Below are 72,089 nucleotides of genomic sequence, written 5' to 3' on the forward strand. Positions count from 1 at the left end.
CCATCTCCTTCCACGTAATCTCATTTATCGTTTGCTATACCATAAAGAAAAATTAAAAGAACATGCGCAACCATGCTGGTTCCCCCTCTTTAGCCTCTTTAAAAAAAAAGGGCTACACATATAAGATGCGCCAAGTAAGACTACATATGGCTAATTAAAAATTGTATTTTGACATGCAATCGAGCGCATCCAAAAATGAGACAAAACTCTGGCTCTTGATGCAATAACAATCTGCATCTGCCACACAGCATCGTCATAATGAGCCTAAATTTTCCCAAACCTCCTTTATGCAACGACACCACACACCACTATTCTAACAATATCATAACGTAACAATCATTATGTAATCTATATACACCCCACTTACAGTTGAAAACTTTTATACGTTCCATTGTCTAACAAAATCTATATGACGTTTAAAAGTAAGCGATCATTATGTAACAATAGATTGAAGTATGCCTCCTAACGATATCGAAGGTCATCCCGAAACGAACTCGAAACGATCCCAAAAGATCTCGAAACGAACTCAAGACCTCCTACTATTATAACTATTAAGAAAAACAACATAAGAAATACCTATGAAGATCACCAAAATAGAGCCAAAAACGTAAATAGCCACGAATCCGCACCACAAACAACCTTAATCCTTTCATACTTCAAAGTAGATACAAATTTAATTAATTATCGATAACCATGGTAGTCCAGTCATGCGATTATTTTTTGCCGAACAGAAAGAAGAAGCTAACGTAGGTTTTTTTTTTTTGAGGGATAGATTTTTGGGTTTATATGTATTTATAGATATAGATAAAAATAATAAAGGGTCGGTTTGTTAATTAAAAATAGAGGGCCGGTCAAAGATAAATATATTATAAAAATTAGTAGATTAATGGGAAGAGAGTATTAGGTTTAAAGAGGGGGATTATGGGTGACATGTGTACCCCAACCCCCTCTTTTAGTTATATTATAGATAGTAATAGTGTACATACGATAAAATAGTATAATACGATATCAAAAATAATAATATATATCCAAAAAGAATAATATCTATCCAAAAGGAATAAAATCCTTATAAAGGAATTATATCTATCCAAAAGAAATAAAATCTATCTAAAAAGAATAAAATCTTTCTAAAGGAATAATATCTATCAAAAAGGAATAAAATATATCCAAAAGGGAATAAAATCTTTCTAAAGGAATAATATCTATCCAAAAGGAATAAAATCGTAATAAAATCTTTCCAAAGGAATAAAATCTATCCAAAAGATTCTGGATATTCATTATAAATAGTGACAGACGAGGATGAAAGAATTCATTCAAACAAGAGAAATAGAACAAGAAAACTCCATCCTAGAGAGTACTTGAACTATCGTCCCTCAAATCATTGTTAACATAATCACTACCCTCATAGGATTGGATGGCGTAAAACTGTATACATAATACGGTTACCAGCAGGGAATCGCCACCCAAATATCCTAACCTTCCTCACACTCCCCCATGTTAGGTGGCATGGGACCCACACAACTCTCTTTATTTATATAATGATATTAGATTGCATACTCTAAAACAGTATATGTTAATCGACGTATCAACATTTGACGCCATTCGTGGGACCGAGCAACATACGTCTCTTGTGTTCATCACCATTCAACCTACAAACAAAAATGGTGTTTTAGATTTGCATGTCAACTAAATAATGAATATCGAAAGCATTCTTCATAAATTTTATATTTTTCGAAGGCTTTGCCACAAGGTTGGGCTTGAGCTTGTTCCCAGGCACTATGAAATGGATTCTGCAAACCCCTTTTAAGAAGGCGGATCTTATAAGCATGGTTCCTGTGTACAAGCATGTTGCTTGCTCCTCTTATGGATGTACGCTTTTGGATTCATCTAAAACATCATTGGATAAAGGCAAGCTTAAAGACGTGGTCAGTTATGGAACAAAAGCAGTCCTGAAACTTGTATCTATCTCTGGTCCTTACCACCGAATGACAGCAGGTGCATATAGTTTGTTGGTTGTGGTTCTCTATGATACTGGTGATTTAAATTAGACCACTATCTATCAAAAAAAAAAAAAGGTCATGAAACACTCTGGCCAAACTTGATGCTACATATCACTTTATCAAAATAGAGTTCAAGATAAGGAGATTATAGTTGGTCTGATCATGCACCCCGACTTTGTCACTAATGAAAGCATCATTATGGGATATTACCGAAACATCAACTCATGAAAGCACTGGTATTGTTGTGAAAGAATTTAAGCTTGAAAATGAAGACCTTCATATACAGGAGCATTGTTGACTTGTTGCTTGAATGCATAGATTTGGTAACATAAGTCTCAGGGAGGATGTTCATAATGCTCATGAAGTTACTCTTGTTTTACTGTCAAATACCCAAGCCAATGTATGCTTCTTGTTTGCATTCATGATAATAGAGGATGTGTTTGTAAGCTTAAAGTTATGAAATTCCGAGACTACAAACATCTTCTTAAGCTACCGTGAACTGGTTATGAACCTCCGGTTAGAGCACAAGCGCAACTACTTTAAATTCTCTTTTGTCTTAGAGCAACAAGCAAGAAGAGATATAGCGCTAATGGCATTCCTTTGTTAAATAATGCCACAATAGCTCTATCAAAAGAATTTATGAAAGGTGAAGATGCACAAGCCTTAAAGGAAAATGCAATGTATGCAGTTAGAAACATTTCTGGTAGATTGTGCCATATCATCACAACTCTTAGTCAAAGTCTTGACTCATGCACATCACCTACACATGTGGTAGATACCTTAATTATGAGCTTTGGCTTCTGCTCTTATGATATATGATAGTAATGCACAAACCACGCGAACTTCAGATCCATTCGATATTGAAGTGATATTAGTAAAATAGTTCAAGCCTCTCTACATTTTTTTAGTCCTTGAATGCACCATAAAAGTTCTTGCCAGTTTGTTTGAGAATGTAATTTTGCAAGTGAACTTGCGAATTTTGATTCAAAACATCTGTTGGTTGGTTTGATCATTATGGAAACTACTGAAGTTCAGGATGAATGGATAAAATAGCTGCTACTCTAGAACAATACGGGTACTTTATCGCATTCTCTTTTAAGCTCGTGACCCCGTGAGGTTTCAGAGGTTAATTTCTCTTATTGAGCCTTTGTCTAACGACTGTGACGACGATTCTATTTTCATTTTTTTCAAAGTTGGATATAGATCTTCTGAAGTTTCGACAACAGATGGACTCCTTTGCATGGTATGTTTACCTGTTCCACCGCAGTGACGTTCACTTGAGGCTCCCCTTTCCGCCCCTTTCCGTTGCCAATAACGCTTTACAGGAGCGCAAACAGGACATCTAAGATCAAACACCAACGATCATTGTAACAAACTCTTTTGAAACTCCTAACATTGAGCCCACGTTCACTCTTCATAACACAGGAGAACCTAGCCACCTAACCTCCTGTTTGGGTTCAAACGAACCTCCAATATAGCTGGTAGTTATTAACCTTGACCAAATGCACACTCTCTACTCTGAACTCACTCCAAAACAAAAGTAAATTTTCCCTCGTCCCTTACCTACTGAGGTTGATCCCTTGGTCGTTAGACCAAGGAATTCTGGTTCAGTCGACATACATATAAAAGCCAAAGATAACTTGTTTGCTGAAAATGACAGCATGGACCGATGAAGAATTTGTACCGTCATAAGGGCTACAACTTCCACCAAAGAAAAGCTCGAAACAAATGCAGACTTCTACCACAAGCCTTTCGTATTCAAGGAACTAAGAAAGGGATGTTAGAGATTTGGTAGCTTTACCTTTCACAAAATGAAGCTGTGATTATAGCATGCCTAATGGTTTAAAGGTCCCAACCAACTTGTGACCATACCGGGACAACATATCTTGATGATCATCTCACGGTATTCATGGGAACAATGGATGTGCACAAGCTACCTGAGCCAGCATGGTGGATTTTTTCACATCACACTATGTGGGGCAACGAGGTTTTGGTACGATAACCTAGCACCTAGAAGCATTGATAACTTCCACCAGTTGAGAGACTATTCACATCAAATTTTCTTCTACAACGAAGATTTCCAAAACCACAAGCACGGATTCTAGGTATAAGGCAGCGACCAGAGGAGTCGCTAAAAGATTATGTAGCTCGATTTAGCAAAGAAACACTACACATGGCAGATCGATCAAATGCTATGGTATGTGGAGCTTTCATTAGTGGTTTACGCCCTTGAATACTATTCAAAACATCCTTAGAAGATTTGTTTACCCAAACTCACAACTTCATACGAGCTGAAGATGCCAATAACGAAAAACGGCCCCGAGATCCTTGAACTTCAAGACACGAAGTAATAGCATATCTAAGAGACAATCATCATTGCTAACCACTCTTAGGGCATTACTGTTCTTGCCCAAATAAATGAGAGGGTGAAATTACTTATTGACATGTAGGGGAAACACATCTACAATATAATTTATTGCTAAATAATATACCCCTTGAAAAATATTAGTATATGCCGACAATGCATGCAAACATCCCGCCATTAGAGAGATGAAATATCGTGAAAATACACGAATGATGTATAAACGTGAAAAAAAATAAGTTATACACGGATAGTGTATAAACATGAAATATCGCGAAAATACACGAAGAATGTATAAACGCGAAAAATTAAATCATACACGGATAGTGTTTAAACCTGAAAATCATGAAAATACACGAATGATGTATAAACGCGAAAAAAATAAGTTATACACGGATAGTGTATAAACATGAAATATCGCGAAAGTACACGAAAGATGTATGAACGCGAAAAAATTAGATTATACACGGATACTGTATAAACATGAAATTTCGCGAAATACATGAAGGATGTATAAACGCGGACAAAAAAAAAAGTTATGCACGGATAGTGTATAAACATGAAATATCACGAAAATACACGAAGAATGTATTAACGCGAAAAAAATTAAATTATGCACGGATAGTGTATAAACAAGAAATATCGCGAAAATAGACAAAGGAGGTATAAACGCAAAAAAAATTTAGATTATACACAGATAATGTATAAACATGAAATATCATGAAATACACGAAGGATGTATAACTACGAAAAAAATTAAATTCATATGTCTAAAAACTATGTACTTTTTATACATATGAATTGAGGGGCTTAATAGTGTACATACGATAAAATAGTATAATACGATATCAAAAATAATAATATATATCCAAAAAGAATAATATCTATCCAAAAGGAATAAAATCTTTATAAAGGAATAATATCTATCCAAAAGGAATAATATTTATCCAAAAGAAATAAAATCTATCCAAAAAGAATAAAATCTTTCTAAAGGAATAATATCTATCAAAAAGGAATAAAATCGTAATAAAATCTTTCCAAAAGAATAAAATATATCCAAAAGGAACAAAATCTTTCTAAAGGAATAATATCTATCCAAAAGTAATAAAATCATAATAAAATCTTTCCAAAGGAATAAAATCTATCCAAAAGATTCTGGATATTCACTATAAATAGTGACAGACGAGGATGAAAGAATTCATTCAAACAAGAGAGTAAACTTACTCCATTCAAACAACAGAGAAAACAATTGGACTATCGTCCCTCAAATCATTGTTAACATAATCACTACCCTCATAGGATTGGATGGCGTAAAACCGTATACATAATACGGTTACCAGCAGGGAATCGTTACCCAAATATCCTAACCTTCCTCACACTCCCCCATGTTAGGTGGCATGGGACTCACACAACTCTCTTTATTTATATAATGATATTAGATTGTATACTCTAAAACAGTATATGTTAATCGACGTATGATCAGATAGATAGATTGCAGTATTGCACCTATAATTAATGTCTTTTGTTATTCATGTACGTGTAAACAAAACCAAACATTTGAAGTGGAGATAAAGAGAAATGAATTGAATGTTTAGATATTTGGATTATTTGTGTGGAACTTTTAAAATAGGCCGATTAAACGTAGAATTCAGAGAAATATATGGTCGTCAATAATAGTTAGTTAGAAATAACTAATTAAAAGACTAAGGTTGAATATTTCACATGAGATAGTTTAGTACTCCATTATTTTGGTTAGTTTAAAAGCATAATAGATTTGTTCATAAACAATATATATTACAAAATTTTCTATGAGAAATGCAATATAATGAAGTGTAAACTTTTTTTAATGCACATAATTAACAATTATTGTAAAAACAAGTTAAATCGTGTATTGTACACACGAATATTAAACCTACTATATAAACATACATTTAAATCAATATGTCGATCAATCAATTCATCAGTCCAATATGTTCATATCCTTATCAAAAGTAGTCTTCAAATTAAAACACAAAAGAAAATCACGGTGAGCGATATCTATATATCTATATTATAAAGCAAATAGGGTTTCAACTTTCAATTTCAACAATGTACACATGATAATACATAATGTATCATACATCAATGTCTACAATTTTCTCTCTCCTCCATAAATCATTTTATTCTTCTAATTCATTCAAAATCTTTTATCCCAAAAACCGTACATCGATAAATTATAAAAATTATATGAGTGTTCTTAAAATTCCATGCTCTTTCATATGCCATTCGATATACTTTCGATGAATTTTTAAATCTGAGGGCAAAGCCCGTACGGCTAAGACACTTTATGACGACATATCACATCTTATGACCTATCATACTCTATGACTTATCACCCTTACTCAGTGGTGGAACTTGAACATCACTACAGGAGAGGTCAAATTTTTTCTAAATCTAATACATATCTATATCTTAAACTTTTGAGAGGGGTAAATACACATAAATTTTAATTTTTACTATAAAATATTAAATAATTGCTAATTATATCCCAAAATTCTGGAAGTACCAGAACCCCTTTTGGTCCTACTGATCTTCTGTCACTGCCCTTACCATCTCACCGCCACAACGCGTGGGTACTTGCTCCCGTATATCAAATGCACAAAGCACACAAATCAAACCAACTACAGTACGTACCTCTTGTTGTAAAGAGTGGTGTGGTCACAAAGAGGGCATTCCACTAATTCAAAAGTTTTAAACAAGCAACTTTGGTGGAAAAAAAACCTGTACTATTTTTGTCTAAATTGTATTGATTGTTATTCAAAATGGCTGACTTATGAGTAAGTCATGACAAACTTTCATTATGATAAGTCGACTTGATTTATATGTTTTATTTTAAACCTGCTAAGCAAACAAATTTAGCAAAAAATAGCTAAAAGTGGATTATTTTTGTAATATGAGTAAATTTGACTATGTAATTAAACATTATTCATCAACTTTTCTTGCATAGCTTAGATATAAATCTCTTTTTCCGTGGAGTCATTTTATATTTTGTACTTGAATGACGACAATAATCCAATAATATTGTTAAAAAAATCTCATCATGCAACCCAACTTGTTTTGTTAACACAACAATCACATATTTTCAACAATAATCCAATAGTATTATTCTTTTGACCGGTTTACCATCTCATGGTGAATCATGATAGTTCATAATAAAATGGGAAGCGATCTATACACGGTTAACTTTTGTTGTTTTACAATGATGGTGTATCAAATCACCTGCCTAATAAAATACATGTAAGAAATTGAATTGGTTTATCAACCAAACTTTCATATTAAGAAGAGTTTCAAGACAACACATGACATGATAAAGGTTCGAGATTACGAACTCCCCATAGTTTAATCTCTACTTTTCTTAAACCTTGATGATTTATGTATAATGAATTCATGTTTATAAAATTAAGGGAAAATTACACTTTTGGTCATTGAACTTGGCACGTTTTTCACTTTTAGTCACTAAACTTCAAAAATTGCAATGTATACACTGAACTTGTCACTTTTTTTCACTTTTGGTCATTGCGCCCAGTTTCGTTAGTTTTGCTCCGTTAAGTTGCACAGATTCGTTAGTTTTTTTTCAATTTTTGTCCTTCCAATTATTCTATAACTAAAATCAATAATCGACAAACTTCAGTGATGAAAAGTGTAATTTACCTAATTTTTTTTTATATATATACCTCATTCGTCCAATTTTAAATGTTATTATTTTGATTTTTTTTAAATATTTTTACTTTTAACTTTGACTCTAAACATTTTTATTTATAACATATAGTAGTTGGTGTAAATTTTATCAATGAAAAATATATTTAAAAATTAGTTCATTATTATATGTTTTATAACAAATTTATATAACATAGACAAAAATATTTATGGTTAAATCATAAGGCGTTATAGATTATCAGAAAAATCTACAACACGTTACTTCAGATAAACATTATAATATCTTATTTTTATTTTCGTTTATTAATAGTTAATAAAATGAATTAAGAAAAACTATATAAATTTATATAACACAAAAACAAAATTACGGTTAAAGTAGACACAAGAAGACTCGAAATTCAAACATAATCACTAAATAAATCTATCTTTATAAATAAAAATTTCAATAACAATTATTTCATCGTCGTTAAAAAAAACAATTATTTCATCTAATCAAACTACTGTATAACAAATAGATAGTAACTGTAAACATAAAAAATTTGTTTCAAAACATAATAAATGAATATGTATTTTCACTAATCGGCCAAAACAATATATCAAACCTGAAGTTGGACCGATTATCGATTTTAGTTATGGAATAATGGGAAAGATGAAAAGTGAATGAAAATTAACGAATCTGGGCAAGTTAATGGGGAAAAACTAACAAAGTTGACGCAGTGACCAAAAGTGAAAAAAAGTGACAAGTTCAGTGTATAATTTGCAATTTTTGAAGTTTAGTGACTAAAAGTGAAAAACGTGTCTAGTTCAGGGACCAAAAGTGTAATTTTTTCTAAAATTAATATTAATACTCCTACGTAATACGTTTACAAGTTGATGACATGTGTTTGTCTTTCAAATGTATAAAAAGTCTTACATCAAAGATGCTATTTATACACTTTACCCCCACTTAACTTTATGATCAAATTTCAAAATCATGGCTGCTGCACCATTTTATCCTTTTTTTCTCCATAACCTCACCATCTTCTTCTTTTTCATCATGTTCTTCCTCATTTCCCCAATCCATAGCTTAACTCGAGGCTCGTCTCTTTCGGTCGAAAACAACGAAGACATTCTAACATCACCAAACAACCTTTTCACAGCTGGTTTTCATAAAGTTGGAGAAAATGCATATTGTTTTGCGATTTGGTTCACAGACCAGCCCACGACAGACGACGTTCGCACTGTCGTCTGGATGGCTAACCGAGACGAACCAGTAAACGGAAAAAGCTCCAAACTTTCTTTATCTAAAGATGGAAATCTTGTTTTAACAGATGCTGATCAATACATTATTTGGTCAACTCAAACAAAGTCAAACTCTGCTTCTTTTCAATTACAACTTCATAACACAGGGAACCTTGTCCTTCAAGAAAAACAACAAATTCTTTGGCAAAGTTTCGACTTTCCAACAGATACCCTTCTTCCAAATCAACATTTATCAAAAAGCACACAACTTGTTTCTTCTAGAAGCTCTACTAATTTTTCTTCTGGCTTTTATAAGCTATTTTTCGATACAGATAGTATTCTTCGTCTTCACTACGATAGCCAAGAAACGACTACGGTTTACTGGCCCGACCCGGGTATGCTGCCATGGGAGTCAGGAAGATACCAATACTTATACAAAAGAAAAGCTAGCCTTGATTCTTATGGCAGGTTTAACTCATCAGACGGTCTAAATTTCGAATCAGCTGATTTCGGTATTTTAGTACAAAGAATGATGAAAATTGATATAGATGGTAACTTAAGAGTTTACAGTCTTGTTGAGAATCAGTTAGGTAGACAGAAATGGGAAGTACAATGGCAAGCAATTCCTCATTCTTGTAGGATTCATGGTATTTGTGGGCAAAATAGTCTTTGTACTTATGCTTATTCTCAAGATTTAAGTAGAAGTTGTAGTTGTTTACATGGGTATAAAATGGTGAATTCTCAAGATTGGAGTTATGGGTGTGAGCCAATATCGAAAACTTGCAAGCCCGAAAATGAGGATTTTATCGAGCTTCGACATGTCGAGTTTTATGGCTACGATATTCGGTACCACGAAAACTATACTCTTGATGCTTGTAAGCAAGATTGTTTGCAAGATTGTGCTTGTAAAGGGTTTCAACTTGGATATGATGATGAAGTAGGTACTTATTATTGTTATATAAAAACTTCTTTATTTAATGGATACCAAATGGGTTTTTATAACTCTATGTATCTAAAACTACCTAAAATGTTTGTAAACTCTTTTGATCAGGAATTTGTTAATAAGAAATCTAGCTTTTCTTGTGAAGTACCAAAGGTAAGTACTGTACTTACAAGAACATACGAAAAGAAACGAGATAGCAAGCCCCTTAGGTTCATGCTAGTTTTAGGATGTGTTATTGGGTTTCTTGAGATCATAAGCATACTATATTTTTGGGTTAAGAGCCGGAAACGCGCAGTTACACCAGACGAGACTTATTTTCTAGCCATGACGTCGTTTAGAAAGTTTACGTACAAAGAGCTGAAAACTGCGTCGCGTAATTTTAGTGAAGAGATAGGTCGTGGGGGTGCTAGTGTTGTGTATAAAGGACGGTTATCAGATAATCGAATTGTAGCCATCAAGAAGCTCAAGAATAGTTCTCATCAAGGTGAAGCTGAATTTCAAGCAGAATTAAGTATAATTGGAAGGCTAAATCATATGAACTTGCTTGAAACATGGGGTTATTGTGCTGAAGGAAAGCATAGGCTTGTAGTTTACGAGTACATGGAGAACGGGTCGTTGGCTGAAAATTTGAGTTCGGGTAAACTTGATTGGGAAAAAAGGATGGATATCGCAATAGGGACAGCAAAAGGACTTGCTTATTTACATGAGGAGTGTTTGGAATGGGTTTTACATTGTGATGTGAAACCTCATAATGTATTGTTGGATGATAATTACAATCCAAAAGTGGCAGATTTTGGGCTTTCAAAGTTATTGGATAGAGGTGGAATGGGCACGTCAAAGTTTTCGACAGCTAGAGGGACCAGAGGCTATATGGCACCCGAATGGGTGTTCCATCTTCCGATCACTTCAAAAGTTGATGTGTATAGCTACGGTGTGGTGATATTGGAGATGATAACGGGTCGTGGTCCAGGAAGGAAGCAGCAAACAAGTGAAGAAGGTGATATAAGTGAGCGTGGGGTGGTTGAGTGGGTTAGAGGTATGATCCAAGAGTTTGATGGAAATTCTCGAGACGGATCATGTGTTGAGAAGATAGTAAATGGTTCGGTAAGTGGTGAATTTGACCGAAAAACCATGGAAAATCTGGTTAGGATTGCATTGCAATGCGTCGAGGAAGATATGGACGTTCGACCCACAATGAGCCAAGTGGTTCATATGCTTCTACATCCTGCAGAAAATGATTCATAGTACTCTCCTATATATATGGTGTATGCAACTATGTAAGATTATAAGAGATTTTAATTTGTAAATGTACTATGTCATAAGAAACTTTGAGTCATTAGGCCGACTCATCAAGTTGTATCTAAACATAATTTGAATTGTGCTATTGTTTATACGAATTATATAAGTTTACAATAACGTTGATATTCGAAGTCTTAGAGCAGTTGTAGTTTAACAATAGTCATCCATTAGTTGGTAGAAAGACAACCCAGTTGTCGATCTCAGAAGTGTGAGAAACTAACAGGAGCTGTGGCAAGCTTCACGATCTGGAGAACCTCTGGTCGTTCTGTGAAAATTAACATGAACATTTAGAAATACGGTTTTCATAATTAAGTTAATGCTGCAATAAATCAGAAAGTAGTCCTAGCAAAAGAGAACGACAAGTATACATGGTAAACGATGATAAAGAACATGAAACTTGGAAATCAGGTCATTCAAGTAAATCTAGATCAAACAGACTGCAAATCAGATCTTCAAGTGAGATTATTTCTATATTGGGCAGGTTATAACTTTTGGGTTTTTTTCAGCATTGTATACTTTTCGTTCTGTTTTGCTAGCTAGGACTACTTTCTGATTTATTGCAGAAAGTATTAGGCATCATACTCGATAGTTCTTCAACTTGATCAGTAGTTAGCAATGCTGAAAATGAACAATCCATATAGTATGAGTGGAAAAAATCAGCTTTTGATGCCTCCTCACTATCAAAACACGATCAAAATAAATACAATTAACAAACTCATACTTGAAGTCAATTAATTCGATATATACAGGTACAGGGTACTGCATCAGTATATATGAGAGAAATAGAAAGACCTGCCGAGGACTGAAGAGAGGATGTGAAGGTGATATATTTCAACTTTTTCATCTTTAGGTCGTTTGGTGTAGACAAGATAGAATGCTGCTTCTACTGGTGCTGGTGCATATGCCGGCGGTGCAGATTGCAGTGGTATAGATAAAGGGCCAAAGGGTGATGAACCTTCTTCTGACATTGGTGATAACGATTCGATGATGTATGTGAGGACAAAGAGAGTGAATATGGAGATGACAAAGACGATGATGATGGAGAGCGGTCGTGGAGCCATTTTTGTTTTAAGACAGAATGATGGACCTGAAACTCAATAAGTGAATGCTGATTTAGTTGGATTAATATGCTTATTGGCCAATGATTAAATGATGAATGAAGAGTATGTATTGGTGGAAAATATTTCTATTTCTGGCATGACATCTTTAAGGTTATCTTTTTCACCCAAATTGAAATTTTAACTATATAAACATTGTCAATAATTCAAGCAAAAACCAAAGCAGGTGACTTGTCGTTGTGTCCGTGTTTGGCAGTTTGGCTTGGTATCCTAAAGGAGGTTCTTTTCAGCCATGGGAAAAACGCGTATGCGGTGTTTTGTTCCTTGTTCAGATATATGCAAAATTACAAACTAAGTAATGGCTGTCTTCAATATTTGTTAAGAGAAATGATACATCTTGTCGAATAACTGAATTATGTAGTAAGTGAAATTCAAACCCACATGAAATATCCAAGGTCAATTTTTTACCTGGCCACCAACCCCATTGGCCACATTTCTACTATTTGTTGGTGTACATAATCCTAGTGAATCTGAATCCAAAGTAGATGGTCGAATATATGAATTTAGTGGACAATGTGTGTATCGCAAAAACAGTGGCGTATGTAACCCATCCCTTGAAATCATGGTATCAGAGTACAGAAATATAGTTTTGGGTATTTCAGTTGATATCAATAATAAAACTTTGTCTTGTCGACTTCTATTTGTAAATCGAGCCTCTATGACTGTAGCACCAAAAGACTTTTCCCATCGATTCTTATGAAAAATACTTGGTCTTGTCGTAAAACAATAAACTATTAAACGTTGTCTTTGTTACCTGTGAAGTTACCATCTGGAACTGGATATCCAAGCTTGGTTTATGGAAAAAATTTAATGTTAGAAAATGTCTTATATGACTAATCGCAAAACAGAGGGTATCGATTTAACAAATAACAGGTAAATTGGATAGAAGACTATATACCCAAGAGGAAAGAATTAGTCAAATAGATTGAATGATGCATTATGAACACACGGATCAACATTCAAAAATCAAACACCACTAGGCATGTTCTCATATAACGGGATATTCTGAAAGCCATGCCTGGCGATATTAAGTTAAATCTTGGATAATAATATGCCAAGGGTCACAAAACCTTCTTTATGCACTTAAAAAAGAATCAATTAACTCAAGTTACCCAAGTTATTATGGTTGAAAACCGAAAGTATACATATACAGAGATGTTGTGTAAAAGCATTTGTATCTTACAGAGACTACATATTAGAAGTGTTTTAAAACGTAAGACAGTCAGTCCTTCAGCCATTGAGTTGTAGATTCTAGACGTTTGCCGGTGCATCATGGAGCTGCATAGTCCTGCTCTCTATCACTTGGAGAACACCTGGTCGTTCTGTAGGAACATAGGCAAAGAAAACTTTGAATATGTTTTCGGTTACTAAATTTAATGTACAAATGGTAAACATGAGAAATGATAATATGTTAATAGCCATGGGAATTTGAAAGAATCAATCTCACAATTCCTGATGAAAATGCATGCAAGGTAAATCTTTGACTTGAACGATCACATATCCGACCCTATTAGGTACTACACATTATATCCGTATCACTATTTGAGCAATGACTGTAATGATTACCTTATCTTATTTTTAAGTTTTACTCTTTTAGTGATGCTAATACTGCAGGCCACTAATACTCATTTTCTCTAGCTGGATTTTCTTTTTGTTCCTTAATCTTTGATCTACAGTCCTAAATGCAATATTCATGAGTGTTGAGCAATGAGCAGGTCTGTCAAGAACTCTTGATATTTGGTCTGGTTCAGTATCCTAACCCCGCCCTAACAGACATTATTAAGTGTGCTCATTGTTTACGTATAGAGTGTAATATCACCCTAAATGCCTTTTCCAAAAAAAGTTAAAAACCTCCCTGGATGCCACAGGTGCATATAACTAAACAGAGCGATCAACAACCCTACATTTATGTTTCACTCAAAACCACAGTCAAACATAGAGATTTTAATATACTATTGTGGTCAATTTGGATCAACTGCAGCTTACAAAGCTGTAAAACCTGCAATTCTCTATGTACAAACAAATTCCTTGGATTGGTGGCCCTTTAAAGGCGATTTACCCTATTTTTAGATTAGTGGTCCAAATCTGGTTAGGAATATGGTCTTCGTAGAAGGAGATTATCCATTTCATGTAGATGTGGGCTCTTTGCACAAATCTCGTGGATTAGTGGCTGATAAAAGGTGGAGTCGTACCATGGCTAAAAGGGGGAAAAATGGAGCACCATTTTCTTCTAGTCTTTTAGTAAACTTGTTCTGCATCCATTTTTTCCCTTTTCTTCATGGTAACCATGGTATTTAATTTAGCCTACAAAATCTATGAGGTGCTGACGTCTTGACATCTAAAGGGAGGCAGAGCAAGGGCTTTAATGGATCTTTCTATTGTCTAGTTAGCATACTCTTGGAGCGACTTTTGACCCTCTAGCATTTATTTTTCTTTCGGCTATATTACTCACCAAATTTCGCTAATTTCTATCCGTTCCTTAGTTGATGTACCCTTATCTCCTCATTAAAGGTGATATCACAAGGCCATATTATATTCATCTGGTTTATAGTATTTACAAAAAGCAAAAAACACACAATCTCTCCTACAAGAAAACTCAAAAAAAGCAAGAGATTTAAAGAGAAGAAATAAACGTACTTGAAAGTTCTTCAACTTGCTTGGGAGTAAGCTTGGCAGAAAACCCACAAGCCGCATGCTTGTAAGTGTACAGCAAAGCCCCTTGTGCTGCCTCCTCACTATGAATCAATTGGTAAACAAATCAAATGACGATAAACAACACATAACTCAAACAAACAAAAAACATGCCATTAGCTTTGGAGAAGTTTACAACCATCTACTCTTTTTGTTTAAAACATATCATATGCAAACATAATTTGAAAGGTCGATGGATGTCTTGTTATACATGTAGTCATTTTACGCCATTTTATAAGGTGCGGTTCTAGTAGAATTAACGAAGTTTACCATTTTATTCTACACCTATCTTTTTACACTTTATAGTTATACCATAAAATATTACTTTAAAAAATTGAGCCAAAAAAAAAAAAATCCCTTCTTTAACCATGAAATGACCAAAATTTGAGCAAAAAAAAAAAAGAAAAAGACTTTTTGGATGCCAATTTAAAAAATGACCAAAATTTGAACAAAAAAAAAAAATCCCTTGTTTAACTATAAAGAAAAATGGCAAATTGGCAAAAAATAAAATAAAAAATGGACAAAGAAATTCGAATGGAAACAATAGTACCTCAATATTACTTAAAAAAAATTGAGTACTCAAAATATAACATAAATTGTTGATAAAGTTCGATGCTTTTTATGCGATTTATCATAGCAAAACTTGCAGTGATACCCTAATTTATAATTCATTTCACACTTTTTTATTTATTCAATAACAAAACAAAAAACCTAATTCCTAAACTAATTTCAGAATTCAACAATCAACAAACAATTTATGTTGGGAAATATATATATATATATATGTTAGTATGTATGTATGTATAGACCTGCCAAGAACTGAAGAGAGTGTTCGCATATGAAAAATTTCAAGGTCTTCATCGACGGGTCGGTCAGTGTAAACAATATGAACTGCAGCTGTTTCCTTAACTGGGACAGCTGCTGCTGCTGCTGGTACAGATGATTGGGTTTCCGCCATTGATGATGATATGATAATTAGAGAAAGTGAGATGATTATTATGATTATGGATTGAGATGCCATTTATATAGATATTTGAAGGATGAAGAAAGTTAAGGTGTTTTTTTGCTTAATGACGAAGACTCGGATTACACGGGGGCGGAGATGCTTAAGGAAAAAGAATAAATAAAAGAAAGAAGAAAATAGATGTGTATTGTATGTCGGTATGTGTGATAAAGAATATTACAATGCAGCACCGGGCCGGTTTTACTCAACTGAAATTCAATTAGAAATTTTCGATTTTTGAAAATAAAAATAAAATGCGGTTAAGTCTAAATTTGTTGTTAAAAAAAATTAATACAGTATTAGTTATTTTTAAAAAACTTGGTTGTTACTTGTGAATTTGAATCATTTTCTCTTTATCGTCGTTCTTGTGCGTTTTATACTATTTTTAAATATAAACGATATAGATTAGACTCTTGAGCAAAACTCTTGACTACCTTTTGTGAATTTTTCTTCCCTTATCTTTTGACGCGCCAATCCTTTTTTTATGCATTGTTTCTCCAATAACCTTTGCTTCTTTGTCAATCTGTCCGATTTAAATTGAAGTCAATTGAGTTGTTAGTTTCCAACCCCTTCCTTTGCCCATGATAAAACATATAATGAATGTAAATTTTTTTACCAAAAAAGGAGTTACTAGCATCATGTTGCGAGGAGCGTATAAGTCGAGGCCTACTTCTAATTGAATTCAACCTATCATCTATACTATCTATACTATATTATAAAAGAAATAGCACTTTATAAAAGAAATAACACTTTATTTTTGAAAGTGTTGAAATAATGTAATACTTTCACATAGCACCATTTAAAATATTTTCACATACACTATCCACTTAACATTGATGATTAAATCACACAATCAATCCTTTATCTTTAGAAATCCCCATTAACCATTTAAATCAATTACTTATACATCAATAATATACACCACTCGACGTCGCCACCACCGAGTTACACGGTACAGTGCTAGTTAAGACTAATTAAAGAAGTAGTGAATGCTTAGTTATTTGATGTATATATATAAACTCCATGTTATAATTCATTTCACAATTGAGTGAAAATGGTAATTTTCATGTACACTCTCTTCATCTGCAATTGTTATATAGCTAAATCATCGACCTTTCAAATAATTCTCAGTATTTAAAACACTTTATCATTTTTCTGGCCAATTTTAAGAATGATACGGCATTTAAGTTGATATTTTGTATTATTTGTGAAATAAATAGCCAAAAGTGGGTTAGAAGAGGTGGTAGACACTCACACTCTAAGTTCCATGTCTTGAGGCTTTAATTTCAAAGAACACAAAAAATAACTCTCTTTAAAAAATCAAAAAAAATTAATGGTTTTATTTCAAAGAACACAAAAAATAACTCTTTTTTTTATTGGAAAATTTGGTAAACATATTCCCCTTTTAAGGCTTTAATTTGAAGATTCCGGACTGGTTGAGTCAAGCTCCTGGTTCATAATCTGACCCGCTTATCCGGCTCGTCCGATAAAGAATTAGTTATGTGTGATAAAGAATATTACAATGCAGCACAGGGCCGGTTTTACTCGAAACTAAATTTCAATTGGAAATTTTTGAAACTAGAAATAGAATGTTGTTAAGTCTAAATTTGTTGTTAAAAAAGTTTAATATAGTATTAGTTATTTCTAAAAAACTTGGTTGTTACTTGTGAATTTGAATCATTTCCTTTTTATCGTTATTCTTGTGTGGAAGAATATCATTTTATAATCTCAAAAATATCTATTCTAAACATGAACAACATGGATTAGACCGTTGAGCAAAACCCTTAACAACCTTTTGTGAAGTTTTCTTCTCTTGTCTTTTGGCGGGCCAACCCTTTTTTATGCGCCGTTTTTTCAAATAAGCTTTGTTTTTTTGCCGGTCCATTCGATTTAAGTTGGAGTCAATTGAGCTGTTAGCTTCCAATCTCTCCCTCTTGCACATGATAGACCATACAATGAATATGAATTTTTTCAAAAAGGAGTTACTAGCATCATGTTGCTAGGAGCGCATAAGTCGAGGCCTATTTCTAATTGAATTCAACCTATCATTAAGACTAATTAAAGAAGTAGTCAATTCTTAGTTATTTGATGTATATATATAATATCCATGTTATAATTCATTTCACAATTGAGTGAAAATGGTAATTTTCACACTCCAGTTGTTATATAGCTAAATCATCCATCTTTCAAATAATCCTAAGTATTTTAAACATTTTTTATCATTTTTCTGGCCAACTTTAAGAATGATATGACATTTAAGTTGATATTTTGTATTATTTGTGAAATAAATAGCCAAAAAGTGGGTTAAAAGAGGTGGTAGACGCTCAAACTCTAAGTTCCAAGTCTTGAGTTTTGAAAAATAAAAAAATTAGTGCTTATATAATTCATAGAGAACACAACACCAAAAACAACTCTCTTTTTATTGGACCGGACTCGTTAAGTCAAGCTCCGGATTCACGATCCGACTGGCTCATTCAACTGGTCCGATCCAGTATTAAAATAATGCTAAGTACAAGTATCTGACACACAACGAAAGTATTACTTGAGAGTAGACTACAATTCCACGAAAGGCTAGTCACACTTATCATCCATTTCTAAATTTAGAAGTATCTTCACAACCTCGCTCATGGTTGGTCTCGCGTCTTTATTTTCCTCAACACATTGCAAAGCCACTTTCAAAAGAGTTTTCATCTGATGATCTTCATATTCATCCTTCATTAATGGATCCAATATATCCATTATTTGTGCTTGTGTCAGATTATTGCCAAACTCGTCGACCTTCTCTCTCACCCAACTTACAAGCGTTTTTTGATCTACCTTTTCCCTATCATCGCTTCCTTGGTCCCATTTGGGACCGCGTCCTGTTATCATCTCTAGCACAACCATTCCGTAGCTATACACATCCACTTTTGAAGTGATTGGAAGATTATACACCCATTCTGGAGCCATATACCCTCTAGTCCCTCTTATCCTCGAAAAGATAGAATTTTCTTTTACGCCTTTGTGGAATAGCTTGGACAAGCCAAAATCAGCCACCTTTGGATTATAATCAGCGTCTAGCAATATGTTGTGTGGTTTAACATCACAATGTAGGACCCACTCCAAGCATTCTTCATGTAGATAAGCTAGCCCTTTTGCGGCACCAGTGGCAATTTCAAATCTCTTCTGCCAATCGAGTTCTTTAGCACGTATGTTACCAGCTAACGAACCATTCTCCATGTACTCATAGACCAATATCCGGTGCTTTCCTTCGGCACAATAACCATATGTTTCTATCAAGTTCTTATGATTTATCCTCCCAATGGTACTCATCTCTGCTAAAAATTCAGCTTCTCCCTGGCTAGCCTCACGGAGTCGCTTAATTGCGACCATTCTTTTGTCAGGCAGTATACCTTTGTACACGATACCGCCACCACCTCTCCCAATCTCATCTCTGAAGTTATTAGACATCTTAATAACCTCATCATATGTAAACCTTTTGAATCCGGTAGCAATTGCAAGGTAGGACTGGGTTGTCGACCCTGACGATTGTCTTGTAATATAATAGAAAAACACAAAGCATGTAGCTTCAGTTATACCAAGAATGATGCTGAACCACAATATGAACTTGAGGGATCCATTTGCGCTCTTTCCCACGTATGTTCGTTCCAGCTTGATTATAGAACTCGTGCAATTCAACTCAGACTGAGCAGTAGCTTTTTGATTAAATGATGAAACTTCACTCCTAGGAAGCATAAGATAAGTTGTGAAAGGATTACCCACGGAATAACCATTGAACAACAACGTTTTCACATAGCATCTGAAGGTGATTAACGGGGTGTTAAAGGTATATTGGAAGGCTTTACAATCAGAATCATTAAAGCAGGCCTTCTTACATTCTTCAAAAGTGACCCCCTCCATAAATAATGAATCATATCCATAAAATTCCGTATTGGGGAGACTTAAGAAGTCATAATTTTTACGATCTGTAGTAATATCGAATGTAGGTTTACACCCAAATGACAAATCTGAAAGGTTTTTTGGCGTGTATCCATGCAAGCAAGTGCATCTTCTTCCAGAAAAAGAACTAAAACTGCAAAGACTGTTTTGGCCACAACTTCCAGGAATGAGACATGGTTGTGAAATTATTTGGCTTGAAACGGTCCACTCTCTGTTGATGAGTGTATAAACTCTAACATTGCCATCAACATCTAGTGTCATTCTTCTTTGAAGGGTATGGCCAAAATCAGACGTAACGAAGGTGAAATTGTCTGTGGAAATGAATTGGCCTACGGAATCAAGCAAGGCGTATCTACTATTGTTGAAAGGAGACCTTCCTGCTTGCAATGTTAATAACCACGGTTTAGGCCAATAAACACTTGTGATTTCATCACTGTTGTAAACAAGGCGAATTATGTTGTCATTGTCAAAGTAGAAATTGTAGAAGCCAGAAGAAAAATTTGTCAAACTTCGCGAAGATGTAAGGATGGTATCTTTGGTGAAAAGTTGATTAGGAAGAATTGTGTCGGTAGGAAAACTAAAGCTTTGCCAAATATATGGATTTTTTTCTAACTCTTTGAGAACAAGGTTACCCGAGTCAAGGAGTTGCAATTGCAAAGGGGATGTAGATTTAGTATTGCTCATCCATATTCGGTTACCGGCATCTGTTAGAACAAGATTTCCGGATTTGGACAAGTAAAACTTGGAGCGTTTTCCATTGACAAGTGCATCTCTATTTGCCATCCAAACAAATGTGTGACTCCCATCCGCCATAAGCTCGGAAAACCATATAGCGAAGAAATAAGCATTTTGGCCAATCTGGTGAAACCCGGCTGTGAAAAGACCATTAGCTGACACCAAATGATCTTGGTTATTTTCAACAGCGAGTGATGAGCCTTGGGTTAGAACATTTGTTAAAGAATTAATAGAGTTAACAATTAGAAAATAATAGAGTATAACTAAAGGGAAGAAAAAAAGGTAAGGGAAATGCATATTTATAAAATATGGATGAACAAACTTCTTATTACTTTTAGTAGCTAGGTATTTATACATATTAAGAGTACGTGATTGAAATATATAGAGGATCTAAGTTCAAGTTAAATCCATTTGATATAGATATTTTATTTAATGCTCTCAACTTCTGGCAGGTGACCATGGACCCATAATCGTCATTATTGAGCACAAGTCAATTAAAGCTTATTACGAAAGTCAAACTCAACTTAAGCCGCAAATATTCGAATACTTGACAACCTGGCTAATTTTTATCAGTGGTGTCAACTTGCTCTAGTGCTATACAAATGCGACTCGATCATTATTAGCAAATGTATGTCCGCATTTTAAATAAAATGGAAGTTATTTGAAACGAAGAAAAATTGCCTAGATTAGATGAAAAATTGCCTATATAGAATAAATTATAAATATTCCCTTTTAAACTTAGAAAATTACTTTGTAATAAAATTGGAGTGGGGGCCGCTGACCCCGCTGCCCCCATGGTAAATACGTCCTTGAGTGGTTGCCAACCTTTTACAAAAGAAGGCCGGAGAAATCTTCAAGGTTTTGTGTTTGTAGAGGTGATAGAAATGTTAGTGGCCATGAAATGGCAAATTATAGGGGATCTATATATGGAGAATCTAATTTTTTGTGTGTTCGTTCATATAATGGTTAACTTTTTGTATCTATTTTTTTTATTGGAAACAAGTACTATTAAAGAAAAAAATTGTTTAGAAAATGGAAAAATTTGGAAGCTCGGTGAAATCTAGAGTTCAAACGAACTTGAAGGGCAAACGAACATAGAAGAAACCGAGTTCAACGAATTTAAATTGCTAGGAACCTATATATAGACGAACTTTCTTGATTTTTAATTATGAAGTTGAGTGCAACTAGTTAAAAAGACTATAGGATGGATTGAAAAAACAACCCATACAATATGCATAAAAAAATACACTAAAGAATAGTCAAGAATCTGATCTAGAAGGATCAAAACCGCGATGAGGGGAAAAAAAAGAGATACAATTATATTTATTTTTTAGAAGTTATAGGATTACGATTGAAATTGAAATAAATAGAATGATCAATGAATGAAAATGGATTAAGAAATCTGAAGTCATAACTCATAACATATCGTAAACATTCGGATGGAGTAGATGAACATTTTCATTGAACTCACAATGAAGTCAATGGATGGATTTAAACTTAATTACATAGTAATTACATTCTAGAAATTGAATCTAACTGGTTGAATTATCTTGACATTATCGTCCTTGCTGAGGGCTATGTAGGTACCAATTCGGTACATATATGGGATCAAGCGGTTCCCATCAATCTACCGTTTTTAGTAATTACATTCCAAACACTATCTTTGATTAATTATAGAAATTGAACCTTTAACTAATAGTTACAAATATACATATCCTTACATTTTCAAATTTGTTGGACTTCTCGGGCTTTACATATATCAAATTTGTTATTAACAAGTCCCCACATACAACGTAGCTAAGTAATTGCTAGACCAAAGGCTAATGAGATTAATAATCCATTTCTAGATTGAGAAGTATCTTCACAACTTCGCTCATAGTTGGTCTCACGTCCTTATTTTCTTCAACACATTGCAAAGCCACTTTTAGAAGAGTTTTCATCTGATTATCTTCATATTCATCCTTCATTGTAGGATCCAATATATCCAATATTTGTGCGTTTGTCAAATTTTTGCCAGGCTCGTCGACCTTTTCCCTCACCCAACTTACAAGCGTTTTCTGATCTACCCTTTTGTTATCATTGCTTCCTTGATCCCATGTGGGATCCCGTCCCGTTATCATCTCTAGCACAACAATTCCATAGCTATATACATCCACTTTTGAAGTGATTGGAAGATTATACACCCATTCTGGAGCCATATACCCTCTAGTCCCTCTAATCCTTGAAAAGATAGAATTATCTATTACACCTTGGTGGAATAGCTTAGACAAACCAAAGTCAGCCACCTTTGGATTATAGTCGTCATCTAACAATATGTTATGTGGTTTGACATCACAGTGCAAAACCCACTCCAAGCATTCTTCATGCAAATAAGCTAGCCCTTTTGCGGCACCAATTGCAATATCAAATCTCATCTGCCAATCAAGTTTCTTAGCACGCAAGTTATGTGCTAATGAACCATTCTCCATGTACTCATAGACCAAGATCCTATGCTTCCTTTCGGCACAATAACCATATGTTTCTATCAAGTTCTTATGGTTTATCCTCCCAATTGTACTCATCTCTGCTAAAAATTCAGCTTCTCCCTGGCTAGCTTCATGGAGTCTCTTAATTGCGACCAGTCTCCCGTCAGGTAGTATACCTTTGTATACGACAGCGCTACCACCTCTCCCAATCTCGTGTATGAAATTATTAGACACCTTAATAATCTCGTCATATGTAAACCTTCTGAATCCGGTAGCAATTGCAAGGTAGGATTGGGTTGTTGCGATTGATGATTGCCTTGTAATATAATAGAAGAATACAAAGCATGTAGCTTCCGTTACACCAAGAATAATGCTGAACCACAATATGAACTTGAGGGATCCATTTTCACTCTTTCCCACATATGTTCGTTCGAGTTTGATTATAGAACTCGAGCAATTTAACTCAGACTGATTAGTAGCTTTTAGATTAAATGCCGATACGTTATTCTTAGGTAGCTTAATATAAGTTGTAAAAGGAGTATCCACGGTATGACCATTGAATAACAAAGTTTTCAAATAGCATTTGAAGGTCATTATTACTTGGTTAAAGGTATATTGGAAGGCTTTACAACTGGTATCATTCAAGCATGCCTCCTTGCAAACTTTAAATGTAACCCCCTCCATATACAAAGAATCAAATCCATAAAACTCTGTATAGGGGAGTCTTAAGAAGTCATACTTTTCACGATCTCCATTAAGATCAAATGTAGGTTTACACCCAAATGATATATCTGAGTGGTTCTTTGCCTCATATCCGTGCAAGCAAGTGCATCTCCTTTCGGAGTTAAGACTATATGTGCAAAGGCTGTTTTGGCCACAACTTCCGTGAATGAGACATGGTTTCGAAATTGTTTGGCTTGAAACAATCCACTTTCTGTTTTTAAGGGTATAAACTCTAACATTGCCATCAACATCTAGTGTCATTCTTCTTTGAAGGGCAAGGCCGTTATCAGACGTAGCGAAGGTGTAATTATCTGTGGAAATGAAACGGCCTAAGGAATCAAGGAAAGCGTATCTACTATTGTTGAAAGGAGACCTTCCTGCTTGCAATGTTAATAACCATGGTTTAGGCCAATACACACTTGTTATTTCGTCACTGTTGTAAACAATGCGGATTATGTTGTCATTGTCAAAGTAGAAACTGTAGAAACCCGAGGAAAAATTTGTCAAACTTCGTGATGATACAAGGATGGTATCTTTGGTGAAAAGCTGATTTGGAAGAATGGTGTTAGTTGGAAAACTAAAGCTTTCCCAAATATATGTATTTTTTCCCAACTCTTTAAGAACAAGGTTTCCCGAGTCAAGGAGTTGCAATTGCAAAGAGAATGTAGATTTAGTATTGCTCATCCAAATTCGGTTACCCGCATCTGTTAGAACAAGATTCCCGGATTTGGATAAGCAAAACTTGGAACGTTTTCCATTAACAAGTTCATCTCTATTTGCCATCCAAACAAATGTGTGACTACCATCCGCCATACGCTCAGAAAACCAAATGGCGAAGAAGTAAGCATTTTGGCCAATCTGGTGAAACCCGACTGTGAAAAGCCCATTAGGTGAAACCAAATGATCTTGGCTTTCAACAGAGATTGATGAGCCTTGGGTAAGAACATTTGTTGAAGAATAAGTTACAGAAGTAATAAATGGACAATAATTGAGAATAATGAAATGCAAGAAAAAAAGATAAGACAAATGCATATTGAAAAAATATGGATGACCAAATACTTGAGTGGGTATTCAAACATATTAAAAGTGTTTGAAATATATATAGAGAATTTAAGTTCATAACAGTGATATAATAGATGTTTTTTTAATACTAGCTATCAACATCTGGCAGGTGATGTTCATTAACCATCGATTGATCATTATTGAGTACAAGTCAACTTTCAATTCTCATGGGGCGGCTAATTACTTGAATATATCAAGTCAAAATAGTATATGAGTGAGGTTCTTTCTTGAAAGTCAAAGTCATGGCGGCTTTTTGGATACAAGGCTACGGGTCCAAATGAGTTGATGTTCAAGTTTTAATTTTTTAACTAATGGATTGGAAATTGTTGTCGGAAAATATTCAAATATAAAACTTGACATGATTCTGGCACATTCTTATTAGAGGTATCGACTTGCTCTAACACTAAACATATTCGACTAGATCCATGCGACCAGCAACCAGTTCTTGATCGCTCATACTCACCCCAACCAACCCGAACCATCAAGATTAACCAACATCGTAATAAAATAATTAAAATGTATACTTGAACTTACTATTTAAAAAAAAAAAACATATTACATGCTTCTGTTCTTTTTCAAGTATTTGGGTTAGCTTGGCCCGACACAAGGCCAGTGAGTCTTTCACTCTTGCGTCAAGTTTTTTCAGGCTTTTTTGAGCCTGGACAAAAGTTACTTACGTGTGAAGTTGATCGACTTAAGATCGACAAGATGGTGTCTATAAATTACTTGGATATATAAACCATTCAATATAGCTTTTAATTCATATAAAGTTCCTGAGCTCTTAATAACATGTCAAATAAATTGAATTTAGTTCTAAAATTTGATAAACAAATAGCAATGATAAAATGCATCACTCACACAGATTGCCTAAATAAAATGTCAAACATCGCAACCCCCGTGGGCTTTGTATATTATTAACAGAATATATATATATATATATATGTGAATACAATTATATATACGTCTTTTTGTTGAGCCGGCCAACTGAGCTATTATATTCTCTAACATTCTTCGCAGTTGGAGTGAGAGTTAAGTAAACACGCATAACAATAACTAAAATAAAGTCTTTGATGAAGAAGCCAACAATTTTTTTATAGATCTTAATTATTTCATAGCTTCGAAGGTCTTTGTCTTATATATCAAAACTTAAACTAACTTCTTTTTGTTTATATCTTTCTTGATTTGGACTGAGAAAAGAGTCAGGCTATCATGGTACATATGATCTCTATAAAAATGAAAGAGCTAGAAGATAACGAAAGATCACAAGATATTTTTAAGACCAATTCAAATATTGACATGCGTCGTTGCTTTTTTTTTTAACCGTAAGATACGTGGGTTATTGCTTATTAATTAGTTTTGCCACATCAACTCTACCTCATCATTTTTAATCTGATTTTCAAACTAACATATCCAAAATTTTGTCCGGAATGATTAATGATGGAAAATGGATCAAGAAAATATTTCTCAAATAGCATAATAAAACAAGAAATTGGAGGGAATGGAACATTATAATTATTAACCTCAAAATGAAATAAATGGATTGATTAAATACTAGAAGAAGAAACGTAATTACAAATTATATAATAAACATTAAGGATTGACAAATTATAAAGTGACCTTTAACTAATAATTACAACATACTAACATATTTCCAAATTATTAAGTTTGTTGGGCTTCATGGACTTTACATATGTATCAAATTTGTAACTAACAAGTCTCTAACGCACAACGTTAAGTAATTGCTAGAGAGTAAAATACAATTCGGCCAAAGGCTAAAAATACTAATCATCCATTTCTAGATTTAGAAGTATCTGCACAACCTCGCTCATGGTTGGTCTCGCGTCTTTATTTTCCTCAACACATTGCAAAGCTACTTTTAGAAGAGCTTCCATCTGATGATTTTCATATTCATCCTTCAATGTAGGATCCAATATATCCGTTATTTGTGCTTCTGTCAAATTGTCTCCGAAATCGTCAACCTTCTCTCTTACCCAACTTACAAGATCTACCCTTTCATTATCGCTTCCCTGATCCCATGTTGGATCTCGTCCTGTTATCAACTCTAGTACAACTATTCCATAGCTATACACATCCACTTTTGAAGTGATTGGAAGATTATATACCCATTCTGGAGCCATATACCCTCTAGTCCCTCTTATCTTCGAAAAGATAGAATTTTCTATTACACCTTGGCTAAATAGCTTAGACAAGCCAAAATCAGCCACCTTTGGATTATAATCAGCATCTAGCAATATGTTGTGTGGTTTGACATCACAGTGTAAAACCCACTCCAAGCATTCTTCATGTAGATAAGCTAGCCCTTTTGCGGCACCAGTGGCAATTTCAAATCTCTTCTGCCAATCGAGTTCTTTAGAACGTATGTTACGAGCTAACGAACCATTCTCCATGTACTCATACACCAAGATCCTATGCTTTCTTTCTGCACAATAACCATATGTTTCTATCAAGTTCTTATGATTTATCCTCCCGATGGTACTCATCTCTGCTAAAAATTCAGCTTCTCCCTGGCTAGCCTCATGGAGTTGCTTAATTGCGACCATTCTTCTATCAGGTAGTATACCTTTGTACACGATACCGCCACCACCTCTCCCAATCTCATCTTTGAATTTATTAGACATCTTAATAATCTCATCGTATGTAAACCTTCTGAATCCGGTAGCAATTGCATGGTAGGATTGGGTTCTTGTGCTTGATGATTGTCTCGTAATATAATAGAAGAACACAAAGCATGTAGCTTCAATTACACCAAGGATGATGCTGAACCACAATAAGAACTTGAGGGATCCATTTGACCTCTTTCCCACGTATGTACGTTCGAGCTTGATGATAGAACTTGAGCAAGTTAACTCGGACTGATTAGTAGCTTTTTCATTAAATGACAATACATCAAACTTAGGTAGCATAAGATAAGTTGTAGTGGAAGGAGTATCCACTGAATGACCATTGAACAACAAACTTTTCACATAGCATCTGAAAGTGCTTGAAGGTTGGTAAAAGGAATATTGGAAGGCTTTACAATTGGAATCTTTCAAGCAAGCCTTCTTACATTCTTTAAAAGTGACCCCCTCTACAAACACAGAATCAAATCCATAAAATTCTGTATTGGGGAGTCTTAAGAAGTCATAATTTTCACGATTTCCAGTTCGATTGAACGTTGGTTTACACCCAAATGACAAATCTGAGTGGTTCTTTGCCTTGAATCCTTGCAAGCAAGTGCATTTCCTTCCGGACTCAAAACTATAAGTGCAAAGGCTATTTTTGCCACAACTTCCATGAATGCGGCATGGTTGTGAAATTGTTTGGCTTGAAACAATCCACTTTCTGTTGTTAAGTGTATATACTCTAACATTGCCATCAGCATCTAGTGTCATTCTTCTTTGAAAGGTATGGCCATAATCGGACGTAACGAAGGTGAAATTGTCCGTGGAAAAGAATCGGCCAAAGGAATCAAGAAAGGCATATCTACTATTGTTGAAAGTAGACCTTCCTGCTTGCCATGTTAATAACAGGGGACGATCGGGCCAATAAACACTTGTTATCTCATCACTGTTGTAAACAAGGCGGATTACGTTGTCATTGTCAAAGAAGAAATTGTAGAAACCAGAAGAAAAATTTGTCAAACTTCGCGATGATACAAGGATGGTATCTTTGGTGAAAAGCTGATTTGGAAGAATGGTGTCGGTAGGAAAACTAAAGCTTTCCCAAATATATGGATTTTTTTCTAACTCTTTGAGAACAAGGTTTCCCGAGTCAAGGAGTTGCAATTGCAAAGGGGATGTAGATTTAGTATTGCTCATCCAAATTCGGTTACCGGCATCTGTTAGAACAAGATTCCCGGATTTTGACAAGTAAAACTTGGAATGTTTTCCATTGACCGGTGCATCTCTATTTGCCATCCAAATAAAGGTGTGACTGCCATCCGCCATAAGCTTGGAAAACCAAATAGCGAAGAAGTAAGCATTTTGGCCAATCTGGTGAAACCCGGCTGTGAAAAGACCATTAGGTGACACCAAATGATCTTGGTTATTTTCAACAGAGAGTGATGAGCCTTGGGTTAGAACATTTGTTGAAGAATTAGTAGAAGTAACAAATGGACAATGATGGAGGATAATTAAAGGCAGGAAAAAAAGGCAAGGCAAATGCATTGTTATTGATAAAATATGGATGATCGAACAAACTTCTTATATTTCGAGTGGGTATATATGTATATATTAAAAGTGCTTGAAACAGAGGAAGTTCATAACTGTGAATAATATAGATGTTTATATTTAATACTTAAATTGAATGCTCTCAACATCTGGCAGGTGATCATGACCCATCTTGCATGTTGCTCATATATTTTAGTTTTGACCAGTATAAACGAGATCTAGTTAATTAGCTAAATCTAGTCTAGTCTAATGAACATCAAGAATTGTCAGATATTTAACTTTGATATTTTCTCCAAAATTTGCACACTTAAGGGAATGAAAACTTCGTTACTTGTTTTGCTAGCTAGCAAAGTACAATTTAACGATTTAATTAGTAATTACTCGATCCGTAATAGGTGATGATCTATATACAAATTTATTTTATCTTATACTGGTAAAACACTTGAATTATACTATGTTACTCTTGTTTATTGAACTGTTATTTTCTTATGTTGATTGATATAAAAAAACGGTCAAATTAACCATCATGTATATATGAAAAATAATAATTGGTGATGGACGAGTCATTATATCATTAGTTAAACAATAATAATTAAATTTAATAAATGATTAAGCATAATTAAGTCAACTGTATATCCATGGTGGCTACGGAGAAGATCTTTCACAAAAGTCAAATTCAAGGTGGCTATATGAAGACAAGGCTCAGAATTCAAATAGGTTGATATTCGAGTTTTTAATAACTAACGGATTATAATTGAAAGTTGACGGAAAAGATTCTACATTGCTTAATAAATTATATATGTTAAATACTTGAAAATCTGGCTAATTAAGGTTGATCAAAGGTACTCGTATCAACTTGATCTAATATACTATACTAAATTTATATGCGACTCGATCATTATGAAATTGAATAAGAAGGTGAAAAAGAAGAAGAATTAAGAAAAAATTAAAACTCACATAGAAACTATTAATTAAACAACGAAAGAAAACGAGATTGTATCCTTATATGATATAAAAGTTAGGTCATGGAACAACTATAAAACTTAAATAATCACTCTTCGTAATTATTGTTATAAGTCTAATAGCATAGTTTACAATTGTATATAACATGAATATTAAATTGTTGATTAGTTATGTGGTTTATTAGTAGGTTTATGTGCATTATTGAAATAATAGTAATTATGATCATTAGGAAGTTGAAGCATATGTAATTTATTATATTGATGATTATTAGGAAGTTGAAGCATAGTTTACAATAGTAAATGATTTTGGTGATGATGATGATTAAGAAGTTGAATTGGTGGACCGCTACGATGTTTTCTAAAAGTTTATGAAACGAAAATTGTATGACAATATATACATATCTAACTACATGACAATATATACATATCTATTTTATTTGATTTTTATTATTCTACTCAAATAAAACCCAATTTGGATACAAAATCAAACCAAGATAGACTTTATTTATTTGGTTGGATATATATATAAGTCGGGTAGTTACTATTATTTATTCAAATTGAAAATCAAACCAGATTCATTGGGTTGGTTGTAAAATACATATGCATATGATCATATAAATAGTTAAGTTCAATTAAACTAAACAATGATATGAGATGATGAAAAGCCCAAAGATTATGAAAAGTCAAATTTGTCATAAATATGTAGATAGTTTATGAGAGCTTATTGAGTTAGGGTTATAGAATTATTTTGGTTCCTATTGAGAGTCTATATAAATGAGGAATTCACCCTTCACTTCTTACTTTGCATTCTTCTCTCCTGAAGCAGTTAGTTCTCATAAGTGTATCTAAAGCCAAAAAATACCTCTTCAAATGGGGAAGAGTAATGATATATTGAAGCAAAAAAAACCTAAGAAAAGGGATGGTATTTCTTTGAATCAACTTTATAAAGAATCTACTGGCCCGATTTTTGTCATGATCATTTGTAGGTGGTGGGATGTTCTAAGCGTTAAGAACAAGTATATAATATAAAAGTTGAGTCATGAATCAACTTTAAAACTTAAATAATCTCTCTTCATAATTGTTGTTATACCTTTAATTGCATAGTTTATTGGGTAGTAAAATTTTGATTTGTTATGTAGTTTATTAGTAGGTACATGTGCATTATTGGAAAAGTAGTAATTGATTATATTGATGATGATTAGAAAGTTCAAAGGGTGGAATGTGAAAAAGACTAAGTAATGTATATGTATATGTAAATCTATGTATATATGTAAATGTGAGGTTTGTTATAAATCGATAGATAGTTAATAAGAATTTATTGAGTTGGGGGTTATAAAATTTGTTTGGTTTATGATGCGGGTCTATATATATGAGGAATCCATCCTTCACATCCCACTTTGCATTCTTCCCTCCTGAAAGTATTTAGTTTTCGTAAGTATACCCCAAGCCAAAATATACATGTTCAAATGGGGAAGAGTAATGACATTGTTGCAAAATAACCCAAGGAAATGGATGCTATTTATTTAGATCAACTTCATAAAGAGTCTTCTGGTCTGATTGTTGTCGTGATTTGTAGGCATTCATATGTGATCAGCGTGAATAACAAGTACATAGTACCAACTTCATCATCTCTAATGAAAAGGTTTATAGACAAGATTGTTTTCTATATAGATGTTCGTAAAAGGTTTATTATATTGTCGATTATTTCATTACATTCTATTTTCACATTTGTGTCCATATTATAACTTTACTCTTACATACAACTCAACTTCATATTACTATAAATCATTTTTAAACTACACGCTAACAATCAAAATAATACTTTTTAAATACAACTATTACGTGGAAACAAATATAAATTATCTCAATCGTGCAACGCACGGGTTTTAAGAACTCGTATATTGGAAAAGAAAGGAACAACTGTTGATAAAATAAATGTAGCAATGGCCAGTGGTTAGCATTTTGTGGCTACTTTGAGAAACTGAGAATGTGACCATGCGACAAATAAAGAAGAATTATAAGGAATATTGTGGGGTTATAGCTTTGGATGTTGGAGATGTTTATCGATAACAATAATGAAAGACATAGGATTATATGTGTAATAAAAATTAAATAACACTCACAAATATATACTATTGATGTCGGCAATGTCGAGAGTATACTTGTGTTTCATACAAAAAGCTAAAATCATGTGATTTTGTTGTTTTTTGTTTTAGTAAATTTCATATTCGCACTGTTAATGTTTTACTCGAACTCTTTCCCATACTCTACTCGATGTTGAAGTTACTCTGCTTTTTCGAAACTTAAAAAGAAAGCTGACGCTCTTTTGTCCCTCGTGACCAAACCTGCTAAAAGACAAGGTATAAATAGATAAAGTTTTTATTGCCAGAAGAGTTACGTTCGATAAATCTTTCACTGGTGAGAAGGCTTCGTTCGTCGTACTGCTCCACATAAATGATGTAAGTATGGGCCGGCTCATCCCTAGAATAGCTTGGCATGGGAAGCTATTAATTAGTGTTCAAAAGACAAAAAAAAAGAGTAATCATGAGTCTCATAATGAACAAAAATGACAAGTAGCTAATTCTTCTTTTTAGAATTACAATTATTATCCATAGAGTTTGATACTTTCCTCTGGTTAGGCACTTCGGGCTTTAACTTCAATTCACGACCTTGTGTTATGGGTTGATAGTTTTTTCAACCGTTAAACATGTTAAAATATAATAACCATTAAAAAGATCGATGCTAGAAGCCAAATAATATAATTATAATTACAATCAAAACATAAACAATGATACACATTTTAAACTTCTAATGAGATTTTAACTACAAAGACTACAAAATATATAAAACTAGTGACAATTACAAAAATAAAGACAAGAGAACATGGAAGTCATACTATTATTTTTCATTTCGTAGTGTTATTGATGCATTCTAAGACAAGCCTCGAGGAAAAAGGAAACAAACAAATTCACACACAAAAAAAATCATGTATCACGAACATGAAATGAGTTAGGCGGCTCCAATGGTTATGGGCCTATAATTTGGGCTTTCCTAAACATATATATAGCCTTGTATTATGGGCCGATATTTCGGGCTTTCTTATGCTAATTAATGCATGGTAAGTTGGTAACCACTTCAAAGTCGAAAATCAAAGTTCAAGCTATCTTTTGGGCATTATGGAAAGACTGGAACTCAGACCAGAAGTCATCTTTAATTTGATGAAACAGTATTACTTTGCTTTCCATTAGATTTCAACTAGATATAAAAAATGTAAGACTTAAACATGCTAACTAACAGATCGAATTTTAGTTTCCATTCAACAACAAAAAATAGGATCGATCAATTTCAGTCGTTACGATTCATAAATAATTTGGCTGGCTAGTTATGTAGAACAGTCTGTAAACCAATTTAAGTTACAACTACAATTGAAAATATAAGGACCCAAAACTAAAACTATATATACATGAATTATAAATTTACTTTCAACCAAAACTAAAACTATAATTTAAACAATACAAACAATATAATCGAAATATAAAAGAAAATTCTAACATTTTATTTTTACGAAAAAAAGAAAAATTAGATATAAAAAGGTTGTTTAGCCTAAGCTGACTTTACTAAGAAACCAATTAAAATCTAACATGTCGACTAATCAAGTAACAAGTCAACTGGTTGAACTTACGAATTTGAAATGGTTTTAAAACATTTTCATACATATGTATTTGTGTTTAGTTTTTTTGTTTGGAAAATGCTAAATGAAGCCCTTAGGGTTTCACTTAACGTGCATAAAAAGGTTGTATATTTTCATATCAAAAGTTCACCCCTGATTTTTGTGTTAACTATACAACTAATTAATGCATCTTAACGAAAACTTTTTTTTTTTTAGTATATCTAATTATATGTACTGGCTTTTTTTTGTTGGTAAACATTTACACTTGCTGAGTTGCTGGTATAGTAAAATATATATATATATATATATATATATTTTATAACAGAGTATAGGTGTTAAATTATTACTTAGGAGTTAGGAACATACCCAACTCCATCCTAAATCCTAATACTTAATTAGCAAGTTGTTCAGTGATATGACTTTATGTTTTTTAGTCGATGGTTTAGTTAGTGGTCTAGTAGTTTTTCCAACATTCATTCATTTGTTTCTTCTCTATCAAATATTAAATACTAGTGAGCCTTTAAAAATTGTCCTCTTCTTCTCGACTACATTTTCAGACATTTCCAAACAAGTCAATACAAAATCTAAACTAAATAAACATGTAGCAGTAGGAACACAAGTGTATATATGTAGCTATAAATTTATAATAAATTATATGTGCCAATGACAAATGCTTAGTATCGATTTGTTAGATAAGTATAATTAAGAAGTTACACGTCTATATATGAACTTTATGCTGACTGAATTAAACAATGCAACACAACTTTTACTCATATTTGAGTTGATTAAGTTGTAGTTTTATGAACACATTGACAACGAAAATAAAATCAAAACCCAATACTGCAAAATACAAAATTTTTCTAAACAGCAATGCTAGTCAAATCCTGTATACTTGTAACGCTAGTTATCCATGTTGGGGTCGAGAAGCATCTTCACGACCTCGCTCATGGTGGGTCTAGCGTCTTTGTCTTCCTCGACACATTGCAGAGCTACCTTTAAAAGATTCTTCTTCTCATCTGTATCAAATTCACCCCTCATCCTAGGATCCAATATCTCCAAGAAGTCTGTCACGGTAAAACTTCCACTAGCCTCGTGTAGCTTCTCCCTCACCCAACTTACGAGCCCTTTTTTATCCACTCTTTCATTATCATCTCTTGCTTGGTCGTTTGTGGGACTCCGTCCTGTTATCATTTCTAGCACCACCATTCCGTAGCTATAGACATCCACTTTTGAAGTAATTGGAAGGTTAAACACCCATTCTGGTGCCATATACCCTCTAGTCCCTCTTATCTTTGAAAACTTGGAATTTTCGGTCACTCCTTGGTGGAATAACTTAGACAAACCAAAATCGGCTACTTTTGGGTTATAATCAACATCCAACAATATGTTATGTGGTTTAACATCACAGTGCAAAACCCATTCCAAGCACTCTTCGTGTAAGTAAGCTAGCCCTTTCGCAACGCCAGTTGCAATTTGTAGCATCATTGGCCAATCAAGCTTATCGTAACCTAGGTTTTCAGCTAATGACCCGTTTTCCATGTACTCATAGACCAAGATCCTGTGTTTTCCCTCGGCACAATAACCATATGTTTCTATCAGGTTCTTATGATTAATCCTCCCAATTGGGCCCATCTCTGCAAAAAACTCGTCTTCTCCTTGGATAGCCTCATGGAGCACCTTAATGGCTACCACTCGATGGTCGGGCAGTGTTCCTTTGTAAACAATACCACCACCACCTCTACCAATCTCGTCTTTAAATTTATGAGTCGCCTTCATTATTTCATCATATGTAAACCTTCTAAATCCGGTAGCAATTGCAAGGTAGCTTTGGGTTGTTGCACCTGAGGGCTGCTTTGTGATATAATAAAAGAGTATGAAGCATGTAGTTTCAATTACACCGAGAGCGATACTAAACCACAACATGAACTTGAGAGACCCATTTGTAGTCTTTTTCTCATATGACCTTGTTAGCTCAATCGTCGAATTTGAGCAATCCAAAGGGAAATCATTAGCAACTTTTTGATCATAGGATAATGCATCAGCCTTTGGCAACTTAAGATAAGTATTGAGACGTGTACCTTTGTATAAGCCATTGTACAACAAAGTCTTTGTATAGCAGATGAAGAAGTTGGAATCCTTATTAAAGTTGTATTGGAAGGCTTTACAGTTAGAGTCATTCAAGCAAGCATTCTTGCATTCGTTGAAAGTTGAGTTTCGCGTAAACACGGTATCAAAACCATAAAATTCCACGGAAGGGAGCTTGACGAATTCGTAGTTTTCACGATGTTTGGAAAAATCAAACGTAGGTTCGCACCCCATCGACCAATCTGAGTTGTTCTTGGCCTTGTACCCTTGCATACAAGTGCATCTCCTTCCTGAATCGCTACTATAAGTACAAAGGCTGTTTGGACCACAAATCCCATGAATTGTACATGTAATTGAAATTGCTTGCCATGAAACTACCCAACTTCTTTTTATTAGAGTGTAGACCCTAATATTGCCATCCAAATCAAGTGTCAGTCTTCTTTGAAGGGCACTTCCGTAATCACTTGTAGAAAAACCAAAATTGTCTGAAGACATGAAATAGCCTTTGGAATCAAGGGAAGCAATTCTACTATTATTGTAAGTAGTTCTTCCTGCTTGCCATGAAACCAACCAAGGACTAGGCCAGTAAACACTTGCTACTTCATCATTATGGAAAACAAGGCGGATCACGTTGTCATCATCAAAGAAGAGTTTGTAAAAGCCAGAAGAAAAGTTTGTTAAACTTCTTGATGATATGAGGAATGTATCTTTGGTAAAAGGTTGGTTTTGAAGAATTGTGTCGGTAGGAAAACTAAAGCTTTGCCAAAGATAAGTTTTTTTGTTTAATTCGGTAAGAACAAGATTACCCGAGTTAAGAAGTTGCAATTGTAAAGGTGAGCTAGATTTAGTATCAGACATCCAAATTCTACGGCCAGCATCCGTTAGAACAAGATTTCCGTCTTTCCATAATGAAAACTTGGAGCGTTTTCCATTAACAGGTTCGTCTCGGTTTGCCATCCAAACGAATGTGTGATTACCATCCGACATGGTATTGGAATACCATATTGCAAAGGTATACACATTTCGACCAATTCGGTGGAACCCAGCCGTGAAAAGGCGATTTGGTGAAACCAAATGATTTTGTTTTTCAACAAAGAGCGATGAACCTTGCGTTAGAATGTTTGATGAAGAAGAAGTTGTAGCAACAAGTGGAGAACAAGAGAGGAAAATGAGTGGTATAAGAAAGAGGAAAGGCAAGTATTGCAAATGCATGATGGTGAAAATAGTAATGCATAAACTTCTACTTTGTGCATGTATTTAATCATACACAAACTATATATAGAAATATTGAAATGGTGGGTAGACGTACTCTCAACTTGTTTGAGTGCACATTGCATGTTTATTGTTATTTAAAGCTTTCAATAACTAGTAGCGGTCCTAGCTAATAATTTGTCATGGAACGGAAAGAATTGAAGTTTTGTTTAATTTAGTTTGAATGACTACTTGAAGTGTACGTAATAGATACAATATTTGAATGCATATATTCTTAATTACCTCCAGTTTATTACCATGATATAAGATTAAGATGAGCCTAGCTAGCTACACATTCAATAAAAGCGCGCTCTTAATCAAGTATCGAATATATATGTATGATTAAGTAGTTCAGTGGCCTTTTTCATTGGTGTTTCAATCTTTATGATTGTTGAGGAAGATGATGTTTTGATTATAATGATCGGTTATTACTTCTCAAAAATAACAAAAGCATTTTGGTAATCCGGCCAGATTGTGAAAGTACGCCTCAGATGTATTGTTCAAATATAGAGTCACATATATATATATATATGTTAATTAGCTAGCAGGACATTTTGTTGTTGACGTTTATGCTTAACACTATTATGCCTAATTATTAAAGCAACCTTTATGACTCTAAGCTTAACAACCCCTCTCAACAAGTGTTTATCATGACACTTCTTTGTTGATATTTAGTTTAATTGATGTTGAATAAAGTGATATTGTTTATCAGAAACTAAGTAGGATTTATAAGGTGTTGATACTAGATATATTATACATATTTTTAAATGATTATTTGTTAGCTCATACGAGTACTATTTTATAAGGGTCAATCTCATATATTCCCTCCTTAAACACCAAATTCACATATTTACCCAATTAAACATGATAATAACATAAATATCCAAGTTAAACCTAAAGACTCTCAAATTTCCCCATTTTCTAAAATAAGTTTAAAAAAAAACTAATTTTACACATTTAAATCCATAATTCATAATAAATAAAACAAATTAACATTTTTACATGCCTGTTCCAAGTGTAAATACGTGCATATATAACACTATAATATATAAATGTATACATGTATATATTAAAAGGCAATATAAATTATAATCATAAAATTTAAATATGACAATAATGTTTAACTAATCATGTACCCAATTAGCGTATGATCCAATAATCTACGCGGTGTAATGACGGCGGATGACACCGGTGGCGTGCGGCAATAGCGGCGGTGATGGCGATGTAATAGCAGTAGCAGCGGCGATTGGTGGTGGTTGTGACGACAAAAAATAATGTAGGCTATTAATGTAATGTGGTGTTGATGAATTGTTGAAACTTTTGAAATTTCAAATTTAATAAAATAAAATTTACTTTATAAAACACTAGAGTTATGTTTGCGTGATGCGGCGGTATAATGGCGGCGGTGACGGGTTGTGGTGACGGGCTGAGATAGCGGTGGCGGCAGCGGTGGTGAAGACGGGTGGTGGTGACGGGGTGGCGGTGGCGGTGGAGACAAATAGTTTAAGTTATTGATATAATGTAGTTTTGATAAATTGATGAAACTTAAAATCAAGATTGAAATTTAAGCTTAATGTTTAGAAAACAAAATATTGAAATTTTAGTTTTGATAAATATAATAAATATTAAAAAAATGTTAAATAAAGCCTTTAGAATTTTACTTAACATGTATAAAAAAGTCTAGATATAAATACAGTAAGTGATAATAGATCATTTTAGGAAAATATAATCTAACAAAAAAGGTACACCATAAAGCAAAACAAACAAAGACTTGTTGAAATTCTTGTAGCTATCCTTTGCAATTGATAACAATCTTTCAATTTCAAAGGTTTCGATATTAATCCTTTCCCTTGCGTCGATTTAATTTTCAAAATCAATTTACTTTTGAATGAAACCGTTTATCGACTGAGCATCCGGTTCACAGTTGGACCGCGCTAGCCCGCTGATTCTGACCAGTTTTAGTAATGCTACTTTTTTTTTCCGAACATCAGTCGGTACACGACATCAAGGAAGCCTCATCATATAATGGTGAAGCCTTGCACGTACCCTAGACAACGAGATGTTGACTATAGGCCGTTACAAGTATTCGGAGAAAAAAACTCTAAGACTTGACATTCTTATGGATCGAACTCAAGACCTTAAATAAAATCTGAGAATACCTCTAACCAGTTGGACTAGTTATCATTGACAGACTGACAGTAATGCTTCTTTAGACCTTTTTATCTTTTCTTTGTTTTCATCTGCTCTTAATTAATCACCGAAGAAGGCTCTCACATTTTTAGATAGAAACTCTTTTTTATGTTATCTTAAAAACACATTTTTATTATCTTTCCGTCTCTATCAAACCATTATTACCATCATCTATATATCACAAAACAAATTAAAACTCACCAACCATTTTATTTATTTGAAAAGATTAAATCCTTTTTACTTAAAAATTTAGGCTAGAAGCTGCTTTTGAAGATTGAGAAATTAAGAAGATCTCGCCCAACTTAACATCTTTACTTTTTGTTTGTTTGAGATTGGTTTTTAAACCGAACTCTTTTCATTTTCATCTTAAATTGCTATTCGTAATACATCAAATAATTACGTGATTAACATAATTATATGTGTTCATGTGTATTGCTAACAAGAAGAAAAAGGAGGAAAATGTAAACGTATGTCACATATAATTATGATCTATCTTGGTTGGTTAAAAACAATTAAATTCCAGAAATGAAAACAGTCTAGAAGCTGATGGTCGTCTATACGGGCATAAATAATAGAAGACGTACGTTTAAGGAATGACCTTTTAAGTCTTTTAAGTCTTTGTAAACGGACCCTTTCTCTCTTCAAAATTTCTATCCTTTTTTGTTGTGCAACTTTTTTTGTTTTTATTTAAAGGCGGCTATTGAACATTCCATTATTATAATTTCTGGCAAGTGGCAAGTGGCAAGGAACTAGAAAGACATAACATATACGAGTTATATAGCGCATAGTATGTATTAGAATTAGAATTTTAATTTTTATAATCGATAGACTTATTGTATTTTAGAGTTTTATTTATTTTTTAATTTGAGAACTATTTTCTTTGCAAGGTTGATAAAATTCTTAAATTATGTATTGGATCATATTTTTTTTTTTCATTCACAAGTGAAAAGATATAAATATGTATCTTGTAAAAAAAAATTTTTAAAGAAACTTTTAAAGTATCCTTTTCTGAACTTGTGAATTAATTTGTTCACATTTTCATTTATATATGAACAAACGGCTATATATAAAGTTTTGAAAAAAAAATCATCTGCAACATATATTTTTATAACATTTTACAAGTAAATGAATAAAAAAAAATGTCATTCAATACATAATATGTGATTTTATCCGTTGACATTAAGTCATCATGTATGGTTTTAATTTGGTAATAGCACACTAAAAAATTTACTTAATAATATATATAAATGAAGACCTTTTGCTATTTATAGTTTAATTTATACTTTTCGTTGATGATGTTAGAAAAAGTTTGTAGTAGAAAACTATTTGAAAATAATTATTTACGTCAAAATTAGTAAAAAAACGAAACTAAAACTCTGAGGGCGTGTTAAAATTTCTGATAAACGAATGACTGAAAAGAAATAAACTTGATAATAATTGGGTGACTTTCTATATACTAGTATTATTTGGGCTAAGTGCGTCGTAATGCAGTTAACTAATCCTGAAAAGTTATTGTGTGCACGAACTATAGGTCGGCTTTATTGTATTCAGAAAACTTGTTCAAAAGTCTCATAGTAAACAAAAGTTATCGGGTAAGAAGTTAGTCGGTCACCACTTTCACGTTGACTCATTGACTGCTTATGTGGCATGTACACAATAACTTTTTGGGATTAGTTTATGCACACAATAAAAAAAATATATGAAAATAAACAACTTTTATGTGAAGTAACCGTCTCATATCCGTTTTATGTTCACAATAAACATAATTTCAGGGTTCCTGAATACAATAAAGACCGACCTAGAATTCATGCACACAATAACTTTTGGTGATTAGTTAAGTGCATTCCGGTGCACTCGCCCTATTACTTTGGATACATATTATGTCATAGCCATGCCTACTATTAATTCTTAACTATTTTTTCAGTGACATATATAAATGTTTATTTTAAAAAAAAAAAAAAAAACTAGCAGTAGGGACAAATTAGCTACTAATACTTCTAATGTGCACGAGATGTTGTATGTGAAATAACGATTAACAAAAAGATTTTCCACTGACCATAAGTCTTCTTAGTTTTGTAGAATTGGTAAACCCGACTATAGAAATTTTCATAGTTTTTTTCTTTTTAACGGTAAATTTGGATTCAACGGCATGGCTCTTCATATACTCAATTCCAATTTCTGAGGAAACCATAATAAGAAAACCTATGTCTCTATTTCCAAGATTTGAACACAAGACCTTTCAGTCTCAGACTCCACCATATATTAATTCATATGTTGATTTTCATAGTTTCTCGCGATATATATATATATATATATATATATATATATATATATATATATATATATATATATATATATTTATCCTGTTATTTTATAATGGACGTTATTTAGTGGTATCCTGGTATCCAACTTAGCTACTGCGGTTTGCACAGAGGTGTCGTTTTTGACTATCTTAAAAGTTGTAATTTTGGATATATATTGCAATGTCTATACATAGAGCAGTGGTATATGTATATATGCATGTACGTCTCTCATTTGCATGTACGAGAAATAGTGCCCGTGTGTTGTGACGGTGATATGGTGGGCTGATAGGTCATATATAGGAGGATTAGTAGGTGATAAGTCATAGAGTGTGTGTAACAACCGCCTTAGAAATAATTTAAATAAATCCATAATATGTTCTAGTTTCGAATATGTGCTCACATGAAGGTCTATTCACTCTTAAATCTTAAATTATAAGACGCGTCTATGGTCTATTGTGATAAGAATGTTAGGTTTCAAGACGTAAGCGATTGTGTTCAAGAAATTCTAGTCTGAAAATGTTTCATTTAGACCCTACAATTATTAGAATCATAAATTAAGGGAAAACTATAAAAGGGTTAGAAAACCCAATTTCTCCACTTCTTCTCCATTTTCATCTCATCTCACCTCTCTCTCTCTAAAAACACACACATACCTTCACCATCTTCACCCACAAAAATTCATCATTTGATTTTGAGTTGTTAAACCAAGATTTCTTGCATTTTTAGCTTCCTTGTGATAATCAAAACATATTTCTAGTATCGATTTTCAGGTAATGACAACAAGTTTTGAGATTTTCATCAAAATAAAAGCTTACTTTTCAAGTGTATGTTCTTGATGATTTGGTCTATTTTTGGTGTAAAAATCGTGTTAAAAGTTAGTGGGTTTGTGTCTAAAAGTGTTTAGTAACCTTTTCGTGATCAAATTTGGGTCGTAAACATGTTTTAATCTTCAAAACCCTCGTTTTTGTTTGAACAGTCCCAAATTCGTCCTAAAAACACTTAAAACGAATTTAGTATCCTGGAAACAAATTTAAGTCTTCCAAAACGAAGTTAAGCTTCAAAACGAACTTAGCAAACTTAAGTCCTCAAACGAATTTAAGGTCTATCTTCGTTCAGATACACCTTACGAACTTAAGGTCTATCTTCGTTCAGATACACCTTACGAATTTAATCTTCGTTCAGATACACCTTACGAATTTAATCTTCGTTCAGCTACACCTTACGAATTTAAACCCTATTTTCGTTAGTTGTAGAAATCAGGTTTTATACTTAGTTGTAATCCAAGTCTATCATGTACAAGGAAACCCTAATTAAGGTATAATCAAGACATATTCGATCTTGTTTATCAAAGTGCGAGTTCAAAGACGTTCATTACGAGTCTAGTGTATGAAAAACACTGTTGAGTCAAACGTTTAAAGATCTTTAGTGATCCAAATCATCAGTACATCAAGGACACTTAGTGAATAAATAATCACGAGAACTAATACATGTATCCATCTATACTCAATGGTTTGTGATTAGGTTGATATCAAGACATACTTGGATTCGAGTAGATATATTTTACTGTATCAGTGCTTATACCCTGTACTTGTAGAACTACGCTTGTAGCAGATCACTGTGAGTCTTCGTAGCCCCTTTTTCTTTACTCATTTCGGGGTGAAAGGAATACTACTTAAGCTTTTATACTTGCCGTAACTACTTTTACTACTCTTTGGCTATTTGACTACTTGTTACATATTAGCCGGTCCTATTGAGGATTGTGTGTGCTCTATTGATACTATTAGCTGGTCCTATTGAGGATTGTGTGTGCTCTATTGATACTATTAGCCGGTCCTATTGAGGATTGTGTGTGCTCTATTGATACTATTAGCCGGTCCTATTGAGGATTGTGTGTGCTCTATTGATACTATTAGCCGGTCCTATTGAGGATTGTGTGTGCTCTATTGATACTATTAGCCGGTCCTATCGAGGATTGTGTGTGCTCGCTTACTTATGTGCAAGTTGGTCACTAGCCACTACATACTACTTAATACTTGAGATCTATTGGCGGTATAAAATGCTTTTATACTACTTGTTTATACTCAAACCTACGAACTCACCAACCTTTGTGTTGACTCTTTTAAGTATTCCTTTCAGGTAACCAGGCTAATCGTGGCTAGGAATGGTAGCATGGGACTATTAGCAGACTTCAGGATTTAGGGTTAGAGTTTGCATGCTTGTAATTTGGGGTTGGTGGCAATATGCCCAATCGTATCCCCTGCGTGGGACTTTTCATACTTGATTTGGTCACCTTTGTTGAACTTGTGTGTAATAACTACTACTATGCTTGTTTTGTTGTGAAATTGACTATTTATGTTTATTCTAAGCACTCATTTAGTATTCCTATGTAACATCCATGTGCGCGTGTGCTTTATCTTACATCCCGAGTTTTCCGCCGCTGTCGGGGTGTTACAGTGTGATATCCAAATACTTTAGCCGTACGGGCTCCGCCCTCGGATTTAAAAAGCTGTCGAAAGTATATCGAATAAGATCTCTAATGAAAGAGCATGAAATTTTAATAATACTCATATAATTTTTATAATTTATCGATATACGGTTTTTGAGATAAAATTTTTTGAATGAATTAGAGAAATAAAATGATTTATGGAGAAAAGTGAAAAAAATGAGTGGTTGAGATTTTGGGAGAGAGAAAAAAAAATGAGTGAATAAGGATTAGGTGTATTTTGGATAGTTCAAATTATCTTTTCTTAAAAAAAAGGGGGGGAGGGGGGTAGAATGCATTATAAGATAGTATTAGATAAATATTACCACGGAACTTGCGTGACAGAGACCGATGGTGATGGTGTTGATTATTGATGTGGTGTAAATGTAATTGATGTAAAGATAGTAATAAATGAATTTTAAAAAGTTAAGGTTCATGATGTAAATTGGTTTAATAACACTAAATTAGATGATTCTTTATAATCTTTTCTAAAACACATGTTCACTAGGGACAATTAAAGCATTTTTAAACTAACTTTTTACTAGCTATTATGAAAAATGGAAAGATAATTTTTTAAAAGGTAGTAAAGATTTGATTATTATGATACGTATTGACTTATTTTTTTTAACATCGATAGTGATTGGACTTAACAGCATTATCTCTTTATTGTCCAGTAGAGATTGACCACGTCATCAACACAGTCAATCCGGAGGCATGACTGCTGGTAGAAGTATCACTACCGTTTTGTAAGAAATCAATTAAATGTTAGAGAAAACCTTATGTTCCACCTCATTGGCAAGGACATTCTAATATGCATTTCATAGGTGTTGAACTCGTGAATAACGTACATTTGGTTGAAAGACAAAAATGTCCAATTGAACTAAATCCCAAGAACTACGTATTTACATTTACTTCATAATAATATTTACCTTTATTTTTTCATAGTATCATACGTTTTTATTTTTTGTTTATACATATTTTTGTACCTATGATACATACACACTGATTAATTTTAATAATTTCTCACATAGGCACAGTATTTTATCAACAAATTTTATTGAAAAATCTTTGTTATATACCTAGCGTGTGTATGGTAGAGGTGCACAAAAAAACCGGTTAACCGAACCGAATCGAAAGTTAACCTATAATCATAACCGGTTAGTAACCGATACAGTACAAACCGATTATAGGTTAGGAAAAACCGCCGGTTAGTAATCGATTTGCACTTTCAAACCAAAAACCGATTCCTAATCGGTTAACCGATAATCGGTTTTTATTTTTAGTTTTAACCAGTTAATCGATTAATTATATATAATTAGGATTGTTTTCTATTTTATACTTACCACTCACCACTTACTGGGTGATATATATATATATACATCGAGATATAAAAAGAAAAATGAAGTCACATACATCTGGAAAGAAAGAAAAAAGCATCGGATACCGCAGAAAGAACCAACTGATCACCTCTTCAAGATCCTCCACTGAATCATCTCTTCAAGATCATCAAAAATATTACGTACTATGTAGCTGTGTGCCTGTGTGTGTATGTGTGTTCCACTAACCACCCAGTCATATATATATATAAATATATACATCGATATATGTGGCGGCCATAAGGGGTAGATGATGATGAAGATAAATGGTGTTATCAGTGGTGTTTGTGGGTAGATCCGGACGGAACAACTTGTTTTATGTTGAAAAAGAAAACTCCTTTTGGCTTATATATTATTGATAGTGGGCAGTTAAAAAATAACCTATTAGGTTAACCGGTATCGGTTAACAGGTTATTATTAACCAAAACCGATTACACCGGTTATAGTTTTTTAAAACCCAAACCGGTTAACCGTAATCGATTTTTTTTTTAAATAACCGAAATCGGTTACTAAAAAAATAACCGGAACCGGTTAACTGGTATTTGCACCTCTAGTGTATGGGGCCAGGTTAAATGGTTCAAATTTTTCTGGGATTAAAATAATTGAAATTAACCCTTACCTAAACCCATTAAGAACTCCGATTAGGTTAACTTTCAAATTATTCAAATAACCCAATTTAGAGCCTTGATTGTTTCTCGTTAACTCTTTAGGCCCGTTTCTTTTTTTAGTCATTAAGTGTTGAGTGTATTAAATGACTGAATGCATTAAGAATGTCTGTATGTATTAAGTAAAATATGGGTAATTGATGGTTATTTTTGTTTATTAAGTTAAAAAATAAACATGAAATTTGACTGAATGAATAAGTTCTTAACTATTAAATTTATTAAGTGAAAAGGAAACAAGGTGCAGATGTCTTAAGAGCTAAGACTAAACGTATATTAATCCATTATGACACGGAGATATTTAGCGTAGTCTGTGTAGTAGCATAATACAATCACAAAGGTAAATACGGGCCAAATTAGCCTATTAGTAAACCTGAAAACCGAATAAGTAGTCTTATTTGGGTTGGGGTTCCTCATTTGTGTTAGCCTGTTAGGTACAGTAATAATTATATTGGGTTTTAATGACGTGATAAGATTACTTCAATTCACGGTTATATACAACACCGCCAATGTAAAGTGAAACTTAAGGGTTAGTCAGATACAACTTAGCCTATGGGTCAGCTTCATACTCGTTGAAATTCAACTCCTGGTTTGCCATCTTCCAACTTGGGTCGGGTTATAATTCAATTGGGAGCTATTTTTACACTTTCAAATCAGACCTTGACAATTACCCCTACTTACTTTTCTATCATAAAATCTTAAAAATATAATGTTTTGTGCAACTATAATATGGTTTGTCTGTGTAGAAATAAGTAGTTTAATGACACTATTAGCACTTTTTTGCTATACAAACATAGTGAAATTACATATTAGTAACTTCAGGGAAGATAATTATATTAATCTTCTATATTACAAGATACACGCATATATATATACAATATATCATTGCTATTGTTAGAAAGCTTATCTAATCATCAATCTCTGGATGAAGAAGCATATTTACCACTTGGCTCATTGAAGGTCTTGCATCTCTGTCTTCCTCCACACATTGCAAAGCAATTTTCACAAGATTGTTCAAGGTTCTCGGATTGTATTCGCCACACGTCCTGTCATCAACGATTTCCTCGATACATATTTCATTATTATCCTTAATCTTCTCTCTAACCCACTCGACCAACGTCTGGTCTCTCCCGCTGTTCTCAACACCAACCTGCTGCGTTTGTAAAGGACTCTTTCCGGTTATCATCTCTAAAATCACTACCCCGTAACTATAGACATCAACTTTTGAGGTAATGGGAAGATTAAACACCCATTCTGGAGCCATATAACCACGTGTCCCTCGTATCCTAGAAAAACTTGAATTTTCAGCCGTGTCTCTAGCAATCAACTTAGACAGCCCAAAATCCGCAACTTTTGGATTGAATTTTTCATCCAACAAAATGTTATGTGGCTTAACATCGCAATGCAAAACCCATTCCAAACACTCTTCATGTAAATAAGCTAATCCTTTCGCGGTACCAACTGCTATATCTATTTTCTTCCCCCAATCCAACTTATTAGAATCCAATAGATTAGCCAATGACCCGTTTTCCATATACTCGTAAACAATAAGCCTATGTTTCCCTTCAACACAATACCCCCATGTTTCTATCAAATTCATATGATTAAGTCTCCCAATAGTACTAATTTCAGCTTGAAATTCAGCTTCTCCTTGATGTGTAGCCTCTTTGAGCATCTTAATCGCTGCAATTCTATCATCTGATAATTCGCCTTTATACACAACACCAGCACCACCTCTCCCTATCTCTTTGCTAAAATTTTGTGTCGCCTTTTTTAGCTCTGCGTACGTGAACCTTTTAAACCCTGGCCCAATCGGAATGTAACTTTCTGCGGTTATATTAGAGTCATTACGAGTTATATACAAGAAAAGAAGTATCAATAAGATCTCAAGAACCCCTATTGCTCCCCCAAACCATATCAATACTCTAATCGACCCAATTCCATGATTTTTCTCATAAGATCTTGAAATCGGCATCCTAAGATCTCCAGGACAAGTATCTCGTGATCTATCGTTAAATCTTTCATGAAATGATGAAACCAAAGTTCTTGGTAACTTAACATACATAGAATTCTCAAAACCCGATTGATATCCATTGTATAACAAATTCTTTAAGTAACAATTATAGTATGAGTTGTCAAACTTGAATTGAAACCCTTTACAATTGCAATCTTTTAAACAAATTTCTTTGCAAGCTTCAAGTGTGCTATTTTGAAGATAATCAATGTCATAACCATAAAACTCGACATAATGAAGCTCAACGTAATCTTCTACTTCGTCACGTTTGCAAGGCAAGAAATCGGGCTCACAACCTAGCTTCCAATCTTTAAGATCTTTCCTTTTATAACCATGAACACATGTACATTTCCTCCCATAACTTTGTGAATAAGTACATAGACTATTCGGGCCACATACGCCATGAATCTTGCATGACGTCGTAAAAGCTTGCCATTGAACTTCCCATTTCTTTCCATCAACAAGACTATAAACTCTAATATTACCATCAGAATCAATTTTCATTATTCTTTGCCTCTTTACACCAAAATCCGAAACAAAAAACCCGAATTCATCAGATGAGTTAAACTCACCTTTAGAATCTAACATTGCAATTCTAGTATTATTATAAGTAGATCTCCCTGCTTCCCATGTTTTCAAATAAGGTTCGGGCCAATATACACTAGTTATTTCTGGCCCATCATAAAGAAGGCTTAAAACATTATTATTTTCAAAATAAAGTTTAAAAAAGCCCGAAGAGAAATTCGTTGTACTTTTAGAGGAAATAAGTTGTGAATCTCTAGTAAATGGTTGATTAGGTAAAAGTGTATCAGTTGGATAATCAAAACTTTGCCAAAGAATAATATATGGATTATTATTACCATTAAACTGATACAGAACAAGATTTCCATTGTTTTCTAGTCTTAAAAATACTCTCCCATTAGTTGTTTTTGTCTTAGTAGACCAAACAATGGAATCATCAGCATCTTTTAAAACAAGATTACCACTTTTGTATAAAGAAAGTTTGGAGTGTTTTCCGTTAACGGGTGTGTCGCGATTCGCCATCCAAACAACAGTTGGATTATTATTTTGGGTGTTTAGACATATCGAAAAAGAGTATGCATTGATGCCAACTTTGTAAAAACCTGCAGTGAAGAGGCGGTTTGGTGAAATAAGGTGATCATTTTTATGATCAATAGAGATTGATGAGCCTTTGGACAGTGAAGAAAATGAAGCAGTAATGAAAGGTGAATAATTGGATAGAATTATGGAGAGAAGATGAACAAAACAAAAGAAATACGGCATAGCCATAAGAGAATAGTATTAAGTTCGGTTTGATATTATTATTTGTTTTAAAGAGGATTGTTGTTACTTGAAGGCAGGGTATGTATGTTTCTAGATGTCCACATTTAAAGTACTCGCGAACATTCACATTCGATCACAATGATAATGTAACTTGTAACACGATTCATGACAACAAATCTTTCATCACTTTTTTTTGGTAGTGGAATATTAATTAGTAATACCATAAAATTTTTGGCTTGATTTTCATATATAATGGATTTTTTAAGAAATATTGGATTTCTTCTTGTCTTAGTTACTTTGTTAAAATACACGATGATACTTCAACACTCCATTAGGCACTAGCAATCCAAATTAGCCCGTTAAAAAAAGTTATTAACAATTAATTGTATTTAAATGTATTGTATTTTTATCTGTTTTTAATTTTTTATGATAACAAATCTAACGTATAAAAATAAGATCTTTACATGACACAAAGTGGATATACATGACATTATTTTTAATAATCCTTATTAATCATTCAAGTAATCGCTATTTTGTTACATGTTTCACATTTTCTTTGAAGATTAATTTTAAGTGTCTACAGTTAATTTTTCCAAACTAATAATCAAATATCAAATGTTCAGGTTTGAATTTAAGACCAAGTCTAAAACTCATTGGTTATATTGATATACTAGTCCTAATACCCGTACCGTGTACGGCCTTGATAATATTGTACAATGATTACCTTTTTTAAAGATTATTTTTTCTTGATTTGAGTACAATTAATAAAAGTATATAGTTTTGAATATATATATATATATATTAAAACAGTAATTGACCGAGCTTTTTGAAGTCCTCTTCAAAATTAAACATATTTTAAAAAATTGTCACATAGGATTTATCCTATGTGTCATTCTCTTATTTTTTTTTTGTTAATATTTCTCTTATATATATAGAATACAAAAATCTAATACTCCTAAAAGATTTACTTTCATAATTTATCATCCACATAGGATTTATCCTATGTGTCATTCTCCTTTTTTTGTTAATATTTTTCTTAAATATATAGAATACAAAAATCTAATACTCCTAAAAGATTTACTTTCATAATTTATCATCTTAATTTAAATCTTTCTTAAACAATAACACAATAATTATTTATTTACTTTAAAATTTACAATTGAGTTTGATTTTCTTTCAATTGTCCAAGCTGAGGAATGACTACTTTACAAATTAAGGTGGCCATATATTTATAACTAATTTATATAATTTAACGTAAAAGAGCATGAACTTAAAAAAGTTGCTAACAAACATATACTTACAACACTATAACAAATATGTCATTTTCTCACAATTATTTTTAATACTTTTAAAAAATGTGAAATTTTTTGTTATTTAATCACATTTTTAAGTGTATAGAAATAATTTACATTTAAAAGTGTGAAGAAATTTAAAAAATCACAATATTTACATACTTATACATGTGGAAAAACACTTTCAAGTGTGTAAAAATATGTCAATTGTCATACTTAAAACTGTGAAAGTTAATTTGTAACACCTATTTTCTCCACACATGGGGAGTGCGAAGAAAGCATGTGTTACAAATTGATTTTCACACTTTTAAGTGTGAAAATATTTGACAATTACATTTTTAAGTGTTAGTATTTTGTTTACACATTTATAAGTGTGTAAATATTGTGATTTTTTAAATTTTTTCAATCAGGTTAGTTTGGTTTTCAGTTTGTTCAGTTCAGATTTTTCAAATTTTGATTTTCCAATTCGTTTTGTGCTTACCCCTAATAAATCGTAATGTTATGTAATTCAAAATATTAGTGATATGAGGATTGACCAATAACTATAACATATCAATTTTTACATAATAAATTTATAAAGTAATTACTAATACGTTAAATAGTTCTTGGAACCTGTATATGTGTATATTTTTTTTCTCAGGATAACCTTTTTTATGTATGTATTAAATAAACTTTTTAATTGCCGCACATCGTGCGGGTAAAGTACCTAGTATATATATATATATGTAAGGTAGAGATCCAGAGAGAAGGGAAAGAAGGTTCGTTTTTTATTTATTTTTTAGCTTGCTTTTTTGACTTTTATTCTTTTTTTCAATTTTCTTATTCCTTTTTTAATTAATTCAATCCATAAAAAAATTTTAAAAAATAAATAAAAATAAAAAATTTCTAACCCGAGTTAGTGAGTTATACATGTAAGGGTACGGTACGGGTTTCGCCCTTAAGGATATTAATAAGGGATAGCTGGTAGGAGTGATAGGTCATAGAGGGTGATAGATCATAGGGGGTGATCGGTGATGGGGTGATCTACCTAACAGGCTTCGCCCTTAGCTATTATGGCTCTGCCATAAGCCGAAAGGCTTCGCCTATAGCTTACGGGCTATGCCCTTTGAAAAAATAAAAAATTTAAAAACTTTTTTAAAATTTTTATATGGAATAAGTTAATTAAAGAGAGAATGAAAAATGTGAAAAAAAGAATAAAAGTCTAGAAAACAAGTTAAAAAAAATAAAAAACGAACATTATCTCCCTTCTTTCCTTAAGGTACTTTTTCATTTGATCTTTATCCCATATGTATATATATATATATATATATATATATATATATATATATATGGGGAAAGGGAATATGAGGTTGTTAGATATCTAACTTTGATGAAAAAATCATCACATCTTAATTTTTAATACATAAGATGCATAGCGGCCCAATCATTTATTTAAATTATTAAAAAATTAGCATATTAAATACAACGCGTTATATATGAACCATATTCAAATTGTTGTAATTTGTAATGATATTTAAAACTTACAGTTTTTGTAACAAATGTTCAATCATTATTGTATATTTGAATAAATAATAGTTAATTGACATATAATAAAATACTAATTTTCACCGTATAAATATGATTCATGAAAAAAATCATCTACCAATACAATTAAACAGAATTGAATATTTACATGATCGACATGTAGTGCTTTCTCAGTCAAAAACTCAACTCCGCAAAAATTAAAATACATAATAATGTTAGAAATCAATGAATATAAATAAGCGTAAATAGTAGAATGCTTTATACACATATTCGTAATTCGTAACTTACAAATCTCACAAAATATATATCATCCCAAACCATTAAAGAAACTAACCTTATTACATGCTTGCCTTTATGATATTCGTAACTACAAATCTCCCAAATTGATATATTAATCAACGTAGACAAAGAAGATATCTTTTAAAAATTAAAACTATTACGGAATCTACCGATATATATATATATATAACAAGATTTCTAAATAAATAAGAACCTTTAGATGAATTTCATCTTTGATTTAGAGTCATTAGATTAAATTTAATTATTTCATCTTTCTTAAATGACAATATCAATACTTATTATACTTTATATGATTAGTCAAAATATATCCCTTATAAAAAATTAAATTAAACTAAAAAACACGTATGAACGTATGCTCTTTTTAAATTTGGAAATTTTCAAGATATCTGCAAAACAATCATGAACGAAACATGTGATATTACCAAACTTAATGTTATCAAAATTTATATCTCAAATAATGTCCAAAATCAAAATATACGTGGCCTACAAAAATCAAACACTAGCAGAATATTTTGATGCATTGAAGATGCTTTGTAGCTTTGTTGTTTTACGTGTTTTAATTGAGGTGGGTACATAATTTGGGTAACTAATTACTATTTTATAAATTTTAAAGTAGTAAAAACAGTATATGTGTATCTAAAAATACATCAAGTATAAAGCATAAGTTAAACTTGTAGCTAAAAGTAAATATTAAATCAAAATTACATAAAGATTTATAACATCAGCTTTGTTTATACAACATAAATAAATCAAATTGATAAATAAGTTATCATCTTAAAAAAAAAGCTTATACAATTATACATAGAATAATGTCACTTTTAAACGATATAATAAGTTGAATATCAAAAATTTAAAACACAATCAAAATATATAAGAATAAACTTTACATAAATTATAACCATAATCGTTTTTAAGCTGGTTTATTTTTCATAATTTATAGTTTTTTGTAAAAAAAAAATGATTAGAATATATAAATATTAGATAATTACTAAAATTTAAAAAAATTTCGTATATTAAAAGAATGAACTTGTTTTAGTATATAGGGGAAGGAAATATGAGGCTGTTAGGCACGTAAGTTGGGTGAAAATCTCTCACATACCTTTTTTTAAACCATAAAAATCATGGGGGGCAAACATTTATTCAAAGTATTAAGATATTGTATGTAAGGGGTTTTTCACCAAAGTTTGGTACATAACAGCTCCATACTCACTTTTCTCTTAGTATATTTATACAAATATAATATTGATAGTGATTTTACGGATATAAAACAAAAAAAAACTAAGGGATAGACAAAATAGTTTTAGTGGTTATAAAATGTAATATATTGGACTTTAGATAATTTGTTAATAATAAAGTTTATTTTTAAAACGATAAAGATGGAAATAGAAAAATAAAATTCTTAGTTAATTTATAGGGGGTGTTAAGTGTTGGGAAAAATAAGATTTCAAAGGTTATAAGGGATGTCAAGTGTACCTCAACATCCTCTTTTAATTATATTATAGATGACAATTAAGCATAAATCCAACATGTAAGCTAAATAAAAGTGACACATAAGCTCTCCAATATTTCCTCTTAGTTATATATTAGTTATATAAAGAGAAACATGTTTTTAATTATATTTGATTTTACACTGTCATGACTCAAATATATAACAAACATATCTCACAAATTATATATAATAGACTATTTTCAAATAATAACATTGAAATTAGATAGTATATATTTATAATTTTAGCCGTCATTATACAAAGGTATATACATATTTTACTAACCATATATGAAACAAAATAATTCATTTGAATAATAATTTCATCATTTTCAAACATGTTTAATCTTTAATTAGTAATTACTATTATTATGAAAATATATACAGATTTTACTAACTATAATCGAAACAAGTTAATTCTTTGAATAATAATCTCATCATTTTCAAACATGTTTAATATTTAGTAATTATATTATTATGAAAACTTAATATCTTTATCTCGCGTATCACTGCGATCCTAAATTTTTTTATAGTGAAATAAAAGACGTTAGATGAGTTCAAACTTTTAATTACAACTCTTAGATCAAAATAATTGCATTATTACCAAATTTATTATTGAAAAAACACAACATTAGTCCTTATACTTTATATAGTTAACATTTATTTAAAAATTATACTCCCTCCATCTCATTTTAATTGTCATATTTTGACTGTTCAAGTTTTTTTCTTGCGACTTTAACCGTAAATATTTATATTTTTATTTAAGGCATCTTTTTTTTATTTATGTAAAGTCAGTTTCGATTCAGACGTGCTCAAGGCAATTTCAACCAGTGATTTGTTGGGCCTCCAACTCCTCTTCATGAAAAATACCATGAGATGAGAAACCCAAGATTCGAACCTGAGACATTGGGAAAAACTCGTATTCGAGACCTACATAGTAGATTTAAAAGATACCCCTATCTAACCCACTTAAATTTGACAAACAATTTGATAGGTCGTCTATACAAATAATTGCAACTACATCAATTGTCAACGACTATATAAAATATTTACCCCAAAATGCAATCATTAAAATTTCACAACATTAAGTTTTGTTATTTAATTCTTGATAAACAATTAGGCTTAATTTCATAATTAGTTCATTCTTGAATTTTCATAATTAGCTTTTAATTTTTTACTAGATTATTGTCTCGTAAAAATAGGATGAACAATCTTGACACCTACAATTATACAAAGGGAAAATTCTATTAAAGGTAACCTATTTTGTTTTCGTCTATTTAAAAGATCCTATTTTCAAAAAGTTCCTAATAAAGGGTATATCGTTAGTTTTTGACAGACGTAGCTCGTTAAGTGCCACGTCACCGATGCCACGTCATCAGTTTTGATGATGTGGCACTTGACTTTGACCGACTCATAGATATATTGAAATTAGGCCGGTCAAAGTCAAGTGCCACGTCATCAAAACTGATGACGTGACATCGGTGACGTGGCACTTAACGAGCTCCGTCTGTCAAAAACTAACGATATACCCTTTATTAGGAATTTTTTGAAAATAGGATCCTTTAAATAGACGAAAACAAAATAGGTTACCTTTAATAAAAATTTCGTATAAATAAGTTACCATTTTATGGAATAAACCCTTATACAAATGTCTTAAGATGCCTTAGTTACTTCCGGTTATTGAAATCAACCTTACGATTGAATAAACATAAAAGATAAAAGGTACAAATACCCAACTAATCTTCAAGCTTTAGTGGTTGTTCTATTATGTAATTAAGCTCTAATCTATCTAATTGGGGAAAAAAATCAATAAACTAAGCAACTTTAAACCATAATAATCCCACCCAAATCTATAAATTCCCAGATCTATAATAAAAGAATAGTATATATATAAAAAAAAACATAATATATATATATAATTTGTATAAAAACATAAAATTATTTTTTATTTTGTTGAATTTTCTATATGTGTATTATTTATATAAGCATTAAACGTGAAAGATTGTAAAAAATTACTCATATAATTTCATGACTTAAAAAAATCAAATCTATATTTAGTACTTAATCATATTCAGCTAAACAAATTTGGTTATCTTGAATTTCAAACTATCACTTGATACATTATTTTTAAGTTTTACTAATTGTTTATAGAAACATAAAATCAATGAAATTTTATATATTTATTTTTATTGTAAATGCTATAGTCTTCGATGAAACTTTGTTTATTTGTAAGTTAACTCATTTTAACAAGATAATAATTTACGTTTTTTGCATCATGATACTAATTAATCCATTTTCTATATCCTTTATCTATGTTTGTCAATTTAAGATATTATGAATCGATAATATATTATTAATTAAATATGTTATCTCGCGTATTATGCGGGATAATAATATAGTATGTATAATGAATGAAAGAGCTTTATGAACTATAGGAAAGTATTTAGATTAGATTTATATGACCTCTTTATACATATAATCAAACACGTTATTAAATATTAATGTTATAATTAGATGATGATTATAATTCCAAAATAAAAAAATTTAAGAAAATTTTTAATTTCAATAATAGGTTCAACATGACACGTGTTGCTTAAGAGACATGTCACATGTCGTTTAAAAAACTATTTAATCCTGTTTTAGTTTATTGGTAGATATCTAAACGAGTTTAAATAAAAGCCACATGTCTACTAAAGAATTAAAGAAATATTTAATGTTGTTGAGTAGCATTCTTATGGTCTTTTTATTGGTCAAGTTCTTGGGTTCACATAGTCTTTGGTTCACATTAAGTAGCCCACGGCCCCACAGCACGACTTGAAAACACACTCGATTAGTCAATTGCGTTAACATTTTCAGCTACCAACCGGGCCCCCAATTGACCCATTCTATACGGGATTCGTATTCAATTACTACGACTAAAAAAGGACATTGATGCCCAACCCTTTTGATGGTTTTCCGTTTGATTTAATCTCACATAGTCGTACCTAAATACAATGAATTCTTTAACCATTTCTTCTAGAGCATTATTAAGTAGATAATAATCAAATTTACTATCTCTGATCATTAGACCGAACGGAATAGCCCATTAGATTTTGTCTTTTTCGTCCGGAATGCTCCTGGAACGCCCCATTTCGGTCCCATGGGGGTGTTCCGCCCATTAATTCGTGTGCTCAGTTTGATTTCGAACGCGTCTGAACCCTTGGCATCTTGTGGCCAAATAGCCGTTGGCTCCCTTGAAAACATAATAATTTATTTATTTATTTATTTTAAATTAATAATCTTTTTCTTTCAACAAAATTACATACATATACATATTCTCCTCTAAAATCATCATATGAATTCCGATGAATCACCTGGATCTTCAAATGGGTCTGCCGATTACGAAGATCGTGTCCAAAATGTGATTTTTCGAGTCGCCGAACTAGTTAGATGGCGGATTGCTGACCAACCTGGCCAAATCATTCGCCAAAGGGTACCAGTTGATCGTGATCGTATTGAAGCACACACGCGTTTGATTCATGACTATTTTGCTGATATATCGCGATACAATGCGAGACATTTCAGAAGAAGGTTTCGTATGACAAAAAATTTATTTGAGCGGATAGTCGATGGTTTGGAGGCTAGGTACCCATATTTTCAGACCAGATATGAGCGAGCTTTCGGTGTGCTTAAAAAACGATGGAAGGTTCTAAAACATCCGACACTATATTGGGGTAAAAAAGCTATCCATGATGTTTGTTATGCTTGTATCATTTTATATAACATGATCTTGAAGGACGAAGACAAGGCTGTATGCCAAGACTACAACGACCAAGAACCGCGCCTAAATCCGGATTATTGGAGGCACCAACTCCAATGGAAGTTCGAATCCAAAATCCGTGTGCCACAAAAAATCGTGAAACCCACAACATGCTAACGGCATATTTGGTTGACCATCTTTGGCCGAACATACCACATGACTTCGAGCCTCCAGCCGATCCGCTCGCAAATCTCCGGCAATATGTTAGCATCGACGACGACGACTCTCATTAGTTTTTTTTTACGTTTTTTAAAAGGTTTTTTAGTATAGTGTGTTTTTTATTTAATAAAAAGTAGTATGTTTTATTTAGTTTATTTACAAATAATATATAAAAAAAAGGAATGCCCCTAGGGACATTCGTCCATCCCAAGGAAAATGGGGGAATGCCCCTCATGATTGGTAAGTGCCACATGTCACTACATGATAGATGGAAGGACATTCCCTTAAAGGGCTACACCCTTTGGTCTTAGTGAACTTATTTCTCTTTATTTGTTGTATAAGTTGGGTTTATTGCTAAAAAAAATTATAATTATTTGTTTGTTCGTAACGTGACATAATAGAATTTAGAGTTAAGTACTTTTTTCGTCCCTGTGGTTTATCATTTTATCAGTTTTCATCCTCGCCGTTAACTTTTGGCTAAAATCATCCTCGTGGTTTGCATTTCGTCACTGCCGTTATAACTTTGCCGTTAACCCCCTCACATGCAAGTCACGTGAGGGGCATTTTCGTCTTTTCACCCATTTAAGTGCAAAAATCGTCCCTGTGGTTTCTCATTTTTGCATTTTTCATCCTCTTCGTTAAAAAAAAATATAAAAAATAATGGTAACAACTTATCCAAACAAAACAAAAACTTATAGATACATATATATATATATTTGAGAATCTACTCAATCACCTTCAAATGCAAACACGTATATACAATGTTTTAAATACATGTATATACCAGTCGGTGTTACCGGCAATACCGGTATGGGGGTGGTACTCCGATACAACTATTTCTGGCATTTTTGATATTTTTCGGTAATACCGTTCCGATGTTCTCATTTTTTATTTTTTTGAATTTTTTAAAAATTTTTTTGTAATATTTTAATATTATATTTTTTTAATTTTTGAACTTTAAAACTTATACTTTATAATAAAGTACCTATTTGGTATTTTTTGAGTGAATAGTAATTATATTTTGACAATTGAGTTAAATTATAGTAAATTTTATAACATTTTTATAAATTAATTAAATTAGTCGTACCGCTGATGTTAAGTTACATCTTCATATGTATGTATATATAGGTTTTTGATTTGATTTTGTTTTGGTTTTTGATTAAATTATTGTTTGGAGGTTTGTTAAAGATAAGGATGAAAAATGCAAAAACGATAAACTATAAGGACGAATTTTGCACTTAAGATGGATGAAAAGACATAAATGCCCCTGGGTTAACGGATCAAGGACGAAATGCAAACCACGGAGATGATTTTAGCCAAAAGTTAACGGCGAGGACGAAAAGTGATAAAACGACAAACCACAGGGATGAAAAAAGTACTTAACTCTAAAATTTATCTAAATACTACTTCAATGGCAAATAGAAGTCCTTCCTAAAAAAGCTTGGATTCAAGTAAACTAGGTTTTGAGTTATAATGAGACAAAGTTTACCCCTATTAATTACCGGGTCTTCGGGTTAATTAATATGAGATTTTTCTTTCTACTAGGTGTTATGTGATAGGACTCTCTAGTATGAACCCAGTTAAAACAACATAATCTAGACCACCTGTTTTGATATTTGATCCGAAAATGTCAAAAAAAAAACAAAAATACTACTTCACATATTATTTTAATAGCACCATTTTAGGAACTTCTAGTTGTTTATCCGAAATCTAGATCTTATCTTGGTCCTGTTATCAAAATTGGTATCGAATTTAAAGTGAAATTGATACATGTATCCACTTTTACAGTGATGGAGCCATGATACGGCTTTCTTGACCCATTAGACGGGATCACACTATATGAAGTATGAACATCAAAAAAATTTTTAGAGAGGCTATAGTAATTCCGTTAATTTTGCGCCTATTGGGGGAGACTTAGCACGATCTAGCCCATCCTTGTGTTCATCTCTACACTTTTGGTGGTTTCTTATCAATATATGTATGCTATCGAAAAAATACTGAAAACATTAAAAGTATTATTACAGCAATCATGTACTGTTGCTAGTTCATATGTGACCGGAATGAATATTATGTTCCGATGAATTTTAAGACCAATAGTGTCCATGCCCTTCCCTAGTTGCATTGGTAGGTTGGCTATTTGTCGCAGTGGATGACTGGATGCCGATGAAGAATCTTGGAAGGTTGTAAACTTGTAAAGAAATTAAATGCGCGACTTTCTAGACCTTGACCCAACTTTCCAACTATGAATGACCTACCAATACTTTCTAGACTCTTTAGAAGATGTAATAATCACAAATTCCCATTAGTCCATTATATATACGTATCGCATTCTTATGTCATATTTTGATCTTAATATTGGGTCGATTTATACACACCACTGTATACTAGTCTCTAAATATATATTTACATGTACCATCATAATAAGTAAAACAATCTTGATCCCATTTTCTTTTCCCCTCGGTAGTGTCTCGGTCATTAAATAAAAACGGCAACTTGTTAATCCAAATATTCCATAAGCTACCGCAACAAAATTGAAACAGCTCTAATTTTTTAGTCCGCCACAAAATTAAACAAAATTGTTTAAAAATTATCCCAATCGAGAGAACCTTTAAACCATAGCAGCCAAGCATTCCTCCAGTAATGAAACCAATGATACAAGTAATTGATAACTGATGATGGAGTAAACAATTTAACAGAAAAGGGTATAAGAATATAAAGTAAAAAAACAAATAAAAGAAGGGATTTTCTAATGACAGCCCACTAGGCTGTTTTTAAGCACTAATTACATTCCTAAAATAATGCATAATTAATTTAGATTGCCACCAATTAGTTTTTTTTGTCGTCTCTTCATTTCTTTTGCTAAAGTCAAATAAAAATAATTTTAATTCAATATTTATTCCTAATTTATCTCAAACATCTAACTATTATTTAGATCTTTATTTATCAAAACAAAAACCTATACAAACTTTACAATTCTTCTGTCTCTCCTCCGGTCAGTATATATATCTTAAACTTTTGATACTTTTGCTTTTCAGTTAGTGTTTAATTATGATATACATTGATTCGTTATTTATATATTTTTGTTGATTGATTATTGAATATCTATAGCTTTGCATACATTTGATGGACTATATATTTTTGAGTTTTAAGTTCCTTGTTGATCTACTCACGTTACGAATTAGATATATATGATTTGTTAATTGTAAATGTACACCACTATTATTTAGTATTGGTAGGTCGTTGATATATATTTACTATTATTCTGTTAATTGTTTTTAATAATATTGTTGCACATTTAGGAATTATGTTTGATTTGAACAATCTTCCAGACGATGAAAATCTTATTGATGAAACATTGAATAATGAGCCTTTTATTGGTCAAACTTTTAGCACTTTTCAAGAAGCATTTGTTTTCTATGAAAATTATGCGAAACAATATGGATTTACAGTTCGCAAAGATCGGTCTCATAAAAGAAATGATACGACAGTTAGACGTGATATTTGTTGTCATCGTGAAGGAAAGAAGCGATTAAAACTAGTTGATCTTTCTAAGAATCAACGAAATAGGGGCTCAATAAAATGTAAGTGCAATGCTCATATGCGTGTTACTTTGAAAAGAAGTTGTGATATATTTCCAGAAGAATGGCATGTTACAACTTTTGTAAAGGATCACAATCATGAATTATTGTCACCCGATGAAATGCGTTATCTTCCTGCTAACCACATTATCACTCCAGATGATGAACGGCAAATTTTACTATATAAAGAGGCCGGGCTCAATGTTCGACAGATTATAAATGTAATGGAACTCTAAAAACAAGTGAAACATGGTGATCTTTCTTTTCAAGAAAAAGATGTCCATAATTTATTTGCTAGAGTGAGAAGAGCACTTGGAGATAATGATGCAATGGAACTTATAAATTATATGAAAGCTTCAAAAGAAAAAAATAACAAGTTTCATTATGAATACACCGTTGATGAAGATATGAGGCTAGAAAATATATTCTGGTGTCATCCTCAAAGCTTTGATTGGTATGAAAAATTTGGGGATGTAATTGTATTTGATACCACTTACAAGGTCAATGCGTATGACATGCCATGTGCACTTTTCGTTGGCATTAATAATCATGGAAAAACTGTTCTGTTTGCAAGTGCATTTCTTCGTAATGAGACTATCAAAACATTTACGTGGTTGATGAAGGTATGTCTTTTAAAATATCTAACTTATTTATTTATTTATTTATTTGTAGTATATGATTCATACTCATTTTCTTGAATTGATATGCAGACTTTTGTGGCCATCATGAAAAAACCATCAAAAACAATCATCACTGATCAAGATCCATGGATGACTGAAGCAATTGCAACTGAAATGCCAACTACAAAACATAGCTTTTGTATATGGCATATCACTACTAAATTTAGTTGTTGGTTTGCAGCTCTTCTCTGCACTCAGTACCCAAATTGGTGTGGTGATTTCTATACACTTTATAAGATGACTTCTATAGAATAATTCGAGCATAGTTGGCCATTAATTGTTTCAACGTATAACTTGCAAAAAAACAATCATGTGCAAGGTTTATACAAAATTAGGAAGTCATGGGCTCCTGCCTATCTTCGAAATTATTTTTTTGGTGGAATGAAATCAACTAGCAGATCAGAGAGCATAAATGTTTTTATTAAACGATTTGTTTTCTCTCGCACAAGTTTGAAAGAGTTTGTTAAGCAGGTAATACCTTACAAAATATCATACTTCTTATAATTTTTTTACCTTTATAAAATACTCTATTTAAGCCGCATAACTTTTTTTCTTATTTTTTCTTATTTATTATTTTTAGGTTGATTTAGCCGTTGAAGAAATTGGAATTCGCGAGGCGAAAGACAAAATGTAAACTACACTTACACATGTTCCTTTAAAGACAAAATCTCCGTTGGAAGAACAGGCTTATGGAATCTTACACCATTTGCTTTTAATAAGTTTCAAGTTGAATTTTAAAGAGCGAACTAGTATTCGATTGTACGCGTTGAAGGTAACGACTTTATTATACGATACTTTGATGGTGAAAATCATAAAAATCATCAGGTATTTTGGGATGGGCACATTGCTTTGTGTAGTTGCAAGAATTTTGAGTTTTGGGGAATACTTTGTCGTCATATATTTCGGGCACTTCTTCACAAGGAGTGTTTTAAGATACCACCTATATACTTCCCTTTGCGTTGGAGTCTAGATTCTTTTCAAAGTGGCAGTGCAAGGCAACCTTTATCACCAAATGTGTCATTGACTCAAACAAGTATTGCTCAAGGAATTGATTTAGAAAAAAGGTATAACGTTTTGTGCCCCCCAAAGTCAACCCGACCAAAGTATTAGCGGCGACGTCGCCGCTAATATTCTGACACTGACAGGGGCCCCGCTAATTTCTTGTTCAGATATACCATTACAGATATGAGGGCCCACAGTATTAATGGCGACGTCGCCGCTAATACCCTCTGTGGTGGGTTACACATTTTCCCCTGATGAGGTTACACATCCCGATAATAATCTAAAAAAAAAAAACAGTTTTGTAAACCTAAAATTTAACTTTGGAAAATACGACGTATGTTTTCATAGGATTTGGATCCCTTAAAGTAAACTTCACTAATAAAGTTAAGCAATTATTAGCCATTAGATTTAATCATCGTTTCTCTTTCTAGTTAATTGATTTAACTCCAAAATTCAGATATGCTTTGACTTTATGTATTTTCATCCATTTATTCCCTCCATAATATTGATCTATTTTCTCTCCAAATTACTGTATCTCTCAAATCTCAATTCTATTTTCTCCTCATCTGACTCTAGAATTTACATGGTCTTGGATCATAAAAGTATTATGGATCATATGGATAACAATTTGACCCAAAGGTACGTACATAAGCTTTTTCATTATGTTAATTGTTATTACAGCATATCATTGTTGCTGCTTATTGTCTTATTTATTTATTTATTATACTTGTGACTAAGATACTTTGTAAAATATATGTCAGTTGTGAGCCTCGTGTAGGAATGGAATTTGATACAGTCGAAAATGCATGGAAGTTTTGGATAAACTATGGTGCACATATTGGTTTTCCGTTATAATTGTTTTGGCAAAACCGTCTCAGAAATTAATTTTCGGAATTTGTGAGACTAATTTTGTCAATCTTGGAAACTTGAATTTAACTGCCATAAAGGCAGTTAACAGACCTTGTTTTCTCATTCTGTTGTTACGAAAATCAGATAGATTTTCTCTCCCGTTTTCTCACAAAAATCAAACACAAATCATACAGAAAATTCTCGAATCACTGATTGTATCCGGTTGAATAATTTGGGATGAACCACCGAATTGATTCAATCTGAAAGCGTATCGCGCCTTCAGTGATTGTATAATCCGGTTTATTTTCGTTGTTTACTGTATATCCCCAACAACTTGGATATTCTTCACTTCTTTAAGAACTTTGAGAGAGTTGTAGAAGATAAGCGCTATAACGAGTTGAAATGTGAATACGGTTCTAGAGAAAAATTACCAAGGGTTAAAATGAATAGGTCGCCGTTGCTACAACAAGTGGCTCAAATGTATACCCCGTCTGTATTTGAATTGTTTCAAGAAGAGTTTGATTGGTCATTGTCGGCTATAGTAAAATATCACAGTATGAACGAGCCAATCCACACTTACTTGGTTGTCATGTTCATCCAACACGGAGAATACACGGTAACAAGAAATACGTTTGAAGAAACGATTTTTTTTAGCTGCAAAAAGTTTGAAACTTTTGGAATCCTATGCTCTCACTGTTTGAAGGTTCTTGATGCCATGGATGTAAAAATACTTCTACAACGATACATTCTAAAAAGGTGGACAAGAGAAGCCAAGAAAGAATCTGTACAAGATGCTAATGGAAAAATTGTTTATGAAATTGCAAACTTGAGTGCAGCTCAAAAATATAGATCTTTGTACTCCGAATTGGTTAAGTTAGCCACAAAAGCATCTGAATATGAGGCAACTTATGAGTATGTGGGAAGATCTAGAGATGAGCTATGCCAAAAAGTAGAAAACATGTGTATGTATAACTCAAAACAAGTCTAATGGTGATGATTGTGGAGCTGGTATATCTTTATCAAAAGATAGAGATCATTTGGAGAATGAAAGAGTTGTCATTGTGAAAGGCTTGAAAAAGAAAGTCGGCCAAAAAGTCTAAAAAGTTGGGTAGAAAAACAACCAAAAAATAAAAAAGTGGCAAGCAAAAGTAAGAGCATAGCATCTCAGGTATATATAAATTTATCCTTAATTCCATCATATTTATTCATTTTTTCAAGCAAGTATAGTGTTAAGAAAATCTGTTTTTATGTTGTAAGATAAATGAAAAAAAAGAGTGTTCTTCAATTGCAAATGAACTTTTAGAGAAGTTAAAGGATTTTTTAAGTTATAATCCTCAAGCGGTAATGCCTTATCAATCACTTGGCGGATTTCTTTCACCGAAAACTCTTTCAAACATGCCATAGAAAAATTCCATGTATCTGGATCTTGAGATAGTGTCACCGAATTCAGCAAATTAGTGAGTTGATTCAACTCACACATCTCCGCCCCTCCTCTAACCTGTCTTCTCCAATTAGTAACAAACTCTTTTTGCTTCCAACGTTCAGATATAGCAACTTTTTTAGAGAGCTCCAAATTGAACAGCCTTGGAAATCTAAGTGTCAAAGTATCATTACCGATCCCTATATCGAACCAGAATAATGTACCATTTCCATTTCCAATTTTTTCAAGAAAGTATGAAGAGGAATAATACCCTCCGAGTCTTACTCACGAGCCACCTTAGGGGGGAAGGAGTGGTACCCAAATCGATTAAGTTACCCAAATCATCTTCCAATCAAAACCCTCAAACTAATACCTACTCAATTTTACCCAATTCTTACCTAAATCACTTAAAATACATACCCAAATTAATTAAACTTACCCAATTTCTTTTCTTTTTCTTTTTTTATATTAAATCATCAATTTAACTATATAAGTATAAATATAAATACTAAGTTCAATTAAAATTCTAACATAAATACTAAATTAAACATAAAAATAAATAGTTCACCACATTACAAATTAAAATTAAACATAAATAGTTCAACAAATTTAATAATTACAAGGTCATCCGTTTTTTTTCCCGAGTGCGCGTTTTTCCTCGAGAACACACTCCAACAAAGCGGGATCGGTAATGTAATCATGGGGCTACATAAAAACATCAAATTCACGGTGGCGGTTCTTGAACATCTCCCCTCAAGTTGTGTAGCCATCAAACGCTTCGCCAATTCTTCTTTTTCTTCCTTCTTGTCCAAATAGCTCATCCTTCGTTGTGTGTACTTGGTGATTTCCTCGGCTACATTTGACACTGAGCTGCAAGACGAGGCGGGTTGCTTCTTCTTCATCTTTCTTGGTTCCAAAGGCGGGGATGGGTCTTCATTCATGTCGGGAAGGACATTGTCGTTGCTTGCCGATTCATAATCCGCCGATTTTCTTTTTGAGAATCCACTAGACGAACCGATTCTCATTCCTACAATATCAGCAAAACAATCTTGTTGCTTCCATTTATCATGATTTTTTACCACATGCCACGCTGGTAGATGCGTAAAATGCTTGTCCAATTTGGTGTGGTAATCGGATAAAGCGGTCGTCGTAACATCCAAGTCATTGCATGCACTCCCCTTTGCACGAAACTACATAAATCAAACATTCAGAAATTAAAATTAATTCGACATGAACATTGTATCCATATATACACATAATCAAAATCAAAATATATATACACATGATCAGTTACCAATATATACACATAATCAATCAATTCGACATAATCAAAATCAAAATATATATACACATGATCAGTTACCAATATATACACATAATCAATCAATTCGACATAATCAATCCAACAGTGTACTTAATCTATAGCAATGAAACAATTTGCAATGAAACACACATATATATCTATATCTAAACAATCAAACAATTAAACATTTGCAATGAAAAAGGTGTAAGTATATGTACCGCTTGAATCCATAACCCGTTGAAAACACCCATCTCCATATTCATCGTCTTCCACTTTGTAGTCAAACTATAAAAGGTTCGCGTAGTCGAACCCAAGGTTCTCGTATAGTGTTAGAAGAATTCGTTTCCAAAACCCTTCAATTCGGCCTTTTGTTCGTTGCCATACTTCTTACACTCCGATATTTGAATCCATGTTTGAGCCAAGGTGACCTCTTGTTCTTCCGTCCAATGTTCACACGGCTTCCTCCCGGCAAACACTTTTTTCTTCCCACGACAATCGACCTTTTCAACTTCTTCCTGTTCTTCAACCGGTTGTGTTTCAGGTATAACGTCGTCGGTCCCGAGATCTTCAAATGCAGAAAAGTCTCCCGTTTGTGCGAGTTCAATGTGTTGAGGTTCGACAGGAGGACCCATGTGGTAACCGTAAAGTGGGCTAGCGGGTTGTGGTGTATAGAATTGCACTTGTTGTGGTTGGGAATATTGAGTCGATGGTGGTGGTTGTGTATTGTGTCGACGGTACACTTGATTCTGTGGTGGTGGTTGATTCGATGGCGGTGGATGGAAAAAACCTTGATTCGGTGGTGGATGGAAAAATCCTTGATTCGGTGGTGGTGGTTGACGATAACCTTGTTGTTGGGTTTGTTGGTTACCTCTAGGTGGTTCCATGGTGGTGGCTGTGTTGTTGTGTATATATATATATACACCTGCGTTTTTGTGTATATATATGAAGAAGAAGAAGAAATAAAGAAGAAGAAATGGTGGTGGCTGCTTTTTTTTTTTTTAAAATTCTTCAAAGTAGCCGTTGTGAAAGAGAGCCCCAAATCCAACGTTCAAATATTTTGAACCCAAGGTCGGTTTCAATACTCAAATGGTTACCGGATTTTCGTTATCCGAGTCCTGGAAATGGTGTACCCGATCGTGGTCTGGGTACCCGATCCCCTACCCGACCCCACTCCTTCCCCCCTTAGTGACCTTATGCCACACCCCAAACTTAGTAACGCCCGGCTTCAACCAATCAGAAAATGTAATAGGAACATAGATATTATTAATAACCAAGACACTTGTGTTAAAAGTTCATCGACTAGTGATAAGTTTTTATTTTTAAAAAGTATTTCATATGTAATATGATCATCATGGTGATCCAAATCCATAATTTTCTTGAAAAACTTTTTATATATTTTAGCAAATAAAGAATCTCTAACTATATATAATAATAATAATAATAATAATAATAATAATAATAAAATATTTTGTTTTCTTTCAAAAGTTTTCAAATACAATTTCTTCTTCCAAATAAATTCAGTACACCTTTAACTTTTAATGAAAAATGAAATCATAAAAATTACTAAAAATAAATTCCTTATAACCTTTGTTAATATAACTTTCAATGTAAAACTTATTCTTTTTCAAAACAATATATAGAATAATCAACTTTTATGTAAAAGTATATCAAAGATTGTTACATGTAGAATATCTATATTACATGATAACGGTAGAATAGAGACAAAAGAAGCTAAGCCCTTATATTCCTTTAATTTTTTTCAATTATATGTAGTTAATAACTGTAAAATATTTCTCATTTTTATTCACTTTTTTAAACTTCACTATTTGAAATAACTATAACATTTACTTGAAATATCTATAATACCCATAATAAAATTAATTTATAATAGTTTTCCTTAACTCTTAATATAATTAAATTACCCTTTATTTATCAATAGCCTATAATACCCGTCGCTAGGGTTGTTAATGGGTTCGGGGTGGCGGGTTGGTGGGTTAACTCCGACCCTAACTCAACCCAAGGTCTGAAATTTTAACCATGACCCACAATTCACAAACCCATGACTCAACCCATGTAACCTGATAAGCAAATATATATAAATATAAAATGGAATAAATCAACCAATATAAAGATTTATCATTGATGATGTAAGCTGAAAACGAAAAGTACAAAAAAGAAAGAAATACGAGGGTATTGTTACTACTTATCACAAAGTTAATAAACCTACTGTCCCTTATTACATCACTTATGATGCCACAGATGTTTAAGTTCTCCTCTTATTTCAGATTTGAAGTTTCTTTAGAATTATAGAAAATAAGAATGGGCTTTTGTATTAGTGTAATGTGGAGTATGAGCAATTATATATAATTTAATTATTTTAAAGATGCCGGGTTGACGGGTCGACCTGACAACCCAACCCGGACCCAACCCAAAAAAATTAGGTTGGGGGGTTTAAAATAGTCAACCCTAACCTGCTTTTTTTTGGATTGGGTCAAAATCGACAGCCCTACTCGTCGCTGTCACCACCGAGCCTGTCAAGCGCCACTACTACTTGTCACCACCACTAGCGCCACCACTACACCGCTGGCATATGCCTAGTTGAAAAATAACTAATCTAGTATTTACGTGCTTTTTTGATGTGGACTTAACATCAGCCATCAGGCATTAGCTTTTCTCATTACGAAGCCCATACATTCAAGTGATACCTGTTGGGTTACCTTTTTGAGGCCCCTGAAAAGAAGAATTAGAAACTCCAAATCTTCAATGGTACTCAAAGAGTCAAAATACTGTATTTATAATAATAATCAATCTTAATTTTATCATTATATATGTATCTCTTTCAATCAAATTTTTAAACGGATATGTCTTATTTCCAACTATTTCCCAGACTATCTCATGATATATACTATACCTAGGGTCTAGGGAGGTTTAAACCTGAGATTTCATGACACTTAAATGCAAAGCCACATTGATCTTCATTCTTCAAAGGCATGTAAATTTATTGATTTTCAAAATAACTAAAAGGGTCCTTCAATGCAGAGAACACAGATACAATATTTGTACAACAACCATAACCGTATTCTACGTACATTACATTAGATTCATTTTAATCAAACATTATGAAAACTTATCATACATTATAAACAGTGGCGGAGCTATTTGGTGGTTATGAAAACCCCATAATATCTATAAAACGCTATATTTATAATATTAGGGTAAAGTTATTTTGAGAACCCCTTTTTTTGGCGAGAACCTTTGAAAACTTTTCAAATCAAGCCCAACCGATGATTGTTCTTTATATGAAAATTATTTTTTGATAGTTTTCTGAATAACTTATGTGTAGTTTTGAAATTTATAATTGTGTTGAGCATGGATTATCATCCGTTATACAATTATGTGGAGATTTGGATTCTTGATCACATGTGCACGAATATTGCTATGATTTAATCATAGCAATATTCGTGCACATGTGATCAAGAATCCAAATCTCCACATAATTGTATAACGGATGATAATTTATGCATCTACACAATTATAAACTTCAAAATTACACATAAATAATTCAGAAAACAATCAAAAGACAATTTTCATGTAAAGAATAATCATCGGTTGGGCTTAATTTGAAAAGTTCTCAAAAGTTCTCGCAAAAAACAAGGTTCTCAAAATAACTTTTCACTATAATACTATTAGTATGTATTTATTTAGTTTTAAAGGTAATTGGCAGTTTGGCACCTCAGAAATGTATAATTTAACTTTGTAATTTAATTTTACGCTTGTTAGTATCATGATAACTGTTTGGCGACCATATAATGAAATCCTAATTCTCCCATTGATAATAAAGATTTGTTGTGAAAGTGATGTTTTTAGTGCATGTTAATAATAACGATGCAAGTAAATTAGGCCCAAATATCTTATTAACCCACTTAAATCCAACAACTAGCCCTAATAAATAAGCCCAAAACCTTTACAAATATCTAATATAAAAAAGAGTTGAACGTTGATAATGATCGATCAAGTTTAACATTATATCAAAAGATTTTTTTTTATAACGATTCTGTACGGTTTTTAAATGATGATGAATATGAATTCAATATTGGAAGAAGCCCAAACGACATGCTATGAGGCATCGTTTTTCCTGACCGTTTGAGATCGTTTGTCAAAACATAATTTACTATTGTTCACATTTTACTACCTATTTAAATTTAAACAGAATTTGTATGAACATTGACTGCCAAGTGCCAACCATCCTGCTTGTGTTTCTTCTTTCTTTTTCTTTTTTTTTTTAAATTTGTTTTTTAATCTCCATGCTGCACAAATGCCTACTTGCCTAGTTGCCTGAGTACTTGTATATTTTATATTGCTATTAATATTTTTTTTTCATATTTTAAATAATATTTTAACCTAACATTTAGATAAAAACATTTATTTTTCATTTATCTTAAATAAACGTCAGATAAAAACATTACTAAAAATGATAGACAAAAAAGAAAAAAAATAACAATAATACAAAATATACAAGTAAACAGGTAAACAGACTGTCACTGTTCACACAAATTCTGTTTAAATATGTGGTAATATTTTCATGTTGGTTGTTAGCGACTTCTAATTTATGATACGTAATAACGAAGCACCCAGAGTAGTTTTCTGATTTCAATGTTATGTTTAAAGTTTTCCATTTATATGTATATTAATAATTTGTACGAGCTTTTAGAGGTTTTTCTTAAATAAGAAAGAAGTTAGTATTCTTGATACTGACAGGTTAATTGTAAATGTTATATCGAAGCCGCGGCATCCAAAACACCTCGTAAATTTCCGGTGAGGGTTATGTCGATGGCCAAATTAAGCAGCCCCTAGTTACAAAAAGTAACTTGTTCCATCTAATTAATTCATCCACAATACAAACAAACAAAAAGTTAGCTCAAAATTACCCCACCCACCTTCACACTTTGTCTGTTTTGGTCATAAAGAGCCCACACGTAAAGACAAATACAT

At 32.7% G+C, this 72,089-nt stretch overlaps 8 protein-coding genes across 8 annotated transcripts; 1 reads left to right on the forward strand and 7 right to left on the reverse strand.

The window, feature by feature from the left end:
• The first annotated feature begins 9,048 nt into the window (after positions 1-9,048).
• Positions 9,049-11,613, forward strand: LOC122609890 (putative receptor protein kinase ZmPK1). The gene is made up of 2 exons (XM_043782840.1): positions 9,049-10,216; positions 10,331-11,613. Exons 1-2 carry the CDS (start codon positions 9,095-9,097, stop codon positions 11,465-11,467), a joined length of 2,259 nt encoding a protein of 752 aa, XP_043638775.1. The 5' UTR covers positions 9,049-9,094; the 3' UTR covers positions 11,468-11,613.
• On the reverse strand, positions 11,549-12,655 carry LOC122609891. Its single transcript, XM_043782842.1, has 3 exons — positions 12,314-12,655; positions 12,104-12,198; positions 11,549-11,786 (listed from the first exon to the last, which is right to left on the reverse strand). The coding sequence occupies exons 1-3, from the start codon at positions 12,580-12,582 to the stop codon at positions 11,722-11,724; spliced, it is 429 nt and encodes a 142-aa protein (XP_043638777.1). The 5' UTR covers positions 12,583-12,655; the 3' UTR covers positions 11,549-11,721.
• A 1,082-nt stretch (positions 12,656-13,737) lies between these two features.
• On the reverse strand, positions 13,738-16,473 carry LOC122578912 (subtilisin-like protease SBT3.17). Its single transcript, XM_043750962.1, has 3 exons — positions 16,140-16,473; positions 15,277-15,374; positions 13,738-13,961 (listed from the first exon to the last, which is right to left on the reverse strand). The coding sequence occupies exons 1-3, from the start codon at positions 16,349-16,351 to the stop codon at positions 13,891-13,893; spliced, it is 381 nt and encodes a 126-aa protein (XP_043606897.1). The 5' UTR covers positions 16,352-16,473; the 3' UTR covers positions 13,738-13,890.
• A 2,210-nt stretch (positions 16,474-18,683) lies between these two features.
• On the reverse strand, positions 18,684-21,304 carry LOC122610582 (putative receptor protein kinase ZmPK1). Its single transcript, XM_043783559.1, has one exon. The coding sequence runs from the start codon at positions 21,302-21,304 to the stop codon at positions 18,905-18,907; it is 2,400 nt and encodes a 799-aa protein (XP_043639494.1). The 3' UTR covers positions 18,684-18,904.
• Positions 21,305-22,729: 1,425 nt separating this feature from the next.
• Positions 22,730-25,242, reverse strand: LOC122610583 (putative receptor protein kinase ZmPK1). Its single transcript, XM_043783560.1, has one exon. It carries the CDS (start codon positions 25,225-25,227, stop codon positions 22,837-22,839), a length of 2,391 nt encoding a protein of 796 aa, XP_043639495.1. The 5' UTR covers positions 25,228-25,242; the 3' UTR covers positions 22,730-22,836.
• Positions 25,243-26,858: 1,616 nt separating this feature from the next.
• LOC122580121 (putative receptor protein kinase ZmPK1) lies at positions 26,859-29,435 on the reverse strand. Its single transcript, XM_043752392.1, has one exon. The coding sequence runs from the start codon at positions 29,421-29,423 to the stop codon at positions 27,039-27,041; it is 2,385 nt and encodes a 794-aa protein (XP_043608327.1). The 5' UTR covers positions 29,424-29,435; the 3' UTR covers positions 26,859-27,038.
• A 5,294-nt stretch (positions 29,436-34,729) lies between these two features.
• Positions 34,730-37,355, reverse strand: LOC122610585 (putative receptor protein kinase ZmPK1). Its single transcript, XM_043783561.1, has one exon. It carries the CDS (start codon positions 37,353-37,355, stop codon positions 34,959-34,961), a length of 2,397 nt encoding a protein of 798 aa, XP_043639496.1. The 3' UTR covers positions 34,730-34,958.
• A 9,796-nt stretch (positions 37,356-47,151) lies between these two features.
• On the reverse strand, positions 47,152-49,704 carry LOC122579297 (putative receptor protein kinase ZmPK1). The gene has a single exon (XM_043751439.1). It carries the CDS (start codon positions 49,463-49,465, stop codon positions 47,315-47,317), a length of 2,151 nt encoding a protein of 716 aa, XP_043607374.1. The 5' UTR covers positions 49,466-49,704; the 3' UTR covers positions 47,152-47,314.
• Between the last annotated feature and the right edge of the window lie 22,385 nt (positions 49,705-72,089).

The sequence above is a fragment of the Erigeron canadensis genome, chromosome 8 (genome assembly GCF_010389155.1).
Source record: "Erigeron canadensis isolate Cc75 chromosome 8, C_canadensis_v1, whole genome shotgun sequence".
Classification (NCBI taxonomy): Eukaryota; Viridiplantae; Streptophyta; class Magnoliopsida; order Asterales; family Asteraceae; genus Erigeron; species Erigeron canadensis.

Excerpts from the sequence above, each read along its gene's own strand:
- LOC122578912 (XM_043750962.1), bottom strand. The coding sequence starts at position 16,351 with ATGGCATCTCAATCCATAATCATAATAATCATCTCACTTTCTCTAATT. Across the intron at positions 15,375-16,139 it reads CTCTCTTCAGTTCTTGGCAG|TGAGGAGGCAGCACAAGGGG; the intron begins GTCTATACATAC and ends ATTGATTCATAG. Across the intron at positions 13,962-15,276 it reads GCAAGTTGAAGAACTTTCAA|AACGACCAGGTGTTCTCCAA; the intron begins GTACGTTTATTT and ends ATGTTCCTACAG.
- LOC122609891 (XM_043782842.1), bottom strand. The coding sequence starts at position 12,582 with ATGGCTCCACGACCGCTCTCCATCATCATCGTCTTTGTCATCTCCATA. Across the intron at positions 12,199-12,313 it reads CTCTCTTCAGTCCTCGGCAG|TGAGGAGGCATCAAAAGCTG; the intron begins GTCTTTCTATTT and ends GTGTTTTGATAG. Across the intron at positions 11,787-12,103 it reads TCAAGTTGAAGAACTATCGA|AACGACCAGAGGTTCTCCAG; the intron begins GTATGATGCCTA and ends TAATTTTCACAG.
- LOC122610585 (XM_043783561.1), bottom strand. The coding sequence starts at position 37,355 with ATGCATTTGCAATACTTGCCTTTCCTCTTTCTTATACCACTCATTTTC.
- LOC122610583 (XM_043783560.1), bottom strand. The coding sequence starts at position 25,227 with ATGCATTTGTCTTATCTTTTTTTCTTGCATTTCATTATTCTCAATTAT.
- LOC122609890 (XM_043782840.1), top strand. The coding sequence starts at position 9,095 with ATGTTCTTCCTCATTTCCCCAATCCATAGCTTAACTCGAGGCTCGTCT. Across the intron at positions 10,217-10,330 it reads AACTTGGATATGATGATGAA|GAATTTGTTAATAAGAAATC; the intron begins GTAGGTACTTAT and ends TCTTTTGATCAG.
- LOC122579297 (XM_043751439.1), bottom strand. The coding sequence starts at position 49,465 with ATGGCGAATCGCGACACACCCGTTAACGGAAAACACTCCAAACTTTCT.
- LOC122610582 (XM_043783559.1), bottom strand. The coding sequence starts at position 21,304 with ATGCATTTCCCTTACCTTTTTTTCTTCCCTTTAGTTATACTCTATTAT.
- LOC122580121 (XM_043752392.1), bottom strand. The coding sequence starts at position 29,423 with ATGCATTTGCCTTGCCTTTTTTTCCTGCCTTTAATTATCCTCCATCAT.